Genomic DNA, 71,335 nt, shown 5'->3' with positions numbered 1-71,335 from the left:
TACATAACTGTACAGGTTGGGATAAGTGCAAGCAAATGTTTTTATTCTCATGTGTCATAAATAAATTATTTGCCCATTTTATACCAAACTTTAAAATTGATCTAGGCTGCTAGATATCAACATGCGAATACTGAAGGTTTGACAGTAATGCCAGTATTTTGAATCTCTGACCTTCCCTTCATTAAAATTTTTATAATGTCTTATCTCCATTTTCCCATTTATAAGATGCTAGATTGCATATATGCTATCTGTATGCTATATATGCTGTATGCTTGAACGGTGTTGGATCAGGTTTGACACATGACCTCAATAATTAGGATGAGTGTCTCCCTACTTTGGTGTGTAGAAACATTTACATCAATGGTATAAATAACACTTTTATTTGTATCATTTAGCTGAGCAGTCGAGGGTCAAGGGCCTTGCTCACTGGCATTGCTGGGATTTGAAATAAGGATCTTAGTGTCAGTATTTGGACATCGTAACTACTGAGTGACATCTGTTCCTAGATAGGGTCTTACCTTTAAACGTGATTTGTGAATTAACTGTATCAAAAGTGTAGAGTTTTTTTTACCTCCTTCCAGAACTACACATTATTCTTCTTCAGGGTTGTCAGGTCTATTTATTTATTTATTTATTTATAGTATAATTTTTTTTATACTAAAAATTATTGTGCGTGGTCACTGCCATTTGTTTTATGTTGGTTTAATTCACGTATAACATGAACTCCTCACAAAACAAACTTGTACTAAAAGTTTAAAAATTATTCTACATGCCCTTGGTAATTGCCATTTCAATGACTTATTTGTGCAATACTGCAGTAGTAATGCAAAACTACATGAAAACATGCTAAATAAACAGGATTTTGATAACTAATTTTGTTTTTCTGTCCAATGTATTTGGTGCTTCCCAATGCAATACAATATAAACCGCAGAATAGCAAGCAGACTGAACAATCAAGAACTGTGTTTCAAAATGCTGAAACAAGCCTCTAATGGTGCCAACCTAAAAATACATTGTACCAAGTGATCCTTTGGATCTTCTAGATGAGTTAATGATATGAGATGTCGCATAATGAGAGCAACGATGTTAAGAATTTGCATCACAAAATAGTTGGTGTGAAACAGTTCATCGACAAGTCATGGAACCTGCCCGCCAGGGTTGTTTTGGCCCTGAACTGCCCCCATTTCATCGTCCAGATGCACAATTAGTATGCAGATGTTTATATGAACAATGCTGTGAACATTTTAAGTGTTTATAAAGTGAAAGGTTCAAAATGAACCCTATGCAAATTATTGTATCTGCTTTTAAACATGTATGTTTTAAATGGATATGTATATTTTCTTTATTTAATTTGTCTTTATCTCAAAGTTTTATTGTTTGCTATAATAACTGTCACGTTATTTCACACTATTTACAAAAAACAACTTTTGTTTTTTCCCCATTCTTTTCTGAGACACGTTGTCAGTAATGCAATTTACACTTTCTTCATTTCTTTATTGACAGAACTATGAACCTACTTCATCCCAGAATCGATCACGTCTGGATCAGGTAAACAGTTTAAATTGGGGGTTGTAGGGGAAGTATGGACCTTCGTTGGTGGAATACGGATATCTCGTATTGGTCATGCAGTGCAAGGGCCATGATCTAATGAAACGTGTATGGCAGCCATCACCTGTGAACACCTTCCATCTTTTTTCCTTCTTCCAGGAACGCCAAAATCGAAGTAAACAATAGAAGACTGCACCTCATCCCAATAGCTTGATCAACTGTTTTAGGACTGACCATTTGAAAATGAAATTTAAAAACAGGACACAAGAAGAAATTTAAAAAAAAAAAAAAAAGAAAGAAAAATAAACAGTTGTCTATTTAATTTTGGGGACTTGGGCCAGCATCAAACTCAAGGCTCTGCCCTACTGGTTCTGGTTCCAGCTCCGTTGGAGATGAAATCATTTAGCGCCTATTAAATAATGGCACCGTGATCATCTTTGTCTCTCTTTTGTCATTTGGTTTGGTTTTTACACACCTCCCTCCTTCCTTACATAACCAACGTTGGCCAACAGTTATCTGCACTTTTTTTTCTTTCTTTCTTTCTTTCATTTTTTTTTTTTTAACTGTACTTGCGACTGGCTATGAGAGTCAAAGTGAGTCAGTGACTGTTAAAAGCCCATGATACGTGTTTGTAAGTATGTGTTGACATGGTGGTTGGTAAGATGAGGAAGAGACTAATCTGGATGTGCCGTAAACTCCTCCCCAGCATCAGTCACTGTTTTTGGCCAGTTGAATATTGTACAATCAAGATGTGCATCTTTATTGTTTGTTGTAGGGATCTGAAGGGGTTGACTGAGGAGTACATGTGCCACTGCGTAAAAGGGACAGAGAAATGTGTCTTGATAAATGATAATGTTGCTGTAAAAGAAAACTATATTTTTGAATTATGTAACACTCAGCTTACAGTTTTGTTTTGAGTTTTTTTTTTTTTTTGTGGTAAGTCCTTTTGGTCACAAGACTGCTTTTCATTTACTTCTCATGCTCGGAGCCTTAACATTTTGACGCTATTTTGTCATCAAAACCGTAAAATAATTGCTGTACTATACCTCAACAGCATAATCAGGGAAAAGACGTCCCATGCACCCTCAACCCAAGGGAAGTCAACATCATCACTGGCTGAAGTGAAGAGGAAAAAATGTGTTATGGTTCTGAGCGAAGTGCTATATTTGTTTGACTCTGAGTATGGTATGAAGCAGCATTCTAACTGTACTATTCCACTGATGTCCAGCAGAGGTTGTTATTTCTTTGCTCAAGCCAATTTAAGAGAAATGTAGCATACACTGCTTACTGAAATCAGTTTAGGTGCATCACTTCCAGTATGTTTGTTTCTCATACTTTCTTAACAGAATTCAGTTTATGGATCTTTTCTTCCCCTCATCCTGAGTATAATGCTAAGCTTTAATGTAGGAGCATATAATAACTGAGAACGCCTCAAATGTGTAACCTGAAAAATTAATGTTACTGATTTACTGTTAAAAGTAGAAAAAAATGAAACAAAAAGAGTATACGGTTTCTGTGCGTGATTTTTTTAGGACCTGCTTGCTGTTGTGCGTGTGTTTGTGCGTGAAAGAGGGAGTCTATCATGTGAGGAATTGAGATTTATATAATCATATAACAAATGATTTATGAGAATATATGAAATACTAAAAAAATTAAAAGGCAAACATTTTAGTCACCCCTGAAATGAATATGCATTGTATGGAAGGTCACTATCTATCACGTTCTTAGATTTGATCATGGTCATTATTAAAATAATACTATATGTTGTAACTGATGTTTGAAGTGATGTTTTTACTGATTTATCATTTGTAGGAGTTCTATCATCTCTCTTTTTCTGAACTGTCGGATGTGTGATGGGGTCGCGTTCAAAAGTATCTAAATCATTGTGCATCTTTAAAATGCTACCTACATACTCCTTTTTCCTGAAGAAGCACTGAAGTCATTCAGTGTAATGTAAAGGCAACTTTAATGCAGTATCAATTAGACCCGGAAGTGCATCACTCTGTCTTGTAAGGAAGAGGAAATGCATTCCATCAGCCTTTCTGAAATAGTACAGTATGTATGTACCTCATTAGTGCCTTAAAAATTAATCAGATGAGTCTTAATATTGGTAATAATACATGTAATGTCAGTGGACAGTGAGTGTTGAACAAATAAGGTCATGTTCTCAGGTTAGGTTTTGTTTCACATTTTTTTAAGCTACATTAGCATTTTGTCCATTTTTAATATAGATATGTCTAGAATTTTTGGAAGTCACATATTTGTCAACAGCACTTAGACTTCTATAATGATTAATGAGATTGGAAAATACAGACCAAATAAATATCCTGGACTCCTTTTTGCTTGCCTCACCCCACAACTTTCATTTTCATTTGGTTTTAAGGAATATAATTGCCATGTCTTAATTAATTCAACAGTTTTCTGTGGATTTGGATGTATTTTCTGGATCTTTGTCCTGTGGACGATCCAACCACAACCTAGATTTCATTTAAAATCATTTAAAATGGTATTTTATGGATTATTATAAACAGTCATACTTATGTGTGCAAAAAGGTCCAGTAGATGCCATATATGTACTGTCAGATTTTATAATTGGGCACTTTGTTTGGATATCTTTTAAAATCTTCCAACCGTAATTACTAGAGATATATGTGCCTCTCTACAATCCATATTATTGTGTGTAGGGCAAAATACATTTGTCTCTTCCTGCTCCAGGAAAGTTTGTTTACCTAAACATACATGGGTGCATGTTCAGGCATATAGCAATTTTATAACCATTCACCAAAATCACACTTTTGTATTATTTTACTGGCATATTGTCTAACCTTGCTCATATTGTTGGTTATGAATGAAGAGACTTATTTATACTCGGTGAAACAAGTCATGGATCACATAAGGGGTTCCTAAACATTCATGTGAACTTCGGAAGTAAAATATAAATAAGAACAAATGTTTCATGGGTTTGCCAATAATTGTGAAACTATTATTATTATTATTATTTAACGTGACTGTATAGAGGTTAGATTCCTATATTTGATTCCTGATGTAATTCAGGATGAGATTTGGCTAATTAAAGTTTTTAATAACATTTTTGGCCACATTTACCATGGGTGCCAATAATTCTGGAGCAGACTGTAGGTCAAATTAATTGCAAAAAAAAAAAAAAGATTGATGTATTTCCCAATTTAAGCAAAATATAAAAGTCGTGTTTTTGCTGTACTGCATTGTCATGCAATTTGATATAGTGCAATTTGCATATTTATTGTTTTAGATAATAGCACGTTCCAATTTCAAAACACAGAAGCCTGTTTGAGCATGTTATCCTGGAAATTATGTTAAAAAAAATTCTCTCATATTCTCTTTTCTCTTTCTCTTTAAGTAAGGTGCTGAACCAATATAAACCAGAGAGCTGACAAAGGAACAATGAAGCAGTCGATCATGTAGCTTTCTAAGCTAATACTGTGGAATTGCCATTATCAAAACACTGACCTTCTGTGCTATTCTGTTAATAGACATCAATTACCTTCAGCTTTATAGATTGCTGTATACGTGAAGTGAAAAATAAACTCAAAAATGTTTGAGGCATTTCATTTATTTTCACATTCTCTGCGACCTCTATCATGTTATGACCAACAAGAAGGTCACAAGCTTTCCAATGAGAAGTGAATCCAAAAGACAAAGGAAAGTAAAGGGGAAATACAGTCATTTAGGACATTACACTTAAAAATAAGAAGGAAAGAAAAAGAAACTGTGTGACACTCGTGTGCTGGAAGGATATTCAATATTTTATTTAAAAGAAGACCTTGATAGTATGACATTATTGTGCTGGAAGGATAACGAATACATTCCGCAATCTTTGCTCATATTAACCTTTTACATTTCTTGGAAAAGCACAGAAGCAAAATAAAGGCCAAAGCCAAATATTTCGTCACTGGACCAACTGTTTATTATTTATTAACGTATTATTATTATTATTATTATTACTTTTTCATTGACTGCATTTTTATTATGTAGCATTATTTTATTAAATCTATTCGACTACATGCGTATATTTCCTACATACGGTGACAAAATAAATAAATCTTTTTTTTTCAGTTGCCTTCTAAATGCACGCGCTCATCATTATCTCGCCATTTACAGTGAACCTAATCTCAAGCCATTTAACACAGAGCTATAGGCTAAAACTCAACCATCTGATGCTCATTAGCCATCTGATGCTCTATGACACGTTTACTGTAATGTGAGCAGACTTTTAAGAGCAAGGCTTTCAAATGGAGGAGGGGCTCTAGCTATCAAAGTTGCTATTTCTATCATGCATCTACCTCACAGTGCTCTTGGGCAACCAGCAAAAAAAAGGGGGAGGAAAAAACCCTGCAGCCGTGATTGTGTAAGCTGAGCGCATGTAAATTCTACACGCTATACATCTCCTTGTCATCCCTGCCCATCACATCTCGTAGATGAATCCTGCAGTTTTCGAGGAGCCTCTCTTGGCATTCACCGCGTGCCTTAATTGTATCGGATATTAAATCAAGGTCCGCCGTGAACACGCAGAGCTGGAGCCCTGGGTCGACAGGAGAAGCTGCAATCTGCCGCATTAAATCGCTGACGATTAACAATCCCTTCTGTTCATATCCAATGCACAGTGCATCCTTAATGCAGGCGCATTGAAAGCAGGCCGTCGGCCTTTACTTATTGCCTGTTAATTCACTGAAACACTGAAATGTGAAGCTCGTATCCAAGCTGCTACCTCTATTGTCCCTCAGTCAACCAAGCTTTTTAGTCACCCCTGACGATCTCTACTGCAAAACCTACAATCGTCGACATACCTATTTATCGAGGTGTTCCACAGGCCTAAAATCACACCTAATGTAAATACACAATAAACCTTTAAAGCGGTTCAAAGGCGCGCTTTCCACCGTCGCATCTGAAACCTAAATCATAAGCATTATTAATAGAATTCTCAGTCCTGTCGGTGTCGGTAGCTTGCATCCTTCTGCTCATTATGGCTGTAAACAATTCTATTCCTTAAATATGAAAAGAATACATTTTAAAGCCCCTCCCCAAATTTTTATCCCAGCAAAAAATCATAAAAATGTCACGGCACCGAGCCGGTCCTCAAGCATCTCCGTAAACAAAGGTTCCTTCGCCATGGGTCTTTTCATTCAACCTGACCGTTATCCCTGCATCCCGCTGGACTTGCGCACTTCATTTGAAGCGAACAGGCACAAAATGTAGCTTATTCCCTTCGTGATCACCCTGTGCCGCAACGTTCAGGTTTGTGTTCTGGTCCAGTGTTGCAGAGATTAGCGCTTCCTTGTGCGCTCACCCTGCTCTGCTGATGATAAGGCTCGGCGCAAAGAGGATTACATTGGGACAAGGTGACGTCATGACATGGACCGAGAGTCCCTCCCCCCTCCTTCTAACCCGTTATAACCAAATCCCCATCAGGAGAAAATGCCCTTGAAAATCAGCGACACTGACATTCACGTAGAAGCAAAATCACTTGATTAAAAAACTGAAATAGAAGGTTACACAGTCTCCACATCCAAAACACCTGTCTTAGAACACATGTTACACACAATCTAAATCTATTGGAGTCAATCTGAGCTCATCAACTCTGAACATTATAATGATAAAAAATAAAAAAGAAGTAAATATCCCTTAAATATATACATTTAAATCAAGGAAAATAGTGTTTTACTTTGAAATCTTAAAAACTAGCCTACGATTTAAGTATACTGCAGATCACTGAGCTTGTGAACATATAGGTTAGGTTATGCAGCACTGATTAAACGACGCAGAGTCAACAAGAAGCAAAATGGCGCAGGCACCTGCTCATTCCTCACAGTGAGACCTGGGCTCATCATTTCCCTTACGCCAAATAACGACCCTTGAAATTACTGCGCTTAATATCTACAGCACTTCTACACATTTCTCCGCAGTTCACTGCTGCCCTATAATCTAATTTACATGCTAGACACTCTTACTCCGTTTATTCGGATTTTGCGCGCGTCCCCATCATGGCCTTCTCCTACTCCGTTAGGAAGGTGCAGCTCGTTGAAGTGTCCGGAAATTTGCTAAAACGTGGTGCGGTTTCTTCGTTTTTTAGGGGGGACTGTCCTTTTATGGATGGTGGAGGGAGGAGCCCCCCACTTCCGTCTCTTCCTCTGCATTACAATACGACCGCAGCTCATTCATTTCCATTCATTTGGCCACTGCGCTGTAAGGCTCTTTGAGTGGACAGTCCGAGCAGGGGCCTCTCCTCCATTACAACGAGCCGTGACCACAAAACAGACCTGAAGGAACAGGCAATAGCTCGCCTTAGTCATGCAGAGAGATAGGACTGAGCGGGATTGTTATTTACGAGAATTCAAAATAAATAATGAGACATTAGGGAGAGGGTTTATCCTCGGTAACAACCGCTAGTCGCTTCTTTCTGGGAAGACCCAGGTGTTTGACCTATAAAATGCCCCCCCCCCCCCCCCCCACCAAAAAAAAAAATACAAATAAAAAGATATATATTGATTACACAAAAAATAAAAAAGATATGGCTAAAAGAATCTAAGTGTGTTTCATTTTATTCCAGGTATTAGCTTCTTGATTTAAAGTGGGCTAAATTGTTGACCCAGTTAACTGAGATGACAATTCCTAGAAATGAATATTAAATCCATTTTGGTGTTCCACTCCTACTCCCTGTCCCTTACCACATCTCCTTGCCATCGCTTCTTGACAGACCACCCATCCACACCCCACCCCACACCCTCCCACACATGCCTTCCACCCTCTGCATCCTCTGTTCTCCAATCTTCCTCCCACGTGTGCATCTCTGAGTAGCACGAGACCCACTCTGGCACACATGGTCTCGGATGATTGGCTCAGCTGCTTGATTCAAGTTTACTATGGCAACCATGATTCAGTCGCCCGGCAACGGCTTTTCTTTCACCCCACTAACTAGTCGAAGACCCCCCCTTCCCCATCACCAACCGTCCATGGTGCAGCGGGTGGTGTAAGGCGTGAGGATGAGTGGGTCGGTCTGATCTTCACTCCAGTAGGGTTTGTCTGGAGAGTGACACAAGAAGGCTAGTAGTAGAGATTGTGGATAAAATGGATCTGGCTGTTACATTAGAACCTGAAACCTGAATTTTCAAGAGAAGAATTTTTAATTTGTCCCCGTGACCACCCGCTTCGAATGTTATCGAATGTTACTATTGAGAATTACTATTATGTTATTAGTGTTGTTCTAACTTTATTTTAGTCACATTGTTTTATGTGGATTAACTGCTCAATAATACACATAACAGTCATCTAAAAAAAAATGGGATCAGTACAATGTACATTAGTATATTTAGTGCTTTAAAATATACTAATTTGTGATTTGTGTTATATGTACATGCAGATGCAATAATGATGATGTCCTGAAAATTCTTTTTGTTCTCTTTTTCTTGGTAATTTTTATTGACATGTCTGGCTCATAGGTTTTTTAATGACTCATTAACATCTGAGGCATTTTCCAAAAATTTGGCATATTTTGAGAGTAGTCTGTGCTTAGATAGTCTGTTTTTATTATTTACCATAATCATTTTGCCATATTTGAACAGATTACCTGCAGCCTGCATCTTAAAGCCCTAAATTAGGTTAGGCACCCCCTCAGGGTGGAAGGTCATATGCAAATGTTGCTCTGAGGGTGTGTCAGCATCTGCGTGTATGTGTGCAGATGGGCTTGCCTGCCACGCTTATTCATGCATTAATTTCCATATATTAATATATTAGTTATCCTCCAACCTTGTGTCTCTACCCATCTATTTCTCTTATGCTTTGTCCTCTACACCATCCCCCGGTACAGAGCTCCTGATATGGGCAGAGATCTTAATTGTGATCTGTGGAGGGGTTATAGTTTCTGGACTGCTCAAATAATACTATAATAGCATTAAAAAGTTTTGATTTCATTATAATGTTTCTTTTTAACCTTCATGAAATGGCAAATGATAGTTTAAAGTTCACTGATCGCACATCACAGAAATGTGCAATGTTTAGAAACATTGTAAGTAGCAACAAATTGGAGCTTCTTTCCCCCATTAAGCAGATGTGTTTCTACAGAACGCTTGATTGCATTCCATCAACCCCCTCCTTACAAAGAGACAGTGAGGGTCTAATTTCTAATCACAGACATTTGCATTTGAAAATGATGACTAATTAATCTGTCTCATTTAGGGCATTTCTCACAAGTGGGAAGAATATAGTCTTTTATTTTATTGTCTATTCAACAGAAATCAAATCAGCATAAAAAGCCAATCAGCCTCCTGTTTCCCTTTCTTGTGAGAGAAAAAGTAATTTAAAAAGATAAAAAAAGAGAGTGTGTCTGTGTGTGTGTGTGTGTGTGTGTGGGGGGGGGGTATATATATAAAGTGGACACCAGGGAAAGTCTACACACCCCTGTTGTTAAAATGACAGGTTTTTGCAATGTAAAAAAATTAAACAAACAAAAAAAATTCAGCACTTTTTCTCATTGTTTTCATATTTCATTAAAACACTTAAACTCAAAATCAGATATGGTATTTGATTTTGGCCAGTTCCTCATGGCAGGTTTGCTTCAGTTTGTTCAGGTTGTTTGGTTGGTGCTTGTGGACTGCATTTTTTAAATAACTGTGACTTGACCACTGTAGGACATTTATCTTTTTGTTCTCGAGCTATTCCGATGTTGATTTGGCCTTGTGCTTAGGATCATTATCCTACCGAAAGGTGAAGACTGAAGCAGGTTCTCTTTCTGTATTTCCCCTGTATTTTATTGTATTATCCATTCTTCCTTCAATTCTAGCAAGATGCCCAATCCCTGCTGATGAGAAGCATCCCTACAGCACGATGCTGCCATCACCATACTTCATTGTAAGTGAAGTATTTTTAAGGTACACAGGTAGTGCTTTGAGTTTGGGCCAAAAAGCTTTATCTTCATTTCAACTGACCACAGAACCTTTTTCCACATTGCAGCACCATTTCTAGTTAGTGTTATTAATATTTAAAGACATTTATTGTGATGTATATTTACAGTAATGGCATGTTGTACTGTTTTTTCTCATATTTATGTGAACCTCCTCTCCAATACATTTTACCACATGTAATGTGTTTATACCAGACTTTTCGTGTGGTGTCCTTGATTTCTTTGTCTTGTTGTATAAGGGAATTAATTATTTGTTGCTGTTGAATTTTAACCTATTTAAATGTAGCTAAATAATTACAGTTAAGTTATTGTTTTTCTCTTTGTTGTTGTTCTGTTATTATTATTATTATTATTATTATTATAAAATTTGATTTGGATTTGATTATTATTATTATTATTATTATTATTATTATTATTATTATTATTATTATCTCCACTTTCAGTTCACTTATTGCACTTAACTGGCTCAAGTACATTCTAACACTTCCTGTTCCATAAATTATATATAAATAAATCTCTGCAAGGATAAAGGACTCAACAAACTGGTTTACAAACATCAAGTTGTTTTTTTGGTCTGTTAAGTTCTTTTGAAATCCGATATAATCTTTTAGCCTGAGAATTCTGAAAACAATACTGCGGCTTAATAAGTAAGAAATAAACACATCTCTCACCCAGGCACCTATATGATCTACACAGTTCAGTTTGTTTAGGTGTTTGTGTTCTTTCCCTGATTTATATTGGGCAGGTTGCTAATCTCCAAGTAGCAGCGGTTGTATAGCAAAGCAGCACAGTGAGATTTTAAAGCGCTCAGGTGGACATGGTTGTTTTGTTTTCTGAATCTTACGGGTTGAGCATCTTTCTGTATGTACAATCAATCCCGAAAGCAGGCGCCTGATCAATGGCGCATGCGCGACCTGAACGGATGCTCTTCGGGCCGCGATATTATACGGAGGAAGCAAGATAATTTGACAGCAAAATACTGTCAAAGATCGCCACATTGCTGCTGACCAAGAACTATATCCATATGCAGGCTCACGCCTTGGCGCATGTGCAAGATTGTCGAGCAACGAAACCTCGAATAAAATGTCACATCATCTGTGTTTCTACCCCATCATCCATCATCAGAGGCTGTAGTGTGTGTGCGCAGGTCCTGGGCGAGTTTCTGTTTTAACTCGATTTGTGGCCTTCTAAACAACTTCATGTTGCCTATACTCGTTTTATTAGTTGATACATTTATTTTTTAACACCTTTCCATTTGGGATTTTTTTTTACTTTATTTTAACCTGTGATGCTTTTAACAAAACATGAATAAAACCGATGCACAAAAACATTCGTCTTTTTCCATGTGTGTGAATTAGTCTATTAGTGATACAGAACTGAATATATCAGAATTATCTATTTAAAAATTTAATTACAGCATATCTGAGGACATGGGAATAATAATAATAATAATAATAATAATAATAATAATAATAATAAGAATAATAATAATAATAATAAGAACAACAACAATTATTATTATAGTTGTTGTTATTGTTATTGTTATTATTGCTATTGTTATTATTATTGTAATAGCAATAATAATAACAATAACAATAACAACAACTATAATAATAATAGTTGTTATTATTGTTATTATTATTATTATTATTTTATACTTCCCTTTGCTTTAGAACTTCTGTAAGAAAAATCATATTTTATTATGCTTTGAAAATGATAACCCACACATCACAAGGATTATCAGTATTTTGCACAAGTATTTCTTATGTAAGAAAGTCACAAAATAGTTTAAATTTATCATTTATAAATGTTAAGAGCCTATTTTTAAATATTATGTGGATCAAGTGGTAAACAAAATGAAATATTTAGTTATCTAGTCGTCGTTCACAGATAGCCATATGCCTGTTATTTATGAACACTCGATGTGACTTAATATAATATAGTGTAGCAATTTTTATTGGTGTTAGGATAAGGTAGCTATATATGTATGTATTATCTGAATTTTTGATGGACAGATTTCATCCGATTTGATTTTGAAATAGAAAGCAAATGAAAGCAAATGCATTGTCCCAGTATCAGTGCAAAATAATACATACGAATAACTGTTTTCAACAGTCTTACTAATACCAAAATAATATTCAAATAAATTTATTTAGGCAGATAATATGGCCACCATTAAAAAACTAAATAAATAAATGTCAAAACACCAATATTTTATGTGAATTATGTAACACTGCATGTCTGATTTCTGATACAGCATGTCTGGTTTGGTTGTATTTTTTTCCCCATGTTACCTGTGTTCTGTAATTCATTCTCCATCTCTAATTACTGCCTCTTTCTCAAGTACTATGTAAATATGTAAATCCTTACTATTTAAATGTTTACTGTTCTCATGCCAGATGTGTATATATGCATATATGTATGTATGTATGTATGTATGTATGTATGTATGTATGTATGTATGTATGAGCACCTTAAAAACCTCAACAAACACCTTGTGTATCTGCGCAAAGTTGGCGAATAAAGCTGATCCGGATTCTATTCCGAAGAAATGAAGTAAAGATTCACAAAGGCTTTGGCAACCTAAACATCTCTGCCACAGCAACCATGACATCACTGTTCTACCCAATCCCATCGTTCCTCTGAATTCTCGTTCTGAACGCGTTGTTTTATCGCGCGATTTCAGCCTCAGGCCCACAGTCATCGCCAATACTTATTTTGTAAGTATTTTAACGTAAATAAACGCTCTTTAAATATTTAGGCGAAATAAACGAACGGTCATCGTTATTATTTATCTGCACTTGCGTTTCGTTTCAGGTAATCTGGGGCTTCTTTATGTCATTTCAGTGTCAGTCGTTTTAAGTTGCAGGCTCGATTGTTTTGCTTCCTCTCGAGGCCGCCATTATTATGTTCGCTACCGAGAAAAACATCTAATTGTTTGCGTCGACGCAAATCTCTTTTAAAAGCGTTAAACGTTTCTTTGTGATTCTAGTTTTGGGTGTAAAAATTGATTGTCCTGAAGTGTAGTAAACCCGTGTTAAGCTGAACAACGATACGAGTCTGAAAACAGCGCGAAAACACGAAACGCCGCCTCACGCTGCTGTCGCTGCTTTTTCATTCGTTCATTCGCTGCTGACCAACTGTTGCATGCACATGAGGAGAAATCCCAGATGTCTCAGGTCCTTAAAAGGGTGTCACATAGCTTTAAAGCAGAAGCGTTTCTTTCAACATGGCTCGTTATTTAAGTGCGTTCTGTTTCGACTTGAATTGCAGTTTTATAGGAGAAACGACTCCGTTGACGGCTCCATGATGAGTTATTCGGAAAAGCCTGAAGATATCACGAAGGAGGACTGGATGGAGAAACTGAATAATGTGCACATCCAGAGAGCAGATATGAACCGCCTCATCATGAACTATTTAGTAACTGGTATGTAAGCTATATACTTTGTGTAATTTGGTATATAATAAATTACAGTATACACCAATGAGCCATAACAACAAAACCAGTGACAGGTGAATTCCGTGAATAGCAGTCGTTATCTTCTTACAATGGCACCTGTCAACGGATGAGAGACAAAGATCAGGCACAACATGATGACCACCTTCATTTGGAAGTTTAAAGTTTAAAAGTTTGGAGTGTTCAACACGTCCCGCAGACGCTGGATTGGACTGAGATACGGGGCATTTGGAGGCCAAGTCAACTCCTCAAACTCGTTGTTGTGCTCCTCAAACCATTCCTGAACCATAATTGCTTTATGGCAGGGCACCTTATCCTGCTGAAAGAGGCCAGAGCCATCTAAGAATACCGACCTAATATATCTCACCCAGTAACAGGAGCCGTGATGAAGAGATAATCAGTGTTATTCACGTCACCTGTATTATAATGTTATTCCTGATCTGTGTATATTAAGCAGTAACCGAAAATTCAGTTCTCCAAATTGGTGTTGGATGCAGGAAAAATGGGCAAGTGAATGGATCTGAGTAACTGACAAGGGTCGAATTGTAATTGGTAGACAACTGGGTCAGAGCATTTCCAAAGCAGTAGGTCATCTGGGGTGTTCCTAGTATGTAGTGGCTAGCCTGTCTGGTCTGATTTAAAAGAAGGGCTACTGTAGCACAGGTTGCTAAAAAAAACGTAATTCTCGCTTTGACAGAAATGAGATGGCACCAGGATGCCCTCAGGGTGATGCTCTGTTCTGCTGGGAAGGCTTGGGTTCTGGCATTCATGCGGATGTTATTTTGACACACACATCCTGCATAAATATGGTTGCAGACCAGGGGCCTATTGCACAAAACTAGGATAAGGGATTAAGCCGGGATATCTTGGTGATCCTGGCTCAATTTATCCATGATCCTGTTGCACTAAATCTGGATTAGGGGGCGGTACAATGTTATGGTATAAATTACCATGGAGATTTATTCTGTGGAGCTAGCCTGCTCCAGACCAGGCTAAGTTCTAGGATCTATTAAATCTCATCCCTTATATCAGTCAGCAGTCACCACAAACGGAAACCAATAGTTATTCCACTGCCCACTATACATTATCACATATAACTAGACCCACTGTCATTATTTATACATTTGTGATCATTAATTTCAATCATTTTGGATAAATGATGATTTTTAGATGATGTTGCTATCATTAGATAATTTACAGTTTCCCATAGACTGTAAGGCTATATATAAAATTATTAGAATATTAGGGCCACAGAGGAAAAAAAAGAAAATTCACAGACTTTGAGAATGAAGTCTTTAATAATATTGTAACCCGTCATTTTAGAAGAGGACAGTTGTTAAAATGACAGCTGTGGGGCATTTTGTGGAATTGTTCTTCAGTATGGTTTCACAAACAAGGACTAATCTTTTGGCACATCAGCACATTGTCATAAGTATCAGGCCTGTAAAAAGAATATGCATCTTTTCCGCAGAAAGAACCAGCCTCATAAATTTATGACTTTTTCCTTCTTCCTTAGTGTGGCCCTAATACTCTGTCGTATAAAATACACATTCCATATAAATATAAAAACACAAAGTGTAACATTATGTTCCTTTATTGAATAAGGATAAAACAAAGCAGGTAAACCATCAGCTCCTTTCGAAAACTGAAGTCACACAGGATACAAAAGGATAAATACACATTCAAAAAGGTCTGTACAGTATATAACACACCCCGCATGTCTGCACACTGAAATAAATGCAGGACAAATCCATACACATTAACTGAACAGACAAATGAATGGATGCAGTAGCCTCCCTCTGTATACAGTATACACACAGTATACAGCACAAACATCATAAGAGGCCAAATCAATTTATATATATATATATATATATATATATATATATATATATATATATATATATATATATATATATATATATATATATATATATATAAATTTTTTTTTTTTTTTTTTTTTTTTTTTTTTTTATGCCACCGCAGGAAATATTTAACCAAAATTGAAAGCACACATTCTAACTAAAATCATTCAACACATATTGGTCCCTCAGCAGCCGACCACTGTCGTCATCAGGGAAGATTGCCGGATTGTCCCAGTCCATGGCTGGTGGCACTCTGGGGGCCCTCTCCTTACTCATGCAGGCCACATTGTGGAGAACAGCACAAGCCACAGTAATGTCACATGCCCTCACAGGCATGACCCTTAATTTGTGAAGGCAGTGAAAGCGTGCCTTCAGGAGGCCAAAGGTCATTTCAACTCTGGCCCTGGTCCTGGCATGGGCATGGTTGTAGGCCTGCTGTGCTTCCTGGGGGTCTGTGAAAGGTGTCAGGAGAAAAGGCAGCCATACACCCTGTCTCCCAGCAACACACCAGAGTGTTCACCTGTCAACACAAAATCTCATCATTACTACCTCATAAACACAGTGATATTCTTGACACAGCCATGATGTAAAAAGTGGACCGTTTTGGCCCGGTCATGTTTAATCTACATCTCACACACCACACACACACACACACACACACACACGAAAAGAGACACTTTCTTTATCACACAAGAACATTCAATAGAGTCAGTGAGCAAGCGACTTTGGGTCCTTTGAATGGCACTATATAATTTAAACTTATTATTATTATTAGCTCATCTATTTATTCAATTCAATTTTATTTTATTTTTATAGCGCTTTTCACAATTGTTTCATTGTTTCAAAGCAGCTTTACATTAATAAAAGCAGGAGTGAACACAGAAAAATCGGTGGACAACATAAGACGTGGAGTACAACAGCTAAGATTAAACCGTACTAGTGAGCGTAGTAATAATGTAAGGCTTTGATCATTTATCAAAGCCTTATACAGTGTGATGGAGTTACTGTACACAATTTCACTCATATCTGCAGTCCATTTCAATTAAAAATTCAAATGTTTCATTATCAGAGTACAACTGGGTTTTTGGAGATGTGAATTAACTATTTGGATTGTAATTGTGATGTTTTTAGTGGAGCGGTGAGTGTGTAATTGTGCACTACTTACGCATTCAGGCGGTCTGCAATACTTTGCCACGCTTTTTCTCTTTGCTTTATCACTATGGCGGTGTTGCCTTTCTTCTTAATTATGTCTTTTACTTCCTCGTATGCCTCCGTGAGGATTTGTGCCTCAGACGGGGAAAAGTACGCCGCTCTGGTTGCCATGGTGAATCAGTGAATCTGCGATCGGTGGCGGGTCTGTTTGAGTGAGCCGTGAGCGCGCACATATCCAGGATTGGTTTCACCTGGCTTGATGAATCCGTGTCTGCTCATCCTGGCTTGGTCTTTGTGCAACCAATTAAGCCTGGACGCACGTGTTTTGGATTCATTGAGCTCAGCTCAGTCATTTATCCTGGATGTCTTAATTCTACTTTTGTGCAACAGGCCCCAGATTCACCCCTTAATGCAAACAGTATTCCCTAATGGCAGGAGTCTTTTTCAGCAAAATAATGCTCCCTTTTGCCAAAACAAAAAAATGGTTTAAGGAACATGAGAGAGTTCAAGGTGTTGACTAGAAATTATACATTCACAGTATTATCATCACAGAACAATATGCATCACCTGTGATAAATGTCACTCAAGGCATTTAATTACATTTTAACTCAATTTTTTTAAAGAAGATTCAATCAATTCCTTTGGCTAAATTTCTAATTATTATTAATGCATTTTTATTAGGTTTATTTAAACATTTTTAAAACTATCTCAGATATCATCTGTACAGAACGTGTCTGCTTGCTTTCTGTGATATTATCTGTACAGGATGTGTCTGCTTGCTTCTTTGGTTTGACACGGTACTACTGCTCATTACAAACATTTTGACAGCCAGTACCTGATTGCCAGCAAAACTCTTTTTCACTGTGGTGTTCCAAAAGCACCTGTCCAAAATGGGATGAGATCATGAGATATTTACACTAAGATAGCATTGGTTTAGGCAGCTTTTTTTTTCTTTTTCTTATCACTGTGTTAAACTGGCTAATTGCCTGATTCCTTACTGGTAGATCACCAAGACAAGGTTCCAAAATAACCTACAAAATTAATTCCATATCATTTTTGTATAATATTTGTATTCCATCGAATGTTATTGGCAGAAAAGCTCCATTTTTGTCAAAACTGGTTGTTTATGGTAGAATTCAGCCATAGCAACATTTGACAGTTTTTGCAGATGATGGTGATGGTTTTGCAGATGATCACATGGTGTTGAGCTCATAACTTTCATCAGTTTCATCAGTCATACATTTGTAGGATGAAAATAAATGACAGCTTGATTGATAGGTGTTTGTGTATCACAGAGGGATTTAAGGAGGCTGCAGAGAAGTTCCGGATGGAGTCAGGCATTGAGCCCAGTGTGGATCTGGACTCCCTTGATGAGAGAATAAAGATCAGGGAGATGATACTGAAAGGGCAAATTCAGGAAGCCATTTCTCTTATAAACAGCCTTCATCCAGAACTCTTGGACACCAACCGATATCTGTATTTCCATCTTCAGGTAAACACGTTAGTCTTTATTGTTAACAACAAGCTCAAGGATCAAAGGCCCAATACAGAATCCTTACCTTACAACAAGTAGTAATGGAGTGGATTTTTAAAAAAAAAAATCACATTAGAGTGTGTATACAGCATACAAGATTACAAGATGTCTTGTACAAGATGTACATTAAATAGTCTATTTTTTGATGGTCAACACAATGCATTTTACTTTTTGTTGCAATTAACTTATAGTGAAAATGCCTGAAGTAATTCTATAAAGAAGAGAACGCCAAAATGTATTTAAAATAATGTGATCGACTCCTTTAAAAAATATTTTTAGGTTTTTATTATTTTTTGAGATTATTGTTGCTAAAAGTTGTTCTACATGTTGATGAACTACAGGGTATACTTACTTTTTCCACTTGTTTTTTTTAAACATATGTTTGCTTTTTTGGAGAAAAATGACTAGTTATTGAAATATTTTCTGTTTATTTGTTTATAGAAGTTATAGAAGATCACACAATTGTTTTAATACATTACAGATAAAAGAACCTTAAATAGAAGGGTGAACTGTAGTATGACATTTTGCCATCTTGGTTTCTGAAAGTAGAGATTGATGAGAGACCTAAGTCAATGGCACTAAAATGTATTTTCCTCTTGCAGCAGCAGCATTTGATTGAGCTTATCCGTCTGCGGGAGACGGAGGCTGCACTGGAGTTTGCTCAGTCACAATTGGCTGAACAAGGTGAGGAGAGCAGAGAGTGTCTGACTGAGATGGAGAGAACTCTGGCCCTGCTTGCATTTGACAACCCAGAAGAGTCACCTTTCGGAGACCTTCTTAACATGATGCAGCGACAGAAGGTGAGAAGTGTGTGTGTAAGAGGGAGGGTGTGTGTGTGTGTGTGTGTTATACACTATATGGCCAAAAGTATGTTACCACTCAAAAGAGGCACAAACATGTGCCATACTGGAATATGTTTGGGTCTCTTGTGAGGGGTAACATACTTTTGGCCTTATAATTTTTGGAAAGCCTTCTCAGAAGATTAGACTTTATTATAAAAACCTCAATGGTGCCCCCGTTTTTTACGTGAACAAATTTATTGGACAAGATATTGGCCAGCTGTTCCATGCGCAGATGCTTGTCATTGCCTCATTTTTTTTAGTAAACAGTTAAAGGTCTTGAGTTGATTTTAAGAATGGGATTTGCATTTGGAACCTGCTAGCTTTCAATATGGTGAGCTCATCATAATATCATGAGCTCACCATAATATGATGGCTATCTTCTCTAGCTGTGACAGGTTTACACAGCTAGAGAAGATAGCCATCATATTATGGTAAGCTCATGATCACCAAAAGACCCATAAGGCCACAGAAATCAACTGTGGTGGATGAAACCACCTTTACTACAGTTGAACAGATCAAGAACACGTAGGAGGTAGGCGTATCCCTGTCAATGATGAATAGAAGATTTTACCAGAGTACATGGAGGGAGCTGTAAACGCTTCAAAACATGAAGAGAGTTTAGATTAGAATTCTGTTTGACAAAAACACTTAAAACGCCTGTGAGAAAACCTTGTACCAGATTGAAAGGAAGATATAAGTAAAGAGAGCAGAATGAGCTGATTGGCTGGTACTTCTTGTGGAGTGGGCATGCATGACTGAATGATTCAAAGCATAGAATGAAAATGCCATGAAGCACAATGTAAAAGACTTTTTTTAAGGGGGAGAGGTGGAGTGTTTTGAGTCGTTAAGCAGGAATTAAAGATAGTAAGCTGTAACAAATGCCGGGTCAGGCCATCAAAAGTGTCTGGTGATGTTTATAAGTTCTAGACCTCAAAGTATTTGCAGCCAAGTTTACTATTTAATATATAATTGTTAGTTTGTCCAATAATTTTAGGACCTTAAAATTGGTTGGGGGCTTAAATAAAAAGTGTGTTTCCTCTTTTTAAAAAAATCATGAATAAATAAAGAAGAGAGACTAGGTTTTGGTCTGTTAACTGAATATGAATTTGAGAAATGTGTTCTGGTTCCTATCCACAAGATGGCATGATTTTGTGTCTCCTCTTACAGGTTTGGAGTGAGGTAAACCAGGCAGTACTGGACTATGAGAACAGGGAGTCAACACCAAAACTGGCCAAGCTGCTGAAGCTCTTATTGTGGGCACAGAATGAACTTGACCAGAAAAAAGTCAAATACCCCAAAATGACAGACCTTAGTAAGGGCACAATTGAAGATCCCAAGTAAGAACTGGCAAAAACCTGGACATCCGTGCCATACTGTAACATTTCCCCCTATTTATAAACAGTCAGTGAATGGACCATATATATGAATACGAATTTGTTTGCATCTCCTAAAAGAGGACTAACTTAACTGTATATTGTATTATATTTTGAAAGCAAATATGCTAATCAAAGTAAATATATCAGAAATGAAATTAGCTGGACACCCATTTGCAGAATGAGAAATAATTCTATACCATTGATCTTTTATTTGCAAATATCCACTTCATCTTTTTTTTATGTATTGTCATTTTATTTTATTTTTAATTTATATTCAATTAACTCAGTGCTGCTTTTATGGCTAAATAAGAAGCGTAAAATTGGTCACACGGTTTGATTTAAAGGCAAAAACTAACATGAATCGAGGCAAGTTAATTATTATTAGAAATCGATTTTCAGAAAATTGGTATGTAAAAAATAAATTTGAACTGATGTCCAAATAAGCTAGCAAGTTGTTTTTCTAATAATACTGATACTTAAAACAGTTCTTGTGTACCTCAGGCTGGAATGGAGGCTATATTTACTCAAAGCCCAAAGAACTGAAATTTGATTGTGGAGGCCTGTTGGTTACACTGTTTATTATCAGAGTGATAAACTTAAGTCATTTTCTATATGGAAAGTTTCAAGAATTGTTCCATGCTGGGAGTCAACACTTAATTTGTATGAATTTATGTTTTTTACAATTGGTGTGTTGTTGGAGGTACAGTTTTCTGCATGGAATTTCTGCTGTGCCTTGTGTTGGTTGACTAGGCTAAGGTGTGAGTGTGTATGTGTGTAAGAGAGAGAGAGAGAGAGAGAGACTATCCTTGTATTTTCACATGGAATGAAAATGAGCCTGCTCAAATGGTGAATAAGAAAATTAACATTTCAGGTGAATGGTGTTTTTTCTTTTTTGTTTTTCTTTTTTTTCCTTTAACTTATTTATATTTTTTAGATTTTCACAACATAAGCTTTTGTATTTTAAATTCATGTATTCTTAAAGGCTATTTGCTTCATCACCCTTTTATTTTAGATTTTTACATGCTACTGGAGTTTATTTATAGTTGTAATTTTTACATTATTTATTCAACAATGCTTCAGCCTCCTGTTTTTAAATTAAAATTTTCAGGTACAATAAAGTATTTCTTTGAAACAAAATGTATTTTGTCTCTTTCATGTCACATACTTTATCAGAGTTTTGGGCATGAGTATGCAAATGGAAAGCTCCAAACATCTACCTGTAGTTCATGTGAGTTATGCAGTTCTCACATTCTGGCATTTTCAATCTCCAAATTCAGTTCAGAAGCTTGCACACCCAAACAATAAATGCTAAACCTGGGGCTTTGCTACTGCACTTGAAGCTCTGCAAAAAATGGTTAAGAAGCTGTTTTGGGGGACTTTAACAGATGTTTTTCAGTATTTATACTTTGCTTGTGTATTATGGAAATTGAATAATTTTACTTTTATTTTGTTTAATTTCCAAGACAATTTCCACTTCTGTTTTTTAATATATATAAACTCACATTTTTTTTGTTTAGACTTTGAAAGTTCTAATTATATATGATCAATGTGGTCTCATCTGGTCAATGGCTGCTATAAAGTACAGTACATCAATAAAACTGGATCATTCATTCACTCACTACCGCTTATCCGAACTACCTCGGGTCACGGGGAGCCTGTGCCTATCTCAGGCGTCATCAGGCATCAAGGCAGGATACACCCTGGACGGAGTGCCAACCCATCGCAGGGGCACACACACTCTCATTCACTCACGCAATCACACACTACGGACAATTTTCCAGAGATGCCAATCAACCTACCATGCATGTCTTTGGACCGGGGGAGGAAACCGGAGTACCCGGAGGAAACCCCCGAGGCACAGGGAGAACATGCAAACTCCACACACACAAGGCGGAGGCGGGAATCGAACCCCGACCCTGGAGGTGTGAGGCGAACGTGCTAACCACTAAGCCACTGTGCCCCACAAAACTGGATCAGTTTCAAAAATTAAATTTATATATTATTAAATTTATTTCTAATAGTTTTAGATAATGTTAGATTTGTCATGAAACACGTTTTACTTATTATTCAAAATAAAAATATGCATTCAAAAAAAAGTAAAGCTATACTACAAACTGATGTGTTTGTCTTAACAAAATTACTGTGTACTTGTTATATATTTTATATATGGTTATGTTTATAGCTCATCTAATGTTTAGGTACAATAAAGATTTTCTTTGAATTCAGAACAACAATGCATGTACCCTGCCTCTTTTATGCTCCATGCTTCATCAATATTAAAATATGCAAATTTGCGTCTCCGACATCCTGCCCTACCTGTCTTTCGTGTTTAGAGTCACTCCCGATCAGGATCAGATGCTTTCTCACTCTACATAACTTTATTTAGCTGGTGTCATCGGTTGAACGCAGTGTCGCTGCTGAATGGAAGTTCATGGAACTGAATGGAACAGAAATCAGAAAGCGTCACTTCACATCTGGTTAAAAACATCTGTGAAGATGATCACGAGCGTGAGAGCGAGCCAGAGAGACCAGGAACAGTGAACGAAACTTCGGGACTATGGCCCAGGTCAGTTATCAGCTAATAAAAAAAATAATCTGATGCCCAATTTACAATTGTAAAAGACATTTAGTTTTTTTTTTTTGTTTTTTTTTTTTAGAAAGAATAGAGATTTAATACTCTATCTGATCTACTGTAGTTGAGCTGTCGGGTAGATTTTTTCATCATGAAGTGCATGTGTATGCAAATGTACAAGCAGAGCTTGAGAATCTGGTGAAAAGCACGTTAAGACATGTTCATGTCTATGGAATCTAGGTCTCTATGCTTAGGTTGTAACGTGAAGGTGCATTGTACATGTACTTTGTTTTGCAGCATGGAAAATTCTTCAGGGAGAAATCCATTCTTTCAGGTTTCTCATTACAATGACAAGCTGTGTTATTTGAAAGACTTGTGTTACTAATGATAACAGGAACCAAGCCTGTCATGGTTTTACAGTCGTCTTATTGTTTGCTTCATTCTCATTTTACTTTTAAATTCCTTTTTGTTTTTTTTGTTTTTTTTTTGAATATTCTAATCTTGTTTTGTTTCCTCACTCACCTTTTTCTGATGCTTGTGGAGTTTGTACCTTCTCACCTACTCTACAGTAAACTACATACCATGCAGTGCCCTTACTGAAAATGACAACTGAATGTACAGTATATATTTAACCTAATCATGTTTAAGGAAAAGTGAATATTATTAGTTGGGGTAAGTTGAGATAAGATAAAATGGCACAAATAAGTTGAGTGCCAAATCTCTCTGGCCATTTGCAACAAGATCTCCTCTAGTTGTGGATGAATGTGCCATACCTGAGGCAATGTCAAAAGATCTCAGCAGAATGACAATGCATCTGCATTGAAGTAAAGACACAAAAATTCCCTGGAGATAAGCAGTTTCTGAAACCTCATTATAATGAGGTGTCTGTTGAAATCTGTGAACCATCACTGCATGAATCAACAATTTCCACTGAGCCATGTCTGAGACTGAAACAGCTTTCTGAGTGTCTTACTCCACTTATCTGCTGTTGTGCGACATAGACATTTACGATTAACAGGCTGATCAGGTTTGTGGTGCTTGGGTCTAAATCTGTTATTCCTGCTCCTGGGTATATCAGTTTTGCAGCCCAGTCTGAGCATGAGACCTCTTCTCTACAATTTGAGACTGCTTCCCTAAAATGCCCAATGCCAAGGCAGCATATACAAGTTGTTGTTCCTGGGAACTCAAACAAAGCTGCATTAGCATGAGTCTGGAAGTAAGAAGCAACTCTGAACAACATAAAATATAAACTATGAACAGCTTGAAACATGGCAAGGAGCATTTAATTTTCTCAGTTTTGTAGATTCCCAGCTAGAAACTATAAGTATATTAATTAAAGCATTGACTTATAATTTTTGTTATTTTGGGTTTATTTTTGCTGAGATTTACTAATGCAATGAAAACTACTTCACCATTTACCTTCAACCTGTTTCTGTAAACCCCTTTTTATTATTGTCCGAATTTTGCTTGATGTCTGATTAATGAATACTTAAATCTGCTGTTATTATCCATTACCTGAATTATGCATCCCTCTCTTTTGTGTTGAATTGTCTTTGGGTTTTTTAATAGATGGCAATGAATTATTTATTTATTTGTTTGTTTGTTTGTTTGTTTGTTTGTTTGTTTATTTATTTACTTTTAATAATGGGTGCAATTTTATTTTTATACCTCAGGATGTTGTTAATGCAATTGCAGAGTTGCAGTAAACAAAATGTAGTAGTTCTAATGTGAATTGTTTTTGTTAAAACACAGATAAATAGTTTCTGTTATTAGAAAGTTTAAATGTTTGTGTTTAATGCTTATTTATGTTTTATTATCTGCTTATTTTATTTTATAATTTTTACTCATTTTTATGAATTATTATTATTATTATTAGTAGTAGTAGTAGTAGTAGTAGTAGTAGAAGGAGTAGTAGTATATGGAAGAGGAAATGGCAACCATCTGTAGCAGTAAAATAATAAATAAATCTATTTGCTGTTTGCTGTAGGTCACTTGTGCGGACATGGACTCTGATGCTATTGTTGGTTACCTGTCTGCTCTATTGGGCACGAATGGCTGTGCCAGTTTGTGCAGCGTCTATGGCGAAGCAATTTGGATGGAACAAAATGGAGTCTGGATTGGTGCTGGGTGTCTTTTATTGGGGCTATTGCTTCACACAAGTGTTAGGAGGCTATGCCAGTGATAAGTAGGTAACATAGTTTACATACTATGTGACACATAATATACATATTATTTATAAGAAAAATGGATGGTGCTTTAAATAAATGAATACATTTCTGAAGAGATAGGTTGTGTGTATGTGTGTGCGCTGCATACATACTTTTACATGTTACACACGCTTAGATTTTTTGTACACTCTCTCTCTCTCTCTCTCTCTCTCTCACACACACACACACACACACACACACACACACACACACACACACACACACACACACACACACACACACACACACACAGAGTTTACATTTTAAATCTAGTCTTCTCAGTAATCACTTGTAATGCATGATTTCAAATGTTGCAAATGCTTTAACAGAATTGGTGGAGAGATAGTCCTGATCATTTCCACAATTTTGTGGGCAGTTATGACAGGAGTAACTCCTCTTCTGGTCAACATGGGATTCCCACCACTCATTACCATCATGCTAGCCAGGTTCATGTTGGGTGTGCTGCAAGGTAAGCGGATGAAAAATAGAAAATCATGTGTGTGTGTGTGTGTGTGTGTGTGTGTGTGTGTGAGAGAGAGAGAGAGAGAGAGAGAGAGAGAGAGAGAGAGAGAGAAAGAGAAAGAGAGTGAGAGAGAGGTAGAATGGCATTCAAAAAAATGATTGTACACAGAATTATTTGTTCTTCCCTTTAAGTGCTGTAGTTTTCCTTCCTTGACCGACCTGTTCTATGTCTGCTTTAAGTACACCAGCAGATTATTTCTTTTTCTAGAGATTCCACACTTGTTGTTGACTATACACAATGCTTGTGCAATGACTGATTGTCTTTCATTCTTTTCTCAGCATCAAACCTGCTTGCTTTTCTTTTATAGACATCTGTCTCTTCTTCCTTTTGGTTTATCCATTTAAACAACAAATGCAGTGTTCAAAGGCAAAACCCAGGGTTCAAACCAAGAGTAAACAGTCAGGGCTACTGAATGTTTAATAATGAATCTAACACTAAACACCTGGAAAACAAGAATCACCGGTCTGTCACCTGATCCAATATTTATGATCATTTGAAAAATGGGTTTCATTTTCATTTTAAAAAGAAGCCATTATTTAACATAATGAGACAACTCTGTGTGTGTTTACAAAAAAATGCAATTATGATGATGATCTTTTGTAAATAAAGGTACATTTTTACCACATAAAATATGTATGTATGTATTTATGTTTATGGTGAACTAATACACAGCATGTTACAAATTTATCCAATTAGTGCTGATAGATTAATATTGAAATAATGTTTTATGGTGTAATGCTGTAACTGAGGTTGTATAATCCCTGCTCTTGTGTTGTAGGTGTGCACTACCCCTCTCTAAACAGCATCTGTGCACAGCGTGTGGCTGAAGGAGAGAGGGCTTTTTTGATGAGTACATTAGGCTGTGGCAGCTACCTGGGGTGAGTGCACATGAAACACAATTATACACACTCATCGGAAAAAGTGTTCACAAAGATTTCTTTTAGTTTCCTTATTTCACCAGTCAAATTTTATAGACGTGTTAATTGGATGGTTCTCCTAAGCAATGTCAAGTAAATTTAAGTGTAGACCTATTTAGCTCAGCCACATGGCTAATGCTGTTTTTTTCTTGTTGGATCAGTATGCTGATGGTGGGAGGACTGGGATCTATCATGCTGGAGTGGTATGGCTGGGAAACTGTGTTATATGGACCTTGTTTCCTCTCCACACTATGGGTCTGCTGTGTATGGAGATGGCTACTCAGAGGTATAGTTCACTACAAAGTATTGACAGGTTTTTCTCATTTTTTGCTCAGCGTTTGAAAGATGTGAAGATCCTTTGACAAACTTGGATACCAGTTGTAATTCGCCTGACCCATAGCCTATTTAAGTTTATATTAAGGTTTTCTTGTTCTGTTGTGAGTGAACTAGTTACTGTTGTTTGTTTCATTGGCAATCAATTGTTCATTTTGTAATAGCCAACAACACTGAGGTATAGGTGGTTTGGCCTTACGTCTTACAGATATTTGTTTTTTTGTGTTCATTGTAACCATACAGGACCAACAGACACATTTAATTCTTTATGGAGTAACTCTGGTACTACATTTCAAGCACCAATTTCACAGACATGTTGGTATCATCTTTTAAAGCAGCCCAGTGTGTGGTGCGTTAAAACTACTAAAGACATTTTTTTGTTTTGCTTCCATGCTTGAGAATGTAACCATACAATGTTTTCTGTCTCTTTTTTATCTCAGGGCTGCAATTATTGCACATCTCTGCCACAGCAGTACACATTTCACACTTCTGTCATGGCTACCAACATTCTTCAAAGAGACATATCCTCATTCAAAGGTAAATAAGTCTTTGAGACCTTTCTCTGTGGGGAATTGTGTTTTCTGAAATGACTTTAAACTTCTTTTTTCTTGGTATCACTATGTGATGCTAATTGGGGTTAATACAGGACTGGGTGTTTAATGTGATCCCCTGGCTTGTGGCCCTGCCTTCGTCATTGTTTGGAGGCTGTTTGTCAGATCATCTTATCAAAGAAGGTGAATATTTCTTTTCCTCCTCTTACTCTTAATTCACTGTTTTAAATAACACGAGAATTTATCTTTTTCTCTGTTACCAATTATTCCCTTCACCCTCTTTTTTAATCAATTTTTTACCCAATTTTCTCACACCTGTGACACCCACTCGATAACTTCCCTGTCACAGCTACCAAGCAGCTACAATGAAAGCTAACGCATGATTCCTACGGTTTATACATGATGAACAAATCAGCTGCTTTTTCTGTTCATGCTGTGTCACAATGAGCATAAGGAGAAACCTGTTCCACATACATGAGCTCACAATGGCACAAAATCGGCTGTTGTCACTAAGACTGACAGGATAGAGCGCATTTAGAGAGTACAGTCAATTTTTTCCTCAGGGCAAGATGAACAATTGTCTATTGTATCACTCAAGAGTCTTCTTTAAGTTTCTTAAATGTATTTAGAAATACAGTATTTCTAAGATATGTTGCTAAGTCATATAAGCATAAAGTTGATAATGCATTTGTGTTCACATAGGGTTTGGTACAGCTACAGTCAGAAAATTAATGCAGGTAAGGATAAACAAATATTATTACCTTGTTATACAGACATCATTATTTGACAATGTAATTATCTCTGCTTCTTCTTCTTCTTCTTCTTCTTCTTCTTCTTATTATTATTATCATCATCATCATCATTATCATCATCATCATCATCTATTGTTTGTCAAGATCTAACTTGCACACAGACACATAGACACTAAGCATTCAAACCACAAAAAGCTCCACTGTGAACCTTATACACTAAGGACTGGTTTGCAGAGATGGGGGACTCAAGTCATATGACTTGACTCGAGTCGGACTTAAGTCGCACAGTTGAGACTTGAGACTTGCTTGACAAATATTAAAAAAAGACTCGACTTGACTTTGACTTGACATTCATGACTTGAGACTTGACTCGGACTTGAGTTAAATGACTCGAAATAACTTGTTTTTTGTTTTATCTTTTTTGTCTATTTTGTTTCTAAATCTGTTTTTAAACGCATGCAAGAGCGTAATCTAACCACGTGACGCAGCAGGCATGCAGAGGGAGAGCGCGCACCAACTAATAAACCTTAACAGTCATGACGAAACATGGAAGGCGCTACACCAAAAATTATTAAGTTCGGGATGACAAAGTTCTATCAAATTAAATTTTTTGCAAGCGCAATGTAGTGTAAATGGTTGGTCACTGTTTATGTGGAAATGTCAGCTGTTTTGCAATAGCACTTATAATTGGTCTTCAGTGTTAGGCTTTGAGTGAAAAGCGTATGGATCGTTTATGGGGATGCACATACAGTGAGGAAAATAAGTATTTGAACACCCTGCTATTTTGCAAGTTCTCCTACTTGGAAATCATGGAGGGCTCTGAAATTGTCATCGTAGGTGCATGTCCACTGTGAGAGTAATAATCTAAAAAAAAAATCCAGAAATCACAATATATGATTTTTAACTATTTATTTGTATGATACATCTGCAAATAAGTATTTGAACACCTGTCTATCAGCTAGAATTCTGACCCTCAATGACCTGTTAGTCTGCCTTTAAAATGTCCACCTCCATTCAAATTTATTATCCTAAAATAGATGCACCTGTTTGAGGTCGTTAGCTGCATAAAAACACCTGTCCACCCCATACAATCAGTAAGAATCCAACTACTAACATGGCCAAGACCAAAGAGCTGTCCAAAGACACTAGAAACAAAATTGTACACCTCCACAAGGCTGGAAAGGGCTACGGGGAAATTGCCAAGCAGCTTGGTGAAAAAAGGTCCACTGTTGGAGCAATCATTAGAAAATGGAAGAAGCTAAACATGACTGTCAATCTCCCTCGGACTGGGGCTCCATGCAAGATCTCACCTCGTGGAGTCTCAATGAACCTAAGAAAGGTGAAAAATCAGCCCAGAACTACACGGGAGGACCTGGTCAATGACCTGAAAATAGCTGGGACCACCGTTTCCAAGGTTACTGTTGGTAATACACTAAGACATCATGGTTTGAAATCATGCATGGCACGGAAGGTTCCCCTGCTTAAACCAGCACATGTCCAGGCCCGTCTTAAGTTTGCCAATGACCATTTGGATGATCCAGAGGAGTCATGGGAGAAAGTCATGTGGTCAGATGAGACCAAAATAGAACTTTTTGGTCATAATTCCACTAAACGTGTTTGGAGGAAGAAGAATGATGAGTACCATCCCAAGAACACCATCCCTACTGTGAAGCATGGGGGTGGTAGCATCATGCTTTGGGGGTGTTTTTCTGCACATGGGACAGGGCGACTGCACTGTATTAAGGAGAGGATGACCGGGGCCATGTATTGCGAGATTTTGGGGAACAACCTCCTTCCCTCAGTTAGAGCATTGAAGATGGGTCGAGGCTGGGTCTTCCAACATGACAATGACCCGAAGCACACAGCCAGGATAACCAAGGAGTGGCTCTGTAAGAAGCATATCAAGGTTCTGGCATGGCCTAGCCAGTCTCCAGACCTAAACCCAATAAAGAATCTTTGGAGGGAGCTCAAACTCCGTGTTTCTCAGCGACAGGCCAGACATCTGACTGATCTAGAGAAGATCTGTGTGGAGGAGTGGGCCAAAATCCCTCCTGCAGTGTGTGCAAACCTGGTGAAAAACTACAGGAAACGTTTAACCTCTGTAATTGCAAACAAAGGCTACTGTACCAAATATTAACATTGATTTTCTCAGGTGTTCAAATACTTATTTGCAGCTGTATCATACAAATAAATAGTTAAAAAATCATACATTGTGATTTCTTGATTTTTTTTTTAGATTATGTCTCTCACAGTGGACATGCACCTACGATGACAATTTCAGACCCCTCCATGATTTCTAAGTGGGAGAACTTGCAAAATAGCAGGGTGTTATTTTCCTCACTGTATATATAAAAAACATAAATATAAATATAAAAAACTTCAGAGTTGCAAGCATAGCCATATTCTTGTCTCGCATGCACACACACACATTCAATTTAAAGGGATAGTTCACCCAAAAATAAAAAAAATATTTTAGAATTTTCTCACCCTCATGATGTTACAAACCTGTATAAATGTCTTTGTTCTGATGAACACGGGGGAAGATATTTTGTATGTTTGTTACCAAGCCATTCATGAGCCCCATTCACTTCCATAGTGGGGAAACAGAATACTATGGAAGTGAATGGGGCTCATGAATGGTTTGGTTACAAACAGTCCTCAAAATATCTACATGTGTGTTCATCAAAACAAAGAAATTTATACAGGTTTGTAACATCATGAGGGTGAGAAAAAGATAACAGAATTTTCATTTTTAGGTGAACTATCCCTTTAATTAATAAATTACACTCACTTCAATCATCTCTCTCTCTCTCTCTCTCTCTCTCTCTCTCTCTCTCTCTCTCTCTCTTCTGCCATGTTTGAGGCATATTGAAACTTTTCATGCTTTTATGTTGGACCTTATTTCAGTTACATTTACATCTTATTCTTTGTAGTTTTGATTTTTATTCATTTTTAGATTTTAATTGTATTTACAACTCACCTGGATGTGGACACCTTTTAAAAATAAATGTATATAATCATTTTTGTTGCAAATAAAACTCTCATAGTCCATAAATACTGTAGATTTAACTTTGTTTAATATATACATTTAGTTAAATTATCAAACATCTGTATGACTTGCTAGTGACTTGCTTGACTCAAGCTACGACTTGACTTGACTTGCTTGATATAAAGCAGTGACTTGACTTGACTTGACTTGACTCTCACAAAAACTGACTCGGACTTGAGACTTGAAGGTTAAGACTTACTTGTGACTTGCACATGTATTGACTTACTCCCACCTCTGCTGGTTTGGCTACAGGTTTTAGCTGAATATGATTGACCACACCTTACTTATGTCAAGGCGTTTTATAGCATTAATAGTAACAATATGTTACTGTTACAAGATGTCACATCATATCCTACGCTGCAGAGATATTTATTTCTTTTAGGTAATTAGCGTTTTGGGCATGTGGTTGTGATTCGTTGTTGTGTAAACTACATTATGTTAATTAAGATCTCTTTCCTCATCCATCCATCCATCCATCCATCCATTTATTTATTTATTTCCCTTAAAGCTTGTTTTTGCACTGTAGTTAATTCCTAGTAATGAATACTTAAAATACCTAACTGAGAAGAGTTTACACACAAATCTGGGTGTGATTGTGGATTTGATTGCTGATGTAACTTATTTTTATGTTTTAATCTCAAACACCAATGCTGGAGGTTTTACAGTGGTGTGTGTGTTTGTGTGTGTGTGTGTGTGTGTGTGTTTATGTGTTTAGTTCTGCTCAATGGGACTTGGCAGCGTGTTCATTTATATGTTGTGTAAGGCTACCACATTTCTCCATGCTGTGGTCTTTGTCTCAGCAGCCGTTGGCCTTTCCACCTTCAGTAGCAGGTCAGACCTTAGTTCCATAGCCATTTATCATACTACATTCTACAGTATTCACTTATATTGAATTGTTATAGATATTGGTTGAAATTGTAATAAGATTCCATAATAAGAACATCCAAAAATAAATAAAGCTAAAAGTGAACTAAAAGTGGTTACTGATATAAATGTAAATCTTTATGTTGACTAAACACTGAACACTAAATTGCTGAACGTTTGTGTCCATCTAGTGGTGTGTCTGTGAATGTGCATGATTTAGCCCCATCGTGTGCTGGAGCTCTCTTTGGTCAGTCTGCCATTTACTCATTTGCTAATATTTCTGCATAGTAATTTTTTGTTAGTCATAGTATTTTATAACACATTTTATAACACTTTATTTGGCACTCATTCATTCCAGTTGCTTATGTATTTGCTTTCACTTTAATTTATTTTTGTCTACATAAATATACTCTAAAATCACAGTTGCTTTTCTTTTCTTTTCTTTTCTTTTTTTTTTTTTTACAGGTATTATGAACACTTGTGCTGCATTCACAAGTAAGTAAAGAAAGTTTAGATGAAGTAAAAGTCCCTGTTATAAACATGAGGTAATGATTTAGCATACCCTAAACTGGAAGATTTCATAATTAGAAATCTTGTATTATAAATACAAGTTGAGAAACATAAATAATATCATATTGTTTAGCATTAAAAATATGTTTTATGCTGAAATATTGCTAAAAATAAACAGTATAGTTTAACAGTTGTTTCTGCTTTGTCCTAATGGAGTATGAAGACTTTATGGATCAATAATTTTAAGTCACAGACAGAGACTCATAACCTTAAGGTCTTATAATATCTAAGCGAAATAGTTCAACTGAACTAATCAAATCATCTTTTCTGACTTCAGGGTCAATTCAACATCAGAGTGTCTTATTCTGAGCTATGAAAATAAATATATATCAGTGCATGCCTTCTGACTAACATAATTATCATAGTTAAATTCTGTTAGAGAGTGTTTTGTGTGGTCTTGTTAATTGTTAATTTGTTAATTGATTGATTGGTTGATTGGTTGATTACTTTATTGTAATGACTCTGCATTCCATAGGTCTATTAATGGTTTACATCGCAGGATACCTGATCGAGGTCACTGGGTCCTGGATGACTGTATTCGGCCAGCTAATTTTGGTGAATTTTTTGGGGGTATTCGTGTTTATTATATTTGGTGAAGCAAAGCAAGTGGACCAAGTAGATCAGTCTCCTGTGACATGCATCTAAATACACCATTGTCATTTTACAAATGTCTATGGTTTCATACATTTTCCAAAGGCTTTAAATAGTGAATATGAACTTGCACTTTTTTATGATTCATTTGTACAGTGGATGTGAATTTAACATAAAATGTATAAAATACATTTTTGGATATTTGCATAATGAGTATATTTGTATATTTATTGTAAGTGCATTTAGGTTTAAAATATCCAAAATATTAAAGCTATGTTATGTATTAACACATATTGGTTTATCAAATGTTGTTTATTTTAGTCTATTTGCTCTTGGCTTTTCACAGTGGATCAAATTAAACAGAGCACCATTTTTCCTACATTAGTAGGAACAACCTAAGACTCTAGAGGAGATTAAATACTCATTGGACTGGAGATTAAATGAGATTAAAATTTTGTACCTTATTTAAATTTTCATCAGAAAAAAGATATATAAATCAAAATAACAAAGATAAAAAAATCCAAATGCCCTGCGATGGGTTGGCACTCCGTCCAGGTTGTATCCTGCCTTGATGCCCAATGACGCCTGAGGCACAGGCTCCCCATGACCCGAGGTAGTTCGGATAAGCGGTAGAAGATGAATGAATGAATGAATGAATATCTACATGATATGAAAACAAAAAAATTTTTTATTAGGATGTATGTTTTGGGTTATTATCTTTTTGAAATAGCTTATGTGGCCATTTGGCCAAGGCAAACACAAAGCATCAATCATACTTCAAACACCACCAGTTTACAGCGAGTACTAGGTACTTTACCTGCTATTGCAGTCCTCAAGAAGATTTTATTGTCATTTCAACCATATAGTATAGCTGTTGCAGTGCACAGTGAAATGAGACAACGTTTCTCCAGGACTAAGAACTTAGTAAGTAAGTGCTACTCACATTAAGTGCATCTGTGCAAACTGGAGCAGACAGTGCAAGACAAGACAAGACAAGACAGTGCAGGACAAAAGACAGTGCAAACAAAAAATACAAGACAATACAAAAAAAGACAATACACAAAAGACAATAAACAGAAACAGCACCGAACAGTGTAAATACTGTATGTTCAAACAATATTGTGTCTGCAGAAATACTGGAATGAACACAGTATTATAGCAGCAGTTACCTGAGATATTGTAAAGGATTGTGCAAAACAGCAATTGACTGAAATGTGAGACCCCATGTGCAAAGAGCAAAAACAGTCTGCAAAACAGCATGTAAACAATCTGATGGATATATATTGGAAGAGTGTGTATATGGTGTAGGTCTGTGCAGTCCATACAGTTGATGTGCATGTGTGTGTTGTGCTCAGTACAGTTCAGTTCAGTAACTGGTGTTGGTGTTGGTGCCTGGACTGGGTTGACTATTTGAATTTCACACCTAGCTGTCTCTAGAGTTTACACAGAATACTAGAGAAAAAACCCCCCCAAACCTTTATTGATAGTTGTGTTGGTGGCACATAAAATATCTCAAGTAATCACTATTTACATCTGCGGTGAACAGAAAAGCATCTCAGCACCCCAAAAAGCACAGAATCACCCAAACTGTATAGTTGTCCAGATTTGTTAAATGTATGCCCATGATATTTTCAGATTGTTTTTCATATTCTTGACGGCTGTCAATAACTTTAGAGTAAACTCCACCTTTGTCAAGTGACAATCCTCAGTTCTGGTTGGACCGAACTGCACAGATTTATATAATCTTAGACATTTAACATTTAAATGGTGCGTTTGAAGTACATTGAAGAGCATTAGAGGCTCAGAATATGGGGCTGTGTATAAACGCACATGGCATCCTATGCTCCATAATTTCCTACAGTACACAGTAGTCTATGGTGACCGCGCTTTAGTTTGGCGGGCACGCGCACGCCATCACACGCTTGCCGGAGGGCGGGGACGAGCGAGAGGCTTCTTCTGCAGCATTTGAGCGTTCACGTACGCGCGCGCGGCTCACGGGGATGCGACCACGAATTTAACACCACTGTTACTGCACTGAAATTACACCGAAACGCAGTTTGTCACAGCCAATAAATAGGTAAGTGGCCCTCGTTTAATAGCAGTTTTTCTACATGAAAACGTAGTATTTTCGTCGGTACGGTGCTGTATGGAGTGCTCAGCTCTGTAACGGTGCTTTATCCCGCACTGAGGGGCTTTAGCTAACATGCTAACCAACATGGATGCTATAGAGCGCTGCTAGCCAGTGCACCGTGTTCATGTGATGCGGTGACTAGCAAGATGGAGATTAGCTAGTAATCCGTCATAAAATGTCAGCTTGAAGGCTGTTCTTATAACCCGTTTCAATGCTCGGAATATTTATAGTGTATTACGACCACAATCCCTGGTTGTGATTTTAAGCTAGAGGCGATCATTAAGTCCGTGTGTAATAAACAGTGAGGCCATTTGTTCGTGTCCTCCTCCTTTTCGATGCAGCGTATCATCGTTAGCTGAATAAAGTCGTAATTTATTAAACTATTTTCATCTGAAACGGTTCATCCGTGTTCACTGATCCTACATGTAACTGTCATGCTTCACTGGTGTCCTCATCATGTATCTCTCCCAATGGGACTGTCGTGTACGAATGTTTATATACTCTGACTTACTTTGTGTCGCAAATGGGAGAAATGTTGCAGAAATTCTATTTTATTATTTTACAGACAACAGTTTATATGTCCTGAGTCTGTTGGATGCGTGTTCGTGTCTCCTAACCTGTATAACTGGGATGGGAGCTGGTATCCTCTCCTGCACATCTCCATTCTTATCTCCAAAATATATCTCACTACAATGCATTGAGAACATTTGCATACACATATCAATAATTTCTCTCCTGTTAGTGTCTTGGATGCAGTGCAAATCAGTGACTCCTTTTAAATTCCCAGTTCTCGAGGCTTCCTTTCCAGGCTCGTGCATGATTTCGATCATGGATTGTTTTTATTGGTCAGAGGCTTGCAGTGCTGAGTAAACCAGCTGAAATAGGCGCGTCAGCAGAAGGATGCACAGTGGACTGGCACTAGTGAACAGTCACCTCTTGTGCTAATTGGAAAAAAGCCCAAGCCATTCCCAACATGTTTGGCATGATTTGCAGAAATATATTACTTAAGGACAAACATAGACGGACAAACTGAAGAAACCTATAGATTGTTTGTTGAAACCTGTCTTTCCTTATGAAAGGAATGGTTTATGGACATCTTTCTATTTACCACAAACACAGTGCCTTTTTTGCTTTGGACAGACAGTACAAAGTACACTAGAACACTCACTGCAATCCACATTGACTTGCTAAGTAATCTCAAAGTAGGATGATAGCCTATAATAGCCTTCCTTCACCTACACGCAAAAGTATGTTACATACTAAGAAACTGTAGTGCCATAATCCTCCACAAGTTTTTTCAGGGGTTAGGATATTATTTAGCTGTTTAGCAGTCTCAGATAAAGTCACCTCTACCAGGTTAAGTTCATATAGGGGCACAGTGATATTTAATGAAAGGCTAAATTAACTGAGCATCAGATGAGAACAGGGTGAATCAGCAGATGAATCATGGGGAATTCTGTTATAGGGGCTGCTGATGTCATGTTATTGGTTGGCCAGCGTTAGGATTTGTCTTATTAACATTGAGAACTCTGTAAAGCACATAGGACACTAAACAATCTATTACTTTTAACAGTTTATCCATTTTAATTATATCTTTGATTAAACCATCGTCACGCAGCCCATTTAACTTGATTGTAATTGTTTTTTTCCAGACCACAAAGTAAAAGCAAGCTTATAGTAGATTAGGCATTTTATCTTACTGACTATCTGACAGATACGTATGTGCGAGTGGCTTAGAACATCAATACAGAAGGTGGCTGTTTGCTCCTAAAATCTGAATTCACTGCTAATAGTAAAGTACGCCAAGAATAAAGCAAAAACAAAATTCAAATCACGGCTGCATTGATGCTGATCTGAATCCAGGTACTACTACTAATACTATGTGACATAAAACCTGGTTTATATTGCTATGCTAATGAACAGATGATGCAAAATGCAAGCAATCTGGACTTAGATCATGATTAATAGCAGTCAAACCAGGCTACAGCCTGTGCTGTGGAAAAATATTCAGAGGAGAAAGTATGGAAATTTCTTAAAATAAAAGGAAGCAGGATGAGTTCATATCTCATTCATACTAGCACAAATCAGCAAGTCGCTCTGTTGTGAATGCTGGCTAGGAGAAAAATATCTACACACAATGCTAGGTGAGTTAAAATAATGATGATCTGCCACTATCGGTCACTGTTATAGAAGCTGCTCTTTTCAGTCACTAATGTTGCCAGCTAATGCACTTTATTTAAAAACAACAGGTTTGTTAACTTTAGCCAGGTAGCTTAAGATTATGAACATGCACTTGTCATAATATTCAGAAAAATCCACCATGATGAGATGCCCCTGATCGAGTAGGTAGTTCATTTCTATACCAGAGCACAACCATGCAGTGCCATTGCTTGTAAAAAAAAAAAAAAAAAAAAAACCAACAACAACAAAAAACTGCAAGGTAGAGCACTAAATATACTTATCGTGGGCACATTTGATGAAAGTTTACGAATTTATCATGACGAGAGAAGGACCTTCTGCTGTAGTTTAATGCAGTATTGATCAGTCCTCCATTTAAAGCTCTAATTAATGTAAGTGGCTTTAGTGTTTAAATCTCACACTGATGTGCACTATATTAAAGCTGAAATCTATGGGCTTCTTCTCTGGAAATGTTGATTCTAAAATACACTTTGAATCATTTAAAAGAGAAAATGCAGATTTGTTCCAGATTTAGCAGCCTAGAGTACTGTTTGTAAAGACTGACTCATGTAAGCAAGAACTCTCCAAATGCCAGCTGGAGAAAATTATTCCACTTTGGTGATTTCTATTACAAAATACAAAAGCTGAAAGGTTTTATCTGTAGCTGTAGTAGGGCTGATTTTTGCATTTATTTCAGTGAACCCCTGAGTAATAGTTGTCTTTTGTCTCTCTTTAACAGAAAGAGGACAGCAATGATTATCACTATAGTCAGTGTTTTCACATTGCTGTTGACAACATGGTGGCTTTGTGCTGATCAGGGAGACTTTAGCTGGCCGCATCGTGTGGATGGGGTTTGAGTGATAAGTATACTTAAGTGCATAATGTAACTTATGTGTCCTGGAGTTGTCTGTTATATGACCACGTAAGAGAACATTTCTAGAACTATTTCTAGTTATAATGAACGATCTCTTAAGTGGGACTAAACATTTCTTACAGAGCTTCTTCTTAAAATATATTCATTAAATAAAATGACAGTGACTGGCAGATTAGATACTGCAGAATGCATTGAAAATGAAGGCTTTATTATATTTATATACAAGTTCTACAGTTTATCCACTACTGAGTGTTCCAATAAATCTTTGTCTTTAAGTGTTAATCAATTGTTTGCGCTCTGATTCTAAAGGACTAAATGCACTTAAAACAAACATTCCTCATTTCACTTATACTCAGTTCTGATACTATAGGGATTGCTGCCATAAATGTATAACAAATGTGTGGATTTATCAAGCAAAGAAAATCAGTTTTATTTATTTATACTGATTTTTTTTCTTGTCACATTTGATATTTAGCTACAGAATACAATTCAGTAGATTTAATCAGAGCCTTTCAAAGGGTCATTTAGTCATTTAGGAAGTGATTGTTTAGGCTAAATGAGTACAATATAATCACCATGCATGATATGACATGAAGTCTTGCACATTTAAATGAGATTTTGATTTTCCTTGGAAACATTAATATTATTAACAGTTTTAAAGCATTTGAATTGTGACATTTAGGCATTAGACATTTTAGACTGTTTTTTAGGGATCTACATCCACAGTTCATTGTCAGCATTACTTTAGTTGTTTAATGTTGACTAGATAACAAATTTAAGACAATATTTTTCGTTGGAGACACAGATTGAGTTTTTCCAGTCTCGGAGCCAAAAGAGAGTTCCTGTTTCACTCCTCATTAATATGTAGATTTTAAATATATACTTAATTGACTGAATTTGATAATATACAAAGATTCAGTATGTGTGTATACTATATTGAAAATGTTTTAGTACTTATAAACAAGTACAGTGATAAATATTTCATTTAAATGACAGGCATGCAAAGAATTTGAAATAAGTCCTGAATATTTACATTAATTCCTAAACTGCAGCAGGATGTAATTAATAGTACTAACACTGCAGTATACTTTGTAGTGTGTGATTTACATCAGATTCTCAGACAAGGCACTTAGTGCAGCAGGAATGCCTGCTGTGTACTGCTTTGTTTGGAAGAGGAAGAAAAAAGAAATAAATTGCATGAATAATGAAAATCTATCACATACAGTATATATTGATTTATTGTAATCAGAAATACAATGCTACAAAATTCAAACTTCTCACAACAACATACGTAAACAACCATGGTTTCTATGATTAGAGTCACTCAGATTGAGATAAAACAAAATATTGGATTAACCTGCCAAAATATAGCTCTAGTATCATGGTACAGTTACTTCTAAAGCAAACTGTCACCATGCTGGAGTCCATAATCTGTATTAATTCTGTGCTTCTTTCCCGCAGGACATCGTCATCACAGATTAGTTTTCATGCAGATTAATTTCTTTTCAACCGTGGACCAGTTATAGAGTTTTATCTGTTGCTTTAGAAAGAATGACCAGTAAATCCCATGTTTATTTAATGTATTACATTTTTTATTTATTTTTTTTAAACTTGTCATTAACTGGTTCAGTCACTCGCCAGTCGAAGGCCCTTGCTTATGCTTTGCATTAACATTCTTTAGTATATTATTGTTTTTTTAAAGCTTTATTTATCTAGAAGACCTCTAGAAGCTTCAATAAGCCTTGGGTTTGGAAATAAAGTGAAATGTGAACTAATGTAAACATGTCAGAAATGTTGCTGTCTTACCACATCACTTAGGCTTGTCCACTGTAAAATCATTTATGAGTAAATTATAATACATTTCAAGAACTTTTTAACTTCCATTGTACCAAACATTACCTCTCATCACATAGCTCCTGAGAAAGAACATTTAAACACTGCGTGCCTCCTTCAGTCTAAACAATCGTGATACCTGGCAAAAACAAGCCTGTCCTGTTCTCAAAAGAACAACACCCAAGGGTAATTTTCTACTAGAGAAAAAATAAGCATTTTAAACTGCAATATGCACATGTTTAAATCACTAACTATAGGCTATTTTGCTAGCTTTGGGCTGATTTTATGTTATGACTGAGCTAATGCTGCTAACCGCTTTCCTTCTGTTAAGGTGTGAAGTGTTCTACAGTGAATGGGGAAGTCTCTAAACCAAAATAGGCATATTGGAAATCTGTTTTATGTGCATTTATTTAGCAGCTTTTTATTGTTTTCCAGATTGTTAAGAACGTGAATTGCCATGACTGAGCAGCAGAGGCAGCGCACCCTCTCCACTTCTGGAGAATCCCTCTATCATGTGTTGGGTGTCGACAAACTGGCCACTAACGATGACATCAAGAAGTCTTACAGGTGAGTGTGAGATGTCAATAACATGGACTAAACTGTACACGAGAGTAGGGATTTACTATTCACACTCATATTGATAGCTGTACATCATTACAGTGATTTGGAAAACATTTTTAATTCCAATCCAATACCTATTTAGCATTTCAAGCCAGCCCTACAATCCAGCTGACCACCACATACAGTAGTTTATAATACAGCAATTGTAATGGTAGTAATTGTCTACCTCTTTCACAAAGGAAACTGGCCCTGAAATACCACCCCGACAAGAACCCAGACAATCCCGAGGCATCGGACAAGTTTAAAGAGATCAACAATGCCCATGCCATCCTGAATGACCCTACCAAGCGCAACATTTATGACAAGTACGGCTCCCTGGGGCTCTACGTAGCTGAGCAGTTTGGAGAGGAGAACGTCAACACTTACTTTGTCCTGTCCAGCTGGTGGGCCAAGGTCAGGCAGTTTTTGTCCTCGCTATGCACTGAGATCAGAAGACGAATGTGTATCGGAATTCAGCTTTCATTTCCTTATATTGACCATATAATGCATATTTATTTGACATATTTGCATATTTATATTTCTGTATGTTTATTGAAATATATTGATGACTAGGGAGCTTTTTGTTTAGTCATCAGTAGTTGTATGTAACATTTGTTTTTTCATATATTAAATATGTACTTAAGAGATGCTTATGGATGGCTCTCTTTCTGGAATAGTCTTCGCTGAGCTTGCTCCCTGTTTTCTGATGTGTTCTGTATCCCTCTGCAGGCGCTCTTTGTGTTCTGCGGCTTGGCTACAGGTTGCTACTTCTGCTGCTGCCTGTGTTGTTGCTGTAACTGCTGCTGTGGAAAGTGTAAACCACGGCCACCTGAGGGACAGGACCAGGAATTCTACATCTCTCCTGAAGACCTGGAGGCTCAGCTGCAGTCTGACGAGAGAGGTTAGATGCTACACTGTAACTTGTGCTGTGGACATGTTACAGTTTTGTAGTCTGTATAAAATCTTTTATGTAATTCAGTGTTAATTTAACAGGGTGGTATTGTCTGTAATAAAATGTCGTCTTCTATGTTTAAACTCTTGCATCTGAACAGATCTAGGCTAAATGAATACAGCATGAGTGAGTTTTCTGAGAGGTTCCTTTCTTACAAACCTGGATGTTTGCATCACAAATAGTTAAATGATCAGAGAAAACGATAATGATGTTGTGGTGTTTTATACCAGCTGTAAATAACATTGTAATGAACATTTTAACGGTTAAACTTTAACCATTCTATAGGCTCTTGCTCTTGAAGAGATTGGGAACAGTATGCAGAGACTTTCAGAACATTCGTCATAACCATACTTTAAATCTGGTGTGGATGTCAACACTGATTAACAAGAAAAAAAATATATACTTTTTTGGTGATCTGTGCAGAACACAAAATTATTGGGAAAAAGCTTTAGAAATGGCTTTGGTACAAATGAATGTGACCATGCTTTCTCCCCCCTTTCCTGTGTCTCACCATACACATAGGTATCCATTATGATGCCTTACTAAGTCATGTGTTTAAGGGCAATCACACAATGTTTTCTACAAGCAGTTAGTCAGGATTTCTTCATTCACTTCTCTTAAGAATTGGAAAACTGGTCAGTGGCAATTGTGCAGATCGAAGGAGGAATGTCCTGCTTAAATTTGGAAGAAACAACAGAACATACAAGTGACAAATTAAAGGAAAAAAACGCTAGCCAATTTGTGCATTTTGCTGGCACATTTTATCCACTTGTCCCCATAGAGGGAAAAGTCACTGCAAATTAAAACAAAGTGGTTTTGTGGAAAATCAGTTATATTCTCTCATGAATCTTTTCTTTTATCCTGATGAGAGTGATCACTTTCAGGATGACTGCCCACATCCACAAACTTTGAGGAGTCACTGAAGGGTTTGATGAGTATATTGATGTAAATCATATGCTATGGCTTTCACAGCCACCAGATCTCAAATTAATTGAATGTGATTTTGGAGCAGTGTGTTAGACAACACTCTCTACCACATCACCATCAACAAAGCACCAAACAACCAGGGAACGTCATTTAGAACGCTCTATACAGTACCAAAGATATGGAGAATCTATGCCAGGATGTGCTGAAACGGTTCTGGAGGTTTGGGAGTCCTAACGCTTAATAAAACTCTACATGTTTATTATTCCTTTAATTTGTCACCCACCTGTACATTTACCTCAGTTATATGTACAATGTATGGAGGTACAATAGCTTTTTGTATAGTCTCTTGAAGGGTGCCAATAGTACATAATATGTATTATTTTAACTTTTTCTGCTAGAGCACTTTTAATTTGAAGCATGAACCATGATCATTTTATACTAAAAAAACAGGGTTGATGACGTAACACATCACAATTTTTTCCCCTTATTTTCATCTGCCTAATTTTCACCCATCAGTCAGCTCTCTTTTATCATACAACAGCAACTAAATGTGGTGGGCTTGCATGTGCTTCCTCTGAGACACATGAAGCCAGCCAACCACAATTACACCCTCTGAGGAGACCTATCCTATTCACCCTCTTCTGCATACATGAGCTCACACACACCCATGATTGGCTAGTGTCGCTGTGATTGATAAGGGAGAGAATGTGCCATACTCCCCACTCAGAGAGCATGGGCATTTTTTGCTGTCTTGGATTCCCGTCCATCGATGACTGTGGCATCATCCGGATTCAAACTCATGATCTCTGGACAATAGGGCAAATGCTTTTCTAATGCTCTCAAGAGCCCCAATTCACAAATCTTTGCTATTCTTTGCTATATGTTCTCTTTTGGTTAAACAGAGGCTGGTGGAGGTGAGCCCATTGTCCTGCAACCGTCAGCCACAGAGACCACCCAGCTAACATCCGACGGCCACCACACCACCTACCGGACCGACACCGGCTTCAACTAATACCGTCTCTCCCCAGCTGCCATTCTTCTCCCTCCCCGAGTCTGAGGAATGAGCAGAGGAGCAACTCCAACTTTAAAAGAAAAAGCCACCATTGGCAGGGAGAAAAGCCAGTGAGAGTGGAACACAAGCTGAGCTCTTTCAGGCATTCCCACCCGTTTCTCATATCCACCACCATCACCATTCTTCCAGAGTGGCATACATTCACCTCAGTGTAGCTTGAAAATAAGGAGTTTATTGAAAAATATTTTCTCTCTTGTTGTACTGTCTTTTTGGCCTTTGACTTCCAGACTTGCCTTTCCATCAGCCTCTTCTCCAGCCAGATTTGTTCACTGTCCTGTAGCATGCACTGTTCCTCAATCAGTAGTTGAGGTTAAACTCAGTAAAGTCTGTTTATGTGCATTGATTTTTCTCACATTCAGGAGTTTATGATGGAGATTCTTGTTGAAATGATGTACTTGACTTGCATGTGTCTATAAGAAAAGCCACATTTTTTCCATTGTTTTTTTTTTCCCCCCCAGCATTGCATGCTTTCATTCTTCCTATTGCACTTCTGGGGGGACAGAAATCGGACACACCGTGGGTTAAATCAATAGTTTTAAGCCCTGGTATATAATATACTGAACACTCTTTGTTAACTGTCTACACTACAACTGTGTTAATTGTCTTAATGGTCTGATCCTACACACTAAGTTCAGTTGTATTCTTTAGCATCACTATTTTCCCCCTAAGTCATTTGAGTTTATTAGAGAAAAGTGATGCAAATCTAAGCAAAGGATGCTTGCCAAACATAATGTTTCCAAAATATATTTTCTTAATATTTATTTATTCCATCTGGATTTTAAATAGTGTGGTGAAGTGTTTTAAATGGATGAGCCAAAATAAGTATGTATCAGTCGCTAATCAGAAGTCGTGCAGTGTCGTGTAGAGGTGCGTAGTAGCCGGATCAGGCTATGGGGCCTTGGCTTCGTAGCATGTTCTGATTCTTAGCACCGGCCTAGTTATTTACCTTTGCCTTGATAACGTCCCTGTATTCACATTTTAAGGGATTTAAACATATTCTGAAATGTGAAACACATTTTGTTTCATCGTATCAGACTATACAACCCCAATATGTATGTAAAGAGGAAAGGAAAAAAATGTTTTTATATAGATATACAATGTACACACCCTGTGTGTATGTACAGTGTATGTATATTTTGTGCATTTTTACTTTGTAATTGTAGGCTCGTATTTATTGCAGCGTGTTCTTGCTCATGGTGATGTGTGACAATGGTTTATTAGAGTTCATCTCCCCTCAGCGTTTGCGCCAAGAGATCATGGTGGTTGTGAACGAATTACCTGTTTTAGATGGAAGTTGTTTATTCAGCCAAAAAAAGTGGCTTTCACTGCAACATGTTCTTTAGATTTAAAATAGGATAAGGATTTAATATTAGCAGTGTTCTAAGAATTTCAATAACTAATTGTGTACAATGACATGAGACATCCATCTGAACACCTTTACACTCTCTCTGTGATAACTGTTTAAAGCAGCATGTTTCGGTGTTTTAATTTTATCATCATGCTATTGTATTATCATTTCCTTTTTCGTACGCCAATTGCAGTGAGATGTCCGTCGGCGGTGACGGACTGTATTTCACCCCTGCACATATTATGTGGTAAATGAAAGTAAAAGTAAAATGTTTTTACCATTTGTGCTCTGAGCCAAGGTGAGTCATTTGTCTATAATACCAATTAATGTAATGCTTTTTCTTTTTTTATAATTGTTTTATTTTCTTAATACATGGACAGGGCGATTTTAAAAAATAACACACAACACTATCCCAAGGATACACAACATTTCTTCTTTACTGCAAAGGACATATGTATTTTTTAAATCATCTTGCTATAGATACATTTGTAGGTATTGTTTTGTCTAAAGCTCCTATTTGGATTCTCATGGTTGCGGTAAAATAAATCACAGGTTTAAAGTTGCCATAAATGTGACTAGTCATAATGCCAATCTGCGTATAATATCTACATCACATTCATACTTTTTTTTTTTACACCCTTATCACCTGCCAAACATGCAACCTACATTCAGTGGGTTGTGCTACATTTTGTGGCTTATGTAACACTGCACTATCCACATCACCAGCCTTGTTCAATCGTATTTCTTTGGCTTTTATAGGCTAAAACCATCAGAGTTGTATACACCGAGTTTTTGACCACAGTCTTCTGCAGATGGATATTCTGTGTGTCTGACATGTTCCCTGCTTGTGTTTCCCTGCTCTTGATGGCTTTTGATTGTAGTTTGCATCTGTGGTCATTCCCTGTGCATTTCCCTCCTCTCCACAATATTACACTGGTTTGCCTGTTATGAGTTTTAAATCAAAATGTTGGAAAATGCAAAGTTTAATTTAAATGCAATGAATTAACATGGGCAGGACAGAGTTCCTTAAAATGTGTGTAATTATTGTGAAATGGTAATCTGTTGTTTTTCTATTTTATTTATGACCTTATTTTGTCATGTTTTTAAAGACTGTCCTTGTTTCAGAAGGTATGTTATTTGGATGTGGCTGTGAAACTATGCTACTCTTAGTTAAATGGTCAAGGTCTCATGTACATACACAGAATAATGGAGTATAACTATAGACCTTTATGTTGTAGCATGGTTATTGTCTGTCCAAAAGAAAACATATTGATCTGATTTGCTGGTGTAAAAAAAAAAATAAATGTTTATGAACATGTTTCTTGTAAAAATGCATTAGGTCAGCAGTTTGCAAAGAAGTTGCCATTTCGGTGCATAGAACTTTAATATTGTGTAACAGATATTTGTAATTGATTCTACTCACACTACAACAGCCAAAATAATTTGTGTCAAACGCAAGGGGAAATAAGGGCCTTAATCCATCTGGTGGAATATAAAGGCCAGGTGGAGAGGAACATGAGCACACAGGCCCCAAAGGGACCCAGGATGAAAAGGAAAAAAAAACTTTGCAGATGAATGAAAAGCCTGTGTTATATAGCTCCAAATTGAATACTAAATCAGCACTACATGTTCTCCAACTTTAGGTTTATTTAAGCAATTTTCTGCAATGTTAAATAGCATAAAATCATGTTACAATCCGTCAGACCACTATTCAGATTTGTGCAGGGGATAAAGGTAACAGTCTCAGGGTAAAGTCAACGTTTGCATAAATTATTCAGACAAAATGAACACCACCCAGCTTGTTTCATATTTTAGCTTCTCTTTCTTTACCAAAGTAACTATCAACCTCAAGCACATTCCGATTATTAACTTCAGAACAGCCAGGGAAACACACATATATTAATATTTAATTGTAACTAAATATTTCCTTTTACCATAGTCATACCAGGACAAAAACAACAACCAAATAAGGACAAACATAAAACCAAATACCACTATATATAAGTGTAACAGAGTTCATTTAACCCAAAAAAGATCAATTATTTAAATTAAATCACAAACATTAACCTCATATTCCATGAACCAGTTTATGATGCATTAGTTACATTCCTCAGATTAGTCAAAGCGCAAGCTACCTTTTGCCCTGAGTTATAAGAGATGTAGAAAGCAGTCTGTTACATGCCCATTAATCATATGCAACAGGAAGGGACATACCGCCAAGGAAGCGATTTCATTTAATCCACAGTGTGTCAGGAGTGTATATGAGGCTGCATGGAATCACAACTGGTATATATCATGTGGGGATGTGATAGCTTAGTTAAGGTTAATAATCAGGAGGTTGTGAGTTCAAATCCCCCAAGCTATCACTGCTGGGTCCCAGAGTAAGACCCTCAGTTGTATAAAGTGTAGATCACTCTGAATTAGGGTGTCTGCCAAATGCTGTAAATGTACATCAGTAGTAATATCAGAGCAAACGCCAATCAGAAAACCTTTTCAAACAATCGAAACAGAAGTAAAAAGTCGTGTGCATCATGCATCCTCGCACACAGTTTTAAAAAAAAAAACAAAACAAAAAAAAAAACAAAAATTAAATCACACCAGGTTCAGGATTTCTCCTTTTAAAGCAAGCAGAAGAGATACAGTATTTTGAGAATTTAGTACTGTTCAGCATTATTGATTCAAAGGTTTTGACATCTCTTTACTTTCAACTTCGCGCTTTAATGGTATTGGTATTTTAGGTCACAGATGTCAGTTTTGGTAATGGGTATGTGCTTCCTGTTCAGAACCAGTGTCAGGTGGTGGTTACATCTCTCCACCATTTGTGCTTCCTCCAGCTCCCTTGGATTTGGAAAGATAAAGTAAAAATATATAAATATTGAAACATATTAAAAAATTCTTCTTCTTCTTTTTTTTATGCTTACCATTTTGTCCTCCAGGTTTTTAAATGTTGGTGAATTCCTAAGAAATGTCGGAAGAAACAAGTGCAAAATCTTTGGATTGTGTTCAGTTTAAACGTGCATGAAACACAGCATAAAGGGAAATGATGCTTATACTCAATAATGATCTATAGATACATAAATACAAATGTACTGATGTGCACAGAACAATCATAAGGGAAAGTATAGGAAACCACTGAACACTTCAGTGAGACAGAGGATACACAACCCTACTTTCCAGTGACATGGAACATGTGGAATGTTTAGAGGAAGAGTTATAGGAGAGAGAGGAACAGGAAGTCTGATGTACCTGGTAATTTACCTCATAGTGGGCATACTTAGGGAGTGGCGCATGGAGTAGCTGCTACTTCAGACAGCAGTGAGGACACAGAAGCAGAAGCATTAGAGCAAGCAGAGAGCCAAGCGAAAGCAAAGGACATGAGAGCATGCAGTGTACAACACACTACAGAGCAAAACTCTGTTACAGCAGATAAGATCCAAACATTGTGTTGAAATCTGGTGTTGAAAGAAGTTGAGGGTGCTTTTAAAGAATGGAATAAGATATTGGTTAACATTCAGTATTATACCGCAGTGCTGCAAAACTGAAAAAGTGTTGATTCCTTTTCTGGAACAAATTAACCAAAATGTGATATCAATGATAGAGAGATGGAGCTTTCAATAATTAGGCATTTGTGTAAAATTTTTGAAAGGAGTCTCCAGTGTCTGCATTTTATATCGGTCTGAGCTTCGGGGTGGTTACACATCACAGCACCCAGTCAATGATTATTTTCCCTTTTAACACTACAGAATATCGCTTTCTTTCTGTTTTTTACTAGAGTGATGATATAGTCTAATGCAACAGGGCAGTTGCATTAGAAAGAACAAAAGAACAGCACCTGCATTGTTAAAGGTTTCTGTGTGGAAAGTTAGAGTAAAAAAGGAGCTAGTACTGTAGGTTAGTAAATTCTTACCCTGATTGAGGCGTGTAAGTCAAAGCCCTGAGCATCCCAATGCAGCATTGAAAGAAGAAATACGATCATGGACAAAGGACTCATTCAAAAAAAAAATAATAAAAGTAAGACTAAAGCAGGCACTTTACTGCTGGAGCAGGGAAAAAGGTGCCTGTGACCTTTGGAAATATATCAGTGCTTGATGAGGTGAGTCTCCTCATCATAAGCTACAAATTTTAGGTTTTTAATGTAGCAAGGATAATGGAATTAGGTATGAAATACTTCAGAGAAAAGCATGCAAAGCTGTAAATGCTGTAATAATGGTTAATCTGTGATTCTTTATATCATCAGCCCCAAAGATTTACATAAGTATGTGAAAATACAGGGTTTCGCCTGAGCTAACACAAGAACAAACATTTGTTGAAAGTTAAACCTGATCAGTGCCTGAACACGGTTCAGTCTTACACAAGGATCATTAAAAATTAAGCTCATCTTAAACTGTAGAGAGTCAATGTGATACTTGATCTACTGCTTTGTGCTGTGATTCTTCAGATAAACCCTAACTGCCAGATTAGTGATTACGATGCATCAGTGAGGCTTGAAAAAGAAAAAAAATTGAAATATGAACCTCATTTCTCCCAGTTTGCTTCTTAGAGCTGAACTCAGTGATGAGAAAGCAGATGATGTAATCATTCCAGCCTGGGACAGAGTCTCCTGAGTTTTCTTATATCTGCAGAAAGAGATGAAGAGACATTTATTAATCAGGGACATTACTCCAGATCAGTTGTGCTGGTTATGGCACAACCAGACAATTAGACAGAGCTATTTGTTAGTTTTATGGTGTTTTCACATATAGTTCGTTTTAAAAGAACCAAACCCAGTTCACTTAAAGTGAACCAGAAAAGGAACTAGCCAAATCTGACCTCAGTCCGTTTGGTGTTCACAATATAGTGGACTCAAAAGAGAACCTAGTTCTCTTTTTGGTCTTCTTTAGTATTGAAGTGATCTCAGACCCTTTCGTGTTCAAAACTCAACTTCATAAGAACTCAGAACTCAGAACCCAGAATTCTGTGCAGCAATGGATTTTGTGTATTCAAAATGGCCTCTTTACAAGTTGTCATAACATGGCTGTGGTACATTTTTAAGTACATTGTACATTTACAATCAAATATCAATAAGTGCACAGCTTTCTTCATAAGACCACACGACTCCGCGACCTGCCATGGCGAAAAGTTTTGTGTTTTTAGCAGTCACAGTGACGGAACACGGCTGCAGGTATGGCAAGCCTCCAGGGACATTTGGCGAAACGAAACGCAAAGCGGACCGGGACCTCATTGCTTTCACATGTCACACACAAATCGAACCACAAACGAACCGTACTCGGACCACCTCCGGAGGTGGTCCGAGTACGGTTCGCTTCTGGGTCCTTTTAGGGGTCTCAGATCACATGGTTTGTTCACATATACACACTGAACCGCTCCGAGAGCGTTTGGAGGGCTCAAACGAACTAGGTGTGAAAACACCCTTAATGAAAGGTTCAGGAATGTGACACTGGTTTGTTCACAGACACAAAAACACACAAACAAGCAAACAATGGACAAGAGCATATAGGTTGCACACACAGTAGGAGACATTACCCTTAATAACATAAAACATATCACACTCCTAAACAAGACCTCTATGGTGTACAGATCTATATTTATATCCACGTCATAGTGCAAGTTGTGCTTTGTACAAAAAGACACATTCACTTTTTTTAACCACATACGCATGTTGATTAACATGGTTTACACACAGGATTATGGAATCTTGTCTCACTGTTGCATTTTGTGCTAGAATACACTTTTCTGTCCAGTTAGAGGCTGGTGAAAGGTTTACTTTTTTCTTGTTTTTTTTTTTTTTTTTACTTATAGAAAGATATTCATAAAAAGCTGAAGAAAAATGATTACATCCTGTACTCTGACAGACAAACAGAATGAATTTAATATACCATTTCTTTCAAAGTAGTAGTAATAATAATAATAATAATCATAATAATATTATTATGATTATTATTATATACATATCAGCTCAGTTTATGGGGTCATGCGATATTTGTTCCTTGTTTCAACATGAGGAATTGAATGCATGTTCTGAAATGATTTTCTGAGGTATTAAATGAACATTAGGTTTAAAATCCTGGAGATTTTTTTTAAACAATTCACAAAGAAACCCATAATTAACACAGACACATTGGGTGCATCTCAATCAGCTCATGAATCAGTCTATTGTGAACACGTGTTGGGGAACTGGTAGGAACCCTGCCTCAATACACAACGGTACACTGATACGGTGACATTCAAATTTTTACATCGGTCATTTAAAAAAACCCAAACATCTAAAATATTTAAGTTATACAAATTTGTGAGCTTAAATCACATGCATTTCTTTCATGGTGCTTCAATCAGGATTTTCTAAAATCATTAAACACTTAAAAAAAAAAGTCATCAGACTCAAACAAACTACTTAGAACATCAAATAATCTTTTGAGAGCTACAACAACTATAATTAAATATAATAAAAGATGAAGTTGGCAGAGAGTTCACCTAGCATTTTTCTTTTAACTGTCAGGCTTTGGAAACTATGACACCGCATCCAGTAAGGGAACATAATGAGAACTGATGCTCCCTGGGATTTTGTGGTGCATTGTGGGACTTTTTTTTTTTTTAGGGATTGAACATTTCAATGCACTGTAAGGATTGTTCATTTGATGCAGCCATCAAACTTTGATGCAAGCAACTCCCTGATCAGTACCCTGACTACTGAACTAGAGAGCAGATTGAGACACAACCAGTGGTTCTGTCCTCTGTCCTTATCTGCTATAATATATAGTCACTGAGCCAGTGTAAGCTCTTAAATCCATCAGGTGATGTTCCTTCTAAACACAACTGAGTCGTGCCACAACTTGACCTATTAAACCGCAAACAATCTTCTGTCTTCCTTCACTTCAACCGTCTGGTCATCCATGATGATTTTGCACACTTTATTGTAAAGTAAGGAGACTATATATCACTGGGTGCCAAACTTTCTACTTTGGATGCCCTCAAACATGGAAGCAGTTGCAAGCCTTCGCTCTGAGTCATACACGGAAGATAACTTTACTACCAAGACACTTTTCTTTCCTATTATAATTTACATTAAATGTTCATTATACTGTCTATTATTAGTTAATTTATGTATTATCTTTATCATAGTTTGAGGTAAATGTTAATGTCAGCTTAGAACAAAGAAAAATACCAGATGGCTGTGTTCAAATTGTAAGTATTTTTAATATGGTTTAGCACCAAGGTTTAGCAATCTTGCTTTGTTTGGAGATGTGACCTTCTCTAACCGTGCAGTCTCTCCTCACCTATCTGACACAGACTTCTGGGAAAACAAGTAGAGACACGAACACTGCTGGCCTGAGGGTTCTCTTTATGAGAAGTGCTTCTCTTTATGAGATTAGCTTTAGGTTAGATGCATCAACCCCTTGACAGTTTCTATATTCATATCTATACACTGCAGGGTGCAATATTAATTTTGTCATGAACAGAATGAAAATTACATTAGCTAAATTAACTAAAACTAAACCTGGCTCCATTTCATTAGCAAGCAAGTGGAACACAAACATCACTGAAAATGTATAAATATTGAAAATATTTTTCACCTGATATAATTTTGCCCTGTTAATCTCCATCCCTGCCCCATAGAGCACTTTGAGCATTTTTCAAAGAAATGTTAAACAATGACAATCCTGCTATTTATAAAACCTCATACTTATCTCTACTGAATGTAAATTGAACAAGTTGTTTTTTTCCCCACAACAATAAAATTTTCAAAAAAGTCACAGGAAGACAGCCATTTCTTCCCTCCTAATATCCCACATCAGACCTCATGCACACCTATTCAGCATATGTCTATCTACAGATATGACCTCCAAAGCAGGTGATAGACTTCTATTCTCTCTTCATGCTGAGGTGAGTGCATCGTCAGACTTGTTTGACACTTTTAGAGCTCTATGCCTACCCCTAAATTAGGGGTTAAATTAGCTGTTCTGTGTTCTTATGTGTTTTTGTTGACTGCCGTTCTTCCTAGTGGAGCCAGACAGCTGATTGGGACAGGACTAGCAATCCCATGAGCAGAAATTCCCTATGCCTTGGACTGAAGTGTGGGCCAGAAGATTCAGGGTTGACAATTTGGTTAAACCCAGGGTTTCCTCCCAATTGACTGACCTTGCAGTGTTGTCATATCCTGAACGAGCCAACTCTGATGCGCCCAGTACATGCCCTGCTGGAATGACTATTGGCTACTAGATGCTTAGAGTAACTGTTTATCCAGCATGGTGAAAATACACTGGGAGCTCCCTAAAACACTGGGCCACTAGATGGATGTCATCACCAAGTGTGCTCTGAGCTCTGCAGTGAAAACATAACTGCTCCCAGCAGTGTAGACATGCCCATCATTTCTGAAAACCTTTTCTGGGGTTCCTAAGGTGTGTTGGTTCCTCATGACTTGGTGGCATACATTATCCAGGTGGCTATCACCAGACCGGGGGATTAAGATGCGTGAAACACAAACCAAGTTCCATATGAAGCAGGGTTTGCTATTAGGAACCAACTTCACAAGAAGGTTCCAGCAAAAAGAAGGCTAACTATATAACTATATGAAATACATACATAGGCATGCATCCCTTTCTGATATAAATGGTAACATCAAGCATGTGCAATACACTCAAATGTAACCAGGTGATTCATAATGAAGCATTCATACAGAATATAACAAGGATTTAGGACTAAAAATATATAACTTTTTTCAACAAGCTCATTTTGTCTTTCCTCAATTGCTCATAAAAGGTAATGTGAATGAAGTCCTAATTGTTACAAAGGAGGGGGAAAACCCCTTCCAACCCCCACCCCCCCATTTTTTTTGCATAAAAGTAAAAACCAAGTATTTATAAAGTTCATTATGTTAATCATTATTTCACATGACAAATCAATTAAAGTAAGATAAAAACAGATGAATCACTCACGCTTCAGAACGACTAATGTCTTCCAGAGTAGCAGATGCTGTAAGATAACTACATACACACCCAAGCATGCACACACACATACACACACACACACAGGCAGAAGGACAGAAAGAGAAGCAGAGAGATTTCCACTTTGTTATTATAATGTCAGACATTTTTAAATATATGCAGGCTAATTGGCTGAAGATTGTAACCTTTTATGTTTTTCTTTGAAAAGAGTATTAACTGTGCAACGAACAGGACAAGTATTCCTCAAATTTAGAAAAAGCCTGACATCAAAATACTGTGACACAATTTTCAACACTTGAAAAGACAAAAGGGTACAAAAGGATTGTAAAGTATGCATAGTTATTTAGATAGCTAATTGAGTTAGCAAATGAATGTCCATAATAAACAAAGCTAACTTCTAAAACAGGTTTGGCTGCTTTTTCTAAGCCTATGGGTCCCATTAATAGTTTTTGTTTGACCTGTGCTCTTTTGTTGAAAATGTGTTTTATTTATAGTGATTACATGCTGACAAAATTAGTCAGTATCAGAAATTTACAAAGAAAGCTTCTCTTCTAATTGCATTTTATTCTCTGAAGCGAAACAGAAATGCTGAACCATCAACACCTGTTGACCTGAAACAGTCTAGAATGTTCCATCTACAGAGTAAAGCAAGAGCACAGGTTTTTGTTCACCACCAAAAGACGTCTAACTGCAGGAGGGGAAATGTTTAACATTTAACAGCGTCGGAACATGTGGTTTGATTATTTTTTTTTTTTCAATAGCTGGAAGAACTTAATTGATTCCCACATATATCAGACCTCACTGAATAAACAGGAAACACTAGGACATGATTATGAGATCACAGCTGTTGTGTAACATCACTTTCTTTTTTTTTATTCAGACTTACTTTCATTTATTTTAATAGAGTTGCTGTGTCTTTCTAGCAAAATATACAGTGTATGGTATTTATGAATAATACTATCACAAGTTATATGTATACAGCTTTATATAGATATTCTCAAAGCATCATTTATAGTCATTTTAACAACATATTAAAAAGTATTTAGGTTTGCAGTAACTTAGAACATACAGATCACTAGCCCATGCACTCAGCACCAGTAGATTATCATTCTGGTCTATTTGTTTATTCACAGGTGTCTCACTACCAAGTTAACAGTCACTGCTATTTTATACTTCTCTCATCCAACAACCAGACACAGAAACTCTCTATTCTCTCCTGATGGTCAAATGCTGTTTTTGTTGTTACATTTAAATGTAGTGGAACGTTATCAGTAATTCCTGTTATCACTTAGATTATACAAATTATAAACATTAATTTTCTCAGTAACTTCTTGATATTAAAAAGTCCTCATTTATGAAAAACATTTTGTAAAGGAAGATGCAAATTATTATCTCTTCACTGAAAACTTCAATTGCACATATTTAATTCATCAATACCTCCTGACAAAACAGACTTGAAAATGCAACGGTTTGGTATAAAGTTTAACACAGAGGTTTAACTCCTCGATACTGTAAAAAAAAAAAGCAGAAGCTACTTGTTTTCAATTCCAGCACCTGCTGCAGTACACAGATCAGTCAAGCATGATATGACAGATTTAAAAATCATTTTTTAATATGCAGATTAATTATCATGCATAGATGACTTGGATGATTTTCAGAATCAGCTGAAAAACATCATGCTGAGGGTAAAAATAAAATTTTGAGGCCACAGGGTGAATGGTGTAGGTAATCAAAGCACTGCTGATATTCAGTATAACCAAAATATTGCTTGTGAGATAAAACTTTTATACCACAGATGAAGAAATGAATAATAATTAAGTGACATTTTGAGCACAATGTGGCTAAATGTTCTCTTTATTTTAGCTCCAAAGTTTCCACACTCACTTTATTGCACACCAGCTAGCTTACATTTCCATTAAAGGTGCAACCAATAAAATCTCCTTCCTTTTCATCCTCACATAATAAGCTTTCATATTTTAAGTCAAAACATATTCCTGAACTCTTGATTGGTCAACTCTTTGACCAATAAATTTAGTGGACTGCAACTGACTTGTATAAAAGAAAGTGTAATGACTGGCTCCATAGTACTATCCCTTCCCTGAGGAACCACTTTTGAGTAACACTGGACCATACTTGTCCAATATACTTGTCCAATTTGTTCATCACCTGTATTTGTATTATTATTTGCTTTTATTTAAAATTAATTCAGTTAAGAAGTAGCTTAGGTACTGCAGGAAATAGTGCTAGCCAAAATTTCAAAAACTACCCCATTTGACACAAATCCTTCTGGTAAAGGGAAATTTGGAAACAGAAGGCAAACAGAAAGGTAAACAAGATGAACAAAGCACTAAAATCCCAGAAAGACAGGAGAAGACAGAGAAAGGATGTGAGGGAGAAAACTCACATGTTAGAGGATGTAATTCTTTGATTCAAATCCCCAAGAGTCTGGGAGCTTTTCATGTAACTAGAAATAGAAATGAGTGAAAAACTGGTGAAGAAAAGTATATTCAGACAAATCACTGTGATGGAAAAAGAGATGAGCAAAGAAAAAGGAAAGACAGTTCACCACCAAACCTCTACAACCAGCTAAACAGCAGTAAAGCTTGAATGGAGGTACTCACGCATTAGAAGACTGGACATTGTGCCAGCCTTTGGTAAGGTTGCTTTTTATCTCAATCAGAGGGCTTATACCCAATCTTCTCCTCAGTTCTCCAGCATGCCTCTCTTTGGATGAAAGGACATGTCTCAGTGTCTGAATTTCATCCTCCACCTGCCAAAATGAGATGCCAATAAAGTCTGTTTAGTTTGAAAGCAAAAATTCACTGGGAGATTTACAACAGAATATATCTTTCCAAACCATTACTTAAATTTACATACTTTTCCAGAACTAAATTATTCTTAATTCTAAAGTCTAATATCTGCTCAAGAATCCTACCAGCTAGTACATACTTTTCAGTTTATTCAATGGAAAGGTATTATGAGAATCCATCTGATGAACACAACATACATCTGATGAACACCTAACATACACAGAACAAACCCTATTCTTACATTGTCTACAAGTACGCATTTACATTTTATTTTGCACATCTATATTTGAATTTGCACATCTTTACTTCAATTTGCACATACAACTGTCTATTATTTATGTGTTCATTTCTTACCACTGCCTATATGTTTACACTGTGGAGCTCCTGTACTAGAAAAAATTCCTTGTATGTGAAAACATACTTGGCAATAAAGACCTTTCTGATTCTGAGTAGATAATCAGTAACTGCAATAAAGTACAGATCAGCTGTGACATGGGGAACATGATTAGGGGTATACAGTACTGAGCTCCAGTTCCAGTTTTGCAGCTCACCTTACTGAGCTCCAGTTCCAGTTCTGCAGCTTCTTCCTCTGTCAGTCCTGGTGGCAATGTTCTCTCATTTGCTCCACCCTCAGTGAAGGTATCTCCAGACAAAACAAACCAGAAACTCGGGTTAGAGCTCATATTCTCTACTACTGCCCAGTCGGCTAAGACATACTGCGCAAAACAGGTTTGTGGTCAAGATTATCTTGCAGGAAAATAGTGCAAATATACAATAGTTTGAACATGGAAATTAAAATGGACATTTAGTAAAAAGTAAAAGTATGTAAATACAAAAGGAGGATCACTTATTAAGCTAGGTAGCTAAACAGCTGACAAACTATTCATTTCTAAACAAAAAGATGGGTAACTAATATCTTCGAAAAGCCTGTTTGCCAAAACTGCAGCAGTGACCTAAATCAAACCTTAATCGTTTACACAGACACACAGAGATCAACAGACACACACAGACACACAGCTACACTGTAACACATAGACAGAGAAAGAGACACACAGCTACACTGTAACACAGAGACTGGGACACACACACACACACACACACACACACACACACACACACACACACACACACACAGCTACGCTGTAACACTGAGAGACTGGGACACACACATACAAACAAACAAACACAAACACACGAACAAACACACAAACACGAACACTGAGACAGATCTCAGCTAGCCGACAGTCTTCAGAGAGCGCAGATACAAACACCTGTTCTTCAGTTCTGTATATTGTTAATATCTTAGAAATCCTACCTCTGGCACCAGCGTCCATCTGGGTTAGAAAATGCTGTGTAAATATTATACGCGTTACAAAACGTTCGGTAGTTTTATATGAGGACCTCAGCTAGTAAGTGCACTGTTGACGCGCAGATTCACACTTCCGGTACACAGCGGTGACGTAGCAGGGGAACAATCTCTCTCTCTCTCTCTCTCTCTCTCTCTCTCTCTCTCACTCTCTCACTCTCCCAGGCTGACATAATTACAAATGTCAATAATGCTATATGTGTACACCAAAACTTACCTCTGCCCTTATTCTCAGCTACAAAAGGAAACTATTTTACTTTTTTTGTTTATTTATTTATTTTTAAAGCTGATTTTTTTTGTTGTTGTTTAAAAATGTCCTTGTGGGAAACAGCCAGATAAACAAAGGTCTATACTAGATTTTCATATTCTTCCATATTATTACATTACTATCTGGTGCATATTGTTTATAGCAGCTTATTATATGTATGTAAAATATAATTTTAACGGGAATTCTAACCTTTTAAGCCTCTTTATTTTTCTGTTTTTAATTAATCATATAAGCATATTCCACTCACACCCATTCTAAAGTGTGCTTTCTTTTTATAGTAATAAATTAATTAAATAAGACAGAATATATGTGCATGTTGCTGACAAGAAACTTTTCATGCTTGATCCACAGACACTCAGTATAAAGCATTCAACAAAAGGTCTGTACAACTGGGAAAATGTTACTGATGTAATTACTTAGGGAAATAAATTGGAAACATTTAACATAGTCATTCCTACCTATAATTATGTAAAAAATCTTAAAATATATGAATTTGTTAAAATAATTTTACTGTTTTATTAATATATAAATGTTCAGTCTTTGCTTCAACAAAAGTTAATGTTGACATGTTTATGCAGCACTTCCTTAGTGTCCTAAGGCATTTTTTATTCAGCTTTGATTACCTGACTCTGCCAAGTCGAAGCTGCTTTAAAGGTTTACATGCAAATTATTTTTGTCTCTTCTTGTTTAACCTCATTACCCATTAATTGTAAATATCCCAACCCTTCCCTTACATTATAAGTAGGGTAAAATTCTGCATGTACAGAGGCTTTAATTAAACTACCTTAAATTACAGTTCAAAATCAGAGAACAAAACATGTGCAGTCTGATGTAATATATGGGCACCGCCGCTAGGGGGTGCTGCATGCTGCAGTTAAACTTAACCTCCAGCTTTATCGGGAAACCTTTTATCGAATTTATTTCTGGCAATTCGATATCGTAGACCTACATTTCAAACACAATGCGAGTGTTACGTTTTTTAGCTGTGCATCATTAATACATCAGGAGGAAGAAACAAACATAAAGTAAAAAAAAATAAAGTAAAAGTTACGTTCCCTGACCGGGAATCGAACCCGGGCCGCGGCGGTGAGAGCGCCGAATCCTAACCACTAGACCACCAGGGAGCTCATGTGCTCATTTTATGCTAGTCATATATGCTTATGTTAGTATTATAAAACCTGGTTTTTAACCTGACGACAGGTTAGGACTTCATCGGCGAAGAAGAATAAAGGACGAAATTGGGGTCAAACATGTGTGTGGATCAGTAAAGATTTGGGTGGCCATATCTTAGTATTCTGCTGACTCCATCATTAGTCTACATGCTTGTGTCACTGCCATCTAGTATTTGGAAATTCTAGGTGATCTGGTGCATCCTGTGGAACAAATGATGTTTCCAAATAACAAATAACATCCTCTCTGAAGCATCTAGAAGATATTCTGCTAGATGAATGGTACATAATTCCACTAGAAGATATTCAGAAGTTGTACGAATCTGAAAGCTGTATTAAAAAATGCACGATTTGAACAATTTCATCACATTATATTGAAAGGAAATTAAAAAAAAAGCAGCCACGAGTCAGACACTCGCTAATCTGGGTACGTCACTATTTGCTGTATGCAGCATGCAGCAGCAGCGTGACAGGCGCGAGCCGTACGTCAGTCAGAATAAGCTCCGCCCCCTGGGAGGCGTTTCAGTTAATATAAGCTCAGTACTCGAACTTCGTCGGTAGAGATGACTGTAGGAGTCAGTCGGGCTTGATCCCAAAACACAAAATACATATGGGTTTCGTCGCCTAGTGTTTGCTTCACTATTTAACATAAACCATTTGATATTCTGATTTCCATCTCTGCGACCTAAAAATCGCCAGATTCCGTATATAATGGTAAGAAAGTTTACTTTTGGTCTGTTTATCTTATTGAAACGTAACCATAACTATTGTGTGTATAAAGCTATTCTAGTTAGGCTTGGGTGGATGTTATTAAGACTGAAATGTTTTCTTTAAAAATGTTCGCAGTGTTTATGTATAGTATGAAGACCGTTCATCGAAGAACAAGGCAGATTTCACCATTTAACACCAGGCTGTGATTGAAAGGTGAGTTTCACAATGGCTTGTATTGTCTGCTCTGTTCTTTAGCTCATTTCTGCCTCACTTGTCGCTTTAACCGTGTATGTACACACAGGAAGTTTACCAAGAGTGAAGAAACGCAAGTTGAAAGCAATAAGTGTTTTGTGTTTTATCTGATGCTTAGACACGAACTTGGTCAGGTTTGTTTTTGCCAGTTGTTTACATAACGTCGGTGGATGTTCATGTTGTTAGTGGCAACAGGGGTTAAGGTGCTGGACTATCAGTTGGAAGGTTGTGAGTTTGAATCCCACCTCTACCAAGCTTCCACTCTTGGTCCCCTGAACAAGGCCCTCAACTGATTGCTCAGTTGTGTAAAAAGGCATAAAATATAAGTTGCTCTGGATAATGTTGTCTGCTGGATAACATAAGATGTTGTGCTTTTGATTGCGCTTACAGATGCTGCCTACGTAGCTCAGAAATTGAAACCCAACTTTACTGCCAACAGCTGTCATGGCATGTAACTAGACTTCCAGAACATGTCCATAGATATGGTTACTTCTCTGGAAATTCTCTTAAATATATTCATAAGTAATTTATTGTGATACAGTTCAGTCTGACTTAAATTGGGCTGATTTTCCAGTCATGTAAATAAGTAATGTATCACCTTATTTTGCCAACTGTTTCTAAGGGTTAGGCTGAAAATTTGGCATGTATGTTTTGGATGGACTTTGGTCTATCTTGAACTGCTAAGATAGGCCACATTTATTTATCGCCCATGCTTACTTAGCATTAACCTGTTTTGTCTTCTTTCCTTCACTGCTACCCTTGCAGGGTTTCCATCTTGAACACTGTTCAGACAGACTTGGAAAAATGGCATCAATTCCATCCAGTGGATCTCTTGTTGCTACCCATGACTACTACAGACGTAAGCACCAATCTTTACCTATATTGTGTAACTTTGCAATTAATATTGCTGTCACAGTGACAATGATTGTTTTGCCATTTACCCACTTATTCCTAAAAATTGTATCTTGTTAATGCAAATGTTTCAGGGCGCATAGGATCTACTTCCAGCAACAGTTCTTGTGGCAGTTCAGATTATACTGGAGAAGTTATTCCACACCACCCAGGTACACACAAAACAGTAAATACTTCAATTTCAAAAACAACAATTACATAAAGATCTCTTGGATAAACAGGCTGTAAATACTGATTAGCGCTGTTTAATCCCAGGTCTACCTAGACAAGACTCAGGACACTGGTGGGCCAGTTTTTTCTTTGGGAAGCAAAGTACACCTATTGGACATGACACCCAGCACAAGTGAGTCTAAGAGCAAATGCAGTTAAAGTTAAATCAGACAAAGGCATGCAACCCTTTCATATCTTTACTAGTTTTTAACTTTGTGGTTCATTTTGCAGGGCTGGAACCCACATTATATCTAATGACAAGGTGACTTGCATTGCCAAGGAAATGGTGCTGCAGAGAAAGCTGAGTGTAAGCAGTGATCAAGGAAATCCCGAGCCCAGCACTTCCCCTGACTCATAAGCGCACAATCCATGCAGCTACCAGTTTTAAAATCACTTTCTTTTTGACAGTCATTGGAAATAGACTGCTTTCTATGTTGCTCAGGCTGCTTTTTTACTGATGACCAAACAATGTTTATTAAAATAAAAAAACCTTGACCACTTATTGTTATTGTTTGCCCTTTTAAATAAATGACTGCAGCCTATGGCTCCAAATGTTTTGTAGCTCAATCAGCCCATTTACAAATGTAGCAATTGTGCTGTCACTTTACATATTTATGAATGTACAGCATTTGGCTATGAGAATATATTCTGCTACAAATAGCAGTAGGTTGCAGAAACTATTAACAGCTACAGCAAGGTTTTCTGCATGTAGTATGTTACACAGTGCTCATTTATGGAAAAATATTGGTACCAGGAAGTTCAGGTATTTAAATGTAGTTTTTGCCACATAAAATGTGTGTTATATGTCTGACTATTTACTGTCTGTCTGGCCTGACTTGTTCTGTTTTACCAGAATCAGAATCAGATTTATTGGCCAAGTGTGTTGACACACACAAGGAATTTGGTTCTAGCAGTTTAATGACTCTCAAAGGTGCAGACATATTGATTATTATTTTTGATTTAATAACCAATGAACGGTCTTCATACTATATAATGAACGGTCTTCATACTATACATAAACACTGCGAACATTTAAAAGAAAACATTTCTGTCTTAATAACATCCACCCAAGCCCAACTAGAATAACTTTATACACACAATACTTATGGCTACGTTTCAATAAGATAAACAGACCAAAAGTAAACTTTCTTACCATTATTTAATAACCATTATTGATTTAATAACCAGGAAATTATATATATGCTATTTTAATCTGTGCATTTACCTACTTAGGCAAGTGATTGCAAATTTTTTAAACAATTTTTGAAAAGATTTTGTTTCCAGTCAGCTACAAAAGCATCAGTGAGGTCAGACAAAGAGGCCTGGTGTGCAGCCCAGTTGACACCAAAAGTGACCAGTTTGTTTGAGGAACTGGGATACAGAGAATGCAGTTTCTGCCTTTCCAACCTTGCTACACTATGTGTTTATGGACCTCTTAGTTACAGTGAGGGGAATTTTTCATGCTAGAGTCTACTGTACAAAGGCATTCTATACAACTGTGTATTGTATAGTGAATCCCACTTTTATTCCAAGATTTAAATCTATGATTCCTCACAGCCATGTATTTTTGTTTCCTACAGTAGAACTGTAACCCTGCTTAAGAACAGAGCGGTCAGGAGTAAGCAGGCTTCAGCCTGATTAAAATAGGTTAGCTAAGTAGGGATATTCACAGCTAATGCTATTTGTATATCAACACCTGTTTGGAAAAATAAGGTCACGACAGTCTACCGTCTAAACATATGGTGGCAGGCAAGAAAAAACCATCTGATAAGCACAAGTCTCTCTAGTCTTAAGACTTTAGTTAGATGTTTGCCTCAGTCCACCATTTATTTATTTTTTTGCCGACATATTCGATTGCCACTAGTATTCTTTCTCTGTTTGTCCTTTGTTTAATGTAGTGCTTAATGTTGTTGACCTGCACTTATATTCCCATTTTATAATTACGGATTAATCTAGTTTATTGTTGCCTGCAAGTGTTTTGACCCCCACTGACTCTGATTCTTGAATTTGCCCCCAAACAACACGCTGACTAAACATGTTTACATCATGTCTTTTATTAATGAATGTAACTTACTGTTTTCCACATTTAAACTGCAGCAACATCCAACAAGTTTTCCCACTCTGTATATACAAATTAAGTAAATTCATATTTAATTATGATGATGTTTTCATTAACAGTATCACTGACATGATATCAGTGCTGTCCAATTTTACACCTTCATATCAAAAAATAGAAAGCTGTGCTTAGTTTCTTAAGTCTGTAAATGCAAAAATGAAAGAATCACAATTTCAAATTGGTATTGTGTGCTACCAGGATCTTGCTCCTTTCTCACTGAATACGAGCCAGCTATAGCCTAGTAACAGATCTAAAATGACCACATGTCCTGAATATACCAGGCATGCTTTCAGTTCCAGACTGCAAGGTTACTGTGTACAAAGGTGAACTGACTCAGGCCAAGCATGCCAGCCATGTTTAATGTCCTTGGCTAAATATTGTGATGTGTTTAATTTAGTTTGACCACGTGTTCAAAATCTTAACCTGCGTTAAAAACATAAATGATAAGCCTTAAAATGTTACTTGTTTAAAATGCCGCTGATTAATAACCATAATTTGGGATTTGATTTGAAACGAAGCCAAGTTTTCCTGAGTTTGTGTAGGTGTCTAAGTGTATGAAGTTGGCTGAACAGTCCTGTGCTTCCATTCACTGGAGACACAGTCACTAATATAGTTCATCAAGTTTGTACAGACAGCATTAAAAATATATGGTGAGCAGAAGACCTGGATGTGGATTATGTAGTAGGGAGGAGTCGGCACATACTAAATCACAAAAAGTGAATGCATGGCTTATCCTCACATGTACTTTCACTTAGAGATATAATACAAACATACACAAACCTTGACCTACTTCCTTGAATTTGCTTCTGTCAATTACTGACAGGTTCAAACAACAGCAATAGAATATTACATGTCCTGGAAGTTTCGAGGTTTGAGAGACATAACATAAGCATGACATAAAAGATGATGGACAAAACAGCAAGAAAGTGGGTGAAAGTGTGGAAAGTGGAAAAAAGCATGGCCTCCTTAAGCATTATCTATTTGTTCTTACCCATGCATATTCATTTCACATCACATACATGACACTGTATTGTGGGCACCACAAAATATACACTCACTGATCACTTTATTAGGAACACCTGTACACTTGGACATTCAGGCAGTTATCTAAACAGCCAATTCTTCCCTCAAGCAATCCATCTGATGAACAATTAACACCATGGAACACACAATACCTAATTGCACATTTCACACTTGTACATTTGTACTATGTATACCTCAATTGCACATTTCATACTTGCACATCTGTACATACAAATTGTATATATTGTATACTTCAATTGCACATTTCTCACACTTGCAAATTTGTACATACAATTGCCTATATTTGTATATGTATATTTCAACTGCACATTTCACACCTTTAAATGTGAACATACATTGTATGTACACATTTAAAGGAATTTGTTTTAGTGACAGAAGCTCCACAGTGTAACAGAATGACATATACAATCTAGACGAAATAATTTCTGGCAATAAAGCTGATTCTGATTCTGATTCTGATTATATGGCAGCACAGACTTACCAAGACTGGACAGTTCAGACTGGAAAAATACCAGGTGATTTTTTTCTAATCTTTAAATCTCCAGTTTGGTTGATCCTGTGCCAGTAATAGCCTCAGATTTCTGTTTTTGCCTGGCAGGAGTGGAACTCAGTGGGGTATTTTGCTGTTGTAGCCCGTCCACTTCAAGGTTCAGTGTTTTTTTTTTTTTTTTGCATGCTGAGATGCTTTCCTGCTCACCTGGGTTGTAAAAAGTGATTATATGAGTTGCTTTATCTGGACATTTTCATTTTCACTGCTCTGCAATCCACTCCCATTGGAACAGGTCATCCAAAAACCAGTTGCTTTATTAAGTACCGGTTGTGAAAATAAAAAAAAGGATAAAAGTACCCTCTTGAAAGTAAAACACTCTTGAAAGTTTTACTCTGGCAGGTTAAAAGGCAAATTTATTACATATATTATATGGCACAAAGTTTGTGGACACTTGACCATCATTCCCATAAGTGTTTTTCGAACACCCTATTCCAGATTCAGGCCACAAAAAAAAAGGCCCACCCCGTTATTAACACAGTTAATAAACTCAGTTCTTCTGGGAAGATTTTCCCCTTTTTCTGGTAGTGGAATTGTGAGGAACTGTCCATTCAGCCAATTCCCCAGCTACTAAGTAATGATAAGGGCATCCACAAAACATTATCTATGTCAGTTGCTATGAAACCAATTATCATAGCTTTAAATATTCTTCTGCAGTCTGAGTCAGATGTCTCACCACCAAGAGGGTTCCTATGGATATAATTCTACCCAACCAGCATTTACTTAATAAAGCAAGAGCTGGTTTAGGATGTCCTGATCCTTTTTGGTGGTGCCTTAAATAGGCTGGACAAGGATAGTCAGTAGCCCTAATTAATTGGTTGACTAACCCTAAGATTAAAGAAGACAACACTGTGTAGACATTTACAACATCTGAGACAGCATCAGAAATGAATTTGATTAGGGTTAACCCTAACCCGAGGTGATGGCTATGTGACATAAACATAGAAACATGAAACTATAAATAAGTAGGTACATGGATAATAGAGATATATAAAGTTACTGTCATGATAACTTTTGGATTCTTTGCAACTGAGATTCTTAGCCTGACTTGCATAGAAACAGAACAAAACAGATTATGACTTTGCATTGATTATTCTCTTATTTAACACCATATTATTTAAAGCTTAGTTTACACAATATACTTTTCTGCTCTAAGACAACTTTTTGGTTGTGCTCGCTAATTCATTATTATTACAACCAAAGGCAATGCTATGCAGTGAAGATATCTAACAAGTAGGCTGTGCTATCTGTATTTATGTTTAGAATCTTCTGCATAACGTGTATAATAAAGTGAGATACCAAAACTAATATTAGTATATGGACATATACACACACTGCAAATTGTATTATGAACACCTGTACACTTATTAGCCAATAATGTGGTAGCAAAACAATTAATAAAATCCTGAAGATACAGGTCAAGAGCTTCTGTTTAACAGGAAAAAATCAACCTGTGATATTTTGTTGATGAGAGAGATCGGAGGAGAATGACCAGACTGGTCTGAGCTGACTGGAAGTTTATACTAACACAAATATACTCTTTACAGCCTGGAAAAAGACGAGGTAATCTCTCTGCCCCCTAATCTTCAACTGCCCAGTCTGGTGAGCTTGTGCACATGATAGCTTAAGATATTTGTTTTTGAGTTTTGCATTTGCATAACAGGCGTTCCTAATAAACTTGGGTTGAGTTTAAGTGAAATGGAACTTTTGCTGATACAGATTTTTTCCATGAAGTGCTGGACATTTTCTCTCACTAACAGTTGTGTTACCTTGTTATCAGTCACTCACACAGCTTACTGTACAGTTACTACATTCAATACAGTTAGAGAGCAGCAAAACCATTCTACAGATATAAGGTCACAGATTGCTAGTTATTCTAGGTGAGGCTCATGCCCACACATTCACATTTATGTGCATGTGCATGTGCATGGCAAAACTTTCCAACAGACTCACGTAGTGATATTTGAAGCAGGAATTGTGATAAATGTTACTGTCATAAATCTAACATTCACTGAAAATGTCTCCCAAGGTTAATGCTAGTTTAAAGTGACAATGAACTATTTCATCTACTAAAGGCTGCCAAGTCAACCTTCTGATTTACAATGTTAGGTGTTATGACCATGGGCCATACTTGATTCAACTGCAAGGCCACTCTTTAGTCTACCAACACATGCAGGGCAAACTGAGCATGAGAGCATTGCCATCTCTTTTTTCAGTGATTGCTAGAAAAAAAGGCAGTTTTTCAGAGACACTCTTCAGTTTGTCAGTTTAAATGCAAATAAGTGACTAAAGCACAAAAGGGAGCTCTGACCTTGGCCTCAGGGGTCTGATGCACAAAAGGCAGATCCCATGGTGGGCGCTTAAGGATCTGTGGCAAATAGAGGTGCCATGCCAAGCCAATGAGCCCCCAGAGAGATGCCTTTCATGGCTGTGTTGTACACTGCAAAGGCTGCTTAAATAACTCTTTAGAGTAGACTTCAATAAGACTTTCTTGTGTTATCTTTTGTGTTTTCATACTATATCTCTTCTCGCCAGGGTTTTGTAGACCAACAGTACTTTTATTCCAAGATCAGTATCAGAATTTTGATTGATAGAGACTTCAAAACACTTTTGTAAGTCACTCTGGAAAAGGAAAAATGCCATCAGTGTAAGTGTAAATGGACTATTGTGAAGCAGTCCCTTAAAGGAAGCTGAGTAGGTGCACACCATTCACAAAACAGCTGCTAGGGGCTATGTGAAGTGGATTTTTACATTTACAGTAGGAGTATTTCCTGAGTCTTGAATCTGTTTTTGATTAACACACTATATTGTAATAGGTTAAGTGTATACTTTGCATAATTTCGTGGACATACACAAGGTCTGGGTCCAAAAAATTATCTCTTGTCATGCTCCTCTCACAGTTAGTTCATGTGCCACAACCTGCAGTCCACAATATTTTCTAAAGCTTTACATTGCCTCTAGTAGCATATAAGAAACAAACGCCTAACTGAGGTGATTACATTAAGACTTAAGACTTGAGAAGCCTCTAAAATTTTATTGAAATATTTCATTCAGTAATTTAGAATCAGTTATTCAAATAGCTCAATGCCTGCATGTTAAAAAATTTAATGCCACCCGTAAAACTCCATGAGAAGCACAGCTGCTATGGTCTTCTGTGGCAGATTCAAAGTGCTTAAATGGTAGAAAAGAGTAATGCCTATTGGGCAACAAACATCATATACACAATTTCTGCTCCTCTAGGGGTTTTTGAGAGTGTGTGAAAATGGGTTTTCATAGAAAATATATCTCAGCCTTTATTGGACAGTGAGCTCTTTGATTGTCCTACCTGGATGCACAGGTTCTCTGTATGATACTTGGGATACATCTCAAAGTCTCATAACCACCGGCCATTTATTAAACATTAATAACCATAACATTAACATCATGACATCTCAAACATAGACATATCAGGGCTGGTCAGACTGAGGCTTTGAGGCTTCTGTAGTGGTCAGTAACCGAATCCACAACTGGGTAAACTTGTTAGTTTATCTAACTAAAGTCAATGAAGATAAAGGTTCGTCTGCAGACATACAGTAGCTGCTGGTGTCTTTTGTTTGTTGTTTTGGTAAATCCAAAGTCTTGTCTTCTTGTATCCTTTGTCACACTGCTGCTCTCTGGTGTATCTGTATGGTAGTTGTAGCACATGAGTGTCTGCATTAATAGTAGGTAAAAGTATTAGTTATATAACTATAATGTAGCATGCACTTGTTATTTAGTTAATTGTTTTGCTATATAACAAAATATATACAGACAAACACAGATGCTTGGCAGAACTGAGGATATTTAGATAATTATAAAATCTCTAAAACTAAGCATGTATGTCTTGATAGCCTACACATTGGCTTGAACCTACACATGCACACAATATCCCCTTATTATTTTCTTATCTTTTTCAATAACCAATAACCTCTTATCATTTTCAATAACCAAACTTACTTACTAACCTGACTAAACAGCCTATGAATTGAATCTAATCTGTGTAAACTCATTAGTATATTGCTTTAGGAAATTTGTGACTTTGTAATTGTGCTATATTTTATGGAAAGTTACTTTTTTTACAAGATTAATACATACAGAAATATTTAGATAAGCACCAACAGAAAACACTTTAAAGTTATAAGTAAAAAGTGATTGTAGAATTGTTTTTCAAAGATGACATGCATTGGCCATATTAGTTTGCTTTGTAGTGAGATGACCAGTAGATCCATCACCAGCAAACACCCAGGAACACTGCGACCCCATTACCTGGTGCCAAAAGCAATTTCTGGGTCTCAGAGCGATTTAGTATCCAAAAATACCAACCAAAAAAGAGAACATTACACATTCCCATCAGCTAAAGTCAAACTTTGACTAGTGAATAACATAGATTGAGCATCGTGCATCACTGGGGAATGGCATAGCCTACTTAATACTTGAAAAAAAATGTCAAATTGATTTAACACGTGTTACTAATTGATAATTCTCTTGCCATTTCAACTTAATTGAGTTCGAACAGGTGCAGACACAGCTATCTGTCCCTATTCCTTGTCCCACTCACCACTATTTAACCTTATAGAAATGTTTCTAACTACAGAGGAAAGCTTGTCATTCAGCCAAACATTTACTTCCTGTATTGTGGAATAAATTAGGGTGTGGATGGCTTGTGTCTTGCAACTATTTATTAGTTTTTAGCTATTTTATTGTGGTTAATATTTGAAAGTGCTGATTTAAAATGTAGGGAACTGCATGGATCCTTTGATACCAGCCAAAATGTTAAAGTTTTAGTAAACTGTGGTGCTGGTTTTACAAATTGATTTCTTAAATATGCTAATATAGAGAAATCTTGTATGAAAAATAAGGGGAAATATGACCTCTATATAAGACAATGTGATGTCTTTCATTTTTATTTTTCCATTCAATATGTCATTTGTGTGATGACCTTCAATCATTATTGTCATAGATGTTTTAGATATGATAATATATCTAAAACATTACTGTGGATTAATAATGCATATGTGTATAAATAATAGTCTAGACCACTTTGGAGCTCACTGTTTTATTCAGCAACTCAGTGACACACACCTCTGGAGGAAAGGAACTAGCAACTTTGCAGCAAGTGGAAAACCCGACAGTTTTTCAGACTGTAACATCGACACCACATTGAAAATGTAAAAAGTCTTTTTCAGACAATAATGAGTCTTTCATCAAAGTGATATGTAAAAGGTGGGAAACTCTCCCACCTGAGTCTTTTTTTCTTCCTCTTCTTTTTTTTTTTTTGCATGAAACAAACATAAATGGAATTACCTGCCATGTTTTCCATCTTTTAGTTGCTTCACATATATTCAGATATATATTTATATTTATCAACACTTCTAAAGAATTCAAATATTCAGCCACATGTACTGAAAAGAAGATTC

At 36.8% G+C, this 71,335-nt stretch overlaps 7 protein-coding genes and 1 non-coding gene across 17 annotated transcripts in view; 5 read left to right on the top strand and 3 right to left on the bottom strand.

Annotated features, from left to right (window-relative positions):
- ythdf1 (YTH N6-methyladenosine RNA binding protein F1) overlaps positions 1–3,322 on the top strand; it is a 13,105-nt gene extending 9,783 nt beyond the window's left edge. The window contains exons 5-6 of the mRNA XM_060880811.1: positions 1,504–1,548; positions 1,708–3,322. Of these exons, the coding sequence (XP_060736794.1) occupies positions 1,504–1,548; positions 1,708–1,734 (72 nt within the window). The 3' untranslated portion in view covers positions 1,735–3,322. The remainder of the gene's footprint in view (positions 1–1,503; positions 1,549–1,707) is intronic.
- A 9,743-nt stretch (positions 3,323–13,065) lies between these two features.
- On the top strand, positions 13,066–21,801 carry gid8a (GID complex subunit 8 homolog a (S. cerevisiae)). Of its 2 annotated transcripts, none has more exons than XM_060882082.1 (5): positions 13,066–13,203; positions 13,757–13,910; positions 18,253–18,449; positions 19,094–19,291; positions 20,501–21,801. In XM_060882082.1, the coding sequence occupies exons 2-5, from the start codon at positions 13,790–13,792 to the stop codon at positions 20,672–20,674; spliced, it is 690 nt and encodes a 229-aa protein (XP_060738065.1). In that variant the 5' UTR covers positions 13,066–13,203; positions 13,757–13,789; the 3' UTR covers positions 20,675–21,801. The 2 variants fall into 2 exon arrangements, with proteins under 2 accessions (XP_060738065.1, XP_060738063.1); XM_060882080.1 differs by lacking the exon at positions 13,066–13,203 and adding an exon at positions 13,296–13,662.
- A 1,247-nt stretch (positions 21,802–23,048) lies between these two features.
- On the top strand, positions 23,049–33,715 carry slc17a9a (solute carrier family 17 member 9a). The gene is made up of 13 exons (XM_060881438.1): positions 23,049–23,275; positions 25,269–25,466; positions 25,818–25,957; positions 26,790–26,889; positions 27,090–27,214; positions 27,505–27,610; positions 27,702–27,798; positions 27,908–27,995; positions 28,515–28,549; positions 32,329–32,444; positions 32,669–32,724; positions 32,943–32,972; positions 33,523–33,715. Exons 1-13 carry the CDS (start codon positions 23,151–23,153, stop codon positions 33,690–33,692), a joined length of 1,386 nt encoding a protein of 461 aa, XP_060737421.1. The 5' UTR covers positions 23,049–23,150; the 3' UTR covers positions 33,693–33,715.
- A 1,865-nt stretch (positions 33,716–35,580) lies between these two features.
- dnajc5aa (DnaJ (Hsp40) homolog, subfamily C, member 5aa) lies at positions 35,581–46,871 on the top strand. The gene is made up of 5 exons (XM_060882468.1): positions 35,581–35,715; positions 41,090–41,221; positions 41,455–41,668; positions 41,984–42,155; positions 44,036–46,871. The coding sequence occupies exons 2-5, from the start codon at positions 41,112–41,114 to the stop codon at positions 44,143–44,145; spliced, it is 606 nt and encodes a 201-aa protein (XP_060738451.1). The 5' UTR covers positions 35,581–35,715; positions 41,090–41,111; the 3' UTR covers positions 44,146–46,871.
- Positions 46,872–47,180: 309 nt separating this feature from the next.
- On the bottom strand, positions 47,181–58,774 carry tpd52l2a (tpd52 like 2a). Of its 8 annotated transcripts, none has more exons than XM_060882471.1 (8): positions 58,621–58,774; positions 57,857–57,948; positions 57,117–57,265; positions 56,900–56,959; positions 54,487–54,534; positions 50,068–50,169; positions 48,475–48,511; positions 47,181–48,391 (listed from the first exon to the last, which is right to left on the bottom strand). In XM_060882471.1, exons 1-8 carry the CDS (start codon positions 58,637–58,639, stop codon positions 48,356–48,358), a joined length of 543 nt encoding a protein of 180 aa, XP_060738454.1. In that variant the 5' UTR covers positions 58,640–58,774; the 3' UTR covers positions 47,181–48,355. The 8 variants fall into 8 exon arrangements, with proteins under 8 accessions (XP_060738454.1, XP_060738457.1, XP_060738460.1 ...); XM_060882470.1 differs by lacking the exons at positions 47,181–48,391; positions 48,475–48,511 and adding exons at positions 48,535–48,856; positions 49,461–49,487; XM_060882472.1 differs by lacking the exons at positions 47,181–48,391; positions 48,475–48,511 and adding exons at positions 48,535–48,853; positions 49,461–49,487.
- A 1,217-nt stretch (positions 58,775–59,991) lies between these two features.
- Positions 59,992–60,063, bottom strand: trnae-cuc (transfer RNA glutamic acid (anticodon CUC)). Its single transcript has one exon. It is a non-coding gene; the product is annotated as a tRNA-Glu (tRNA).
- Positions 60,064–60,666: 603 nt separating this feature from the next.
- Positions 60,667–62,695, top strand: ppdpfa (pancreatic progenitor cell differentiation and proliferation factor a). Its single transcript, XM_060881230.1, has 6 exons — positions 60,667–60,822; positions 60,955–61,032; positions 61,837–61,930; positions 62,058–62,135; positions 62,239–62,326; positions 62,425–62,695. Exons 3-6 carry the CDS (start codon positions 61,876–61,878, stop codon positions 62,549–62,551), a joined length of 348 nt encoding a protein of 115 aa, XP_060737213.1. The 5' UTR covers positions 60,667–60,822; positions 60,955–61,032; positions 61,837–61,875; the 3' UTR covers positions 62,552–62,695.
- An 8,263-nt stretch (positions 62,696–70,958) lies between these two features.
- nol4la (nucleolar protein 4-like a) overlaps positions 70,959–71,335 on the bottom strand; it is a 40,916-nt gene continuing 40,539 nt past the window's right edge. For both annotated transcript variants that reach the window (XM_060881502.1, XM_060881504.1), the window contains one exon: positions 70,959–71,335. This exon is cut by the window's right edge and continues 5,050 nt beyond it. The gene's annotated coding sequence lies outside the window, so the exon portion shown is untranslated.

This window comes from Tachysurus vachellii, chromosome 11 (genome assembly GCF_030014155.1).
Source record: "Tachysurus vachellii isolate PV-2020 chromosome 11, HZAU_Pvac_v1, whole genome shotgun sequence".
Taxonomy (NCBI): Eukaryota; Metazoa; Chordata; class Actinopteri; order Siluriformes; family Bagridae; genus Tachysurus; species Tachysurus vachellii.
Note: the sequence above shows the minus strand (reverse complement) of the source record. Positions and strands in the feature narration are given on the sequence as shown.

Bases quoted from the DNA above. Each gene is read 5' to 3' on its own strand.
- gid8a (XM_060882080.1), top strand. The intron at 13,911-18,252 runs GTATGTAAGCTA...TGTGTATCACAG, and splicing joins CATGAACTATTTAGTAACTG to AGGGATTTAAGGAGGCTGCA. The intron at 19,292-20,500 runs GTGAGAAGTGTG...CTCCTCTTACAG, and splicing joins ACATGATGCAGCGACAGAAG to GTTTGGAGTGAGGTAAACCA.
- tpd52l2a (XM_060882470.1), bottom strand. The intron at 57,266-57,856 runs GTGAGCTGCAAA...TCATTTTGGCAG, and splicing joins TGGAACTGGAGCTCAGTAAG to GTGGAGGATGAAATTCAGAC. The intron at 49,488-50,067 runs GTTCATATTTCA...TGGGATGCTCAG, and splicing joins AGCAAACTGGGAGAAATGAG to GGCTTTGACTTACACGCCTC.
- ppdpfa (XM_060881230.1), top strand. From the start codon at position 61,876: ATGGCATCAATTCCATCCAGTGGATCTCTTGTTGCTACCCATGACTAC. The intron at 61,931-62,057 runs GTAAGCACCAAT...CAAATGTTTCAG, and splicing joins TACCCATGACTACTACAGAC to GGCGCATAGGATCTACTTCC. The intron at 62,136-62,238 runs GTACACACAAAA...GTTTAATCCCAG, and splicing joins AGTTATTCCACACCACCCAG to GTCTACCTAGACAAGACTCA.
- slc17a9a (XM_060881438.1), top strand. From the start codon at position 23,151: ATGGAACAGAAATCAGAAAGCGTCACTTCACATCTGGTTAAAAACATC. The intron at 27,611-27,701 runs GTGCGTTAAAAC...TTTTTATCTCAG, and splicing joins TTAAAGCAGCCCAGTGTGTG to GGCTGCAATTATTGCACATC. The intron at 32,973-33,522 runs GTAAGTAAAGAA...TGCATTCCATAG, and splicing joins CACTTGTGCTGCATTCACAA to GTCTATTAATGGTTTACATC.
- dnajc5aa (XM_060882468.1), top strand. From the start codon at position 41,112: ATGACTGAGCAGCAGAGGCAGCGCACCCTCTCCACTTCTGGAGAATCC. The intron at 41,222-41,454 runs GTGAGTGTGAGA...TCTTTCACAAAG, and splicing joins GACATCAAGAAGTCTTACAG to GAAACTGGCCCTGAAATACC. The intron at 41,669-41,983 runs GTCAGGCAGTTT...ATCCCTCTGCAG, and splicing joins TGTCCAGCTGGTGGGCCAAG to GCGCTCTTTGTGTTCTGCGG.